The sequence below is a fragment of the Oncorhynchus gorbuscha genome, linkage group LG01 (genome assembly GCF_021184085.1).
Source record: "Oncorhynchus gorbuscha isolate QuinsamMale2020 ecotype Even-year linkage group LG01, OgorEven_v1.0, whole genome shotgun sequence".
NCBI classification, from domain to species: Eukaryota; Metazoa; Chordata; class Actinopteri; order Salmoniformes; family Salmonidae; genus Oncorhynchus; species Oncorhynchus gorbuscha.
In genome coordinates, this window is record NC_060173.1 from 66,228,995 (window position 1) to 66,294,217 (window position 65,223).

Genomic DNA, 65,223 nt, shown 5'->3' on the forward strand with positions numbered 1-65,223 from the left:
ATCCCGTCTGTTTAGTTCTTCTGTGGCTTCTACTGATCCCGAGGGATTCTTCCTTATGGGCGTGTTGTCGGGTTAACAGTCTGGGGAATTGAAAGACAGGTTAAGCAAGCACTCACGCACACTGCGTCGCCGCGCGCTTGTCCTAGTAACCTCCTTTTCGTTCCTGTTTCCACTCGTCTGGCTGTTCTTCAGTGGGCTCACTCTGCCAAGTTAGCTGGTCATCCCGGTGTTCGAGGCACTCTTGCGTCTATTCGCCAGCGCTTTTGGTGGCCGACTCAGGAGCGTGACACGCGCCGTTTCGTGGCTGCTTGTTCGGACTGCGCGCAGACTAAGTCGGGTAACTCTCCTCCTGCCGGTCGTCTCAGACCGCTCCCCATTCCTTCTCGACCATGGTCTCACATCGCCCTAGACTTCATTACCGGTCTGCCTTTGTCTGCGGGGAAGACTGTGATTCTTACGGTTGTCGATAGGTTCTCTAAGGCGGCACATTTCATTCCCCTCGCTAAACTTCCTTCCGCTAAGGAGACGGCACAAATCATTATCGAGAATGTATTCAGAATTCATGGCCTCCCGTTAGACGCCGTTTCAGACAGAGGCCCGCAATTCACGTCACAGTTTTGGAGGGAGTTCTGTCGTTTGATTGGTGCGTCCGTCAGTCTCTCTTCCGGGTTTCATCCCCAGTCTAACGGTCAAGCAGAGAGGGCCAATCAGACGATTGGTCGCATACTACGCAGCCTTTCTTTCAGAAACCCTGCGTCTTGGGCAGAACAGCTCCCCTGGGCAGAATACGCTCACAATTCGCTTCCTTCGTCTGCTACCGGGTTATCTCCGTTTCAGAGTAGTCTGGGTTACCAGCCTCCTCTGTTCTCATCCCAGCTTGCCGAGTCCAGCGTTCCCTCCGCTCAAGCGTTTGTCCAACGTTGTGAGCGCACCTGGAGGAGGGTGAGGTCTGCACTTTGCCGTTACAGGGCACAGACTGTGAGAGCCGCCAATAAACGCAGGATTAAGAGTCCAAGGTATTGTTGCGGCCAGAGAGTGTGGCTTTCCACTCGCAACCTTCCTCTTACGACAGCTTCTCGTAAGTTGACTCCGCGGTTCATTGGTCCGTTCCGTGTCTCCCAGGTCGTCAATCCTGTCGCTGTGCGACTGCTTCTTCCGCGACATCTTCGTCGCGTCCATCCTGTCTTCCATGTCTCCTGTGTTAAGCCCTTTCTTCGCACCCCCGTTCGTCTTCCCTCCCCCCTCCCGTCCTTGTCGAGAGCGCACCTATTTACAAGGTACATAAGATCATGGACATGCGTTCTCGGGACGGGGTCACCAATACTTAGTGGATTGGGAGGGTTACGGTCCTGAGGAGAGGAGTTGGGTTCCGTCTCGGGACGTGCTGGACCGTTCACTCATTGATGATTTCCTCCGTTGCCGCCAGGATTCCTCCTCGAGTGCGCCAGGAGGCGCTTGGTGAGTGGGGGGGTACTGTCATGTTTTGTCATTTATTATCTTGTCTTGTCCCTGTGCTTCCCATTCTATTCGTTTCCCTCTGCTGGTCTTATTAGGTTCTTTCCCTCTTTCTATCCCTCTCTCTCCCCCTCCCTCTCTCACTCTCTCGCTCTCTCTTCTCTCTATCGTTCCGTTCCTGCTCCCAGCTGTTCCTATTCCCCTAATCAATCATTTAGTCTTCCCACACCTGTTCCCGATCCTTTCCCCTGATTAGAGTCCCTATTTCTTCCTTTGTGTTCCGTTCCTGTCCTGTCGGTTCCTTGTCTAGAATTCACCGTGCTGTGTTTGTGTATCGCCCTGTCGTGTCGTGTTTTCCTCAGATGCTGCGTGGTGAGCAGGTGTCTGAGTCTGTCTGGTTCAAGTGCCTTCCCGAGGCAACCTGCTGTTCACCTGCTGTTCAAGATCGAGTCTCCAGTTTGTCCTCGTCATTTCGAGTGAAAGTTGTGTTTTTGTTTGTATTTACTTTACTGGATTAAAGACTCTGTTTTCGCCAAGTCGCTTTTGGGTCCTCTTTCACCTGCATGACATTTCTAATCCAACGAGTGTTCTGTTCCTTGCAGAGAATGTGTTTCCTATTCTGATAGCAGAATCCCATTTATTTGAGAGTGGATTGTAGGGTTCCCTTCTATCCAGTTGGCTTCTGTGATATATTGCTATGTCCTTGTAAATACACCTGAACGTGAATGTTATCTTGACATTTCCTCTGGCAACAACTCCTCCAAACTACAAGTGGTGTGTTAATTCTGATATTTTTTAATTGGTATTTTGACCAATCACATTAGATCTGTTCACATCAGATCTTTTTCAGAGCTGATCTGATTGGTCAAAATACATTTCAGAATTGGGCTGCCTGTGTAAACACACTCTTAAGGATTGATCACTTTTTTTCAATGATCTCCTAAAATGACATACCCAAATCTAACTGCCTGCTCAGAACCTGAAGCAAGGATATGCATATTATTGATACCATTTCAAAGTAAACACTTTGAAGTTTGTGGAAATGTGAAATGAATGAAGGAGAATATAACACATAACACAGAAAAATACATAAAATCACAGTTTATTTGTCACGTGCCGAATACAATAGGTATTTCACCTTACAGTGAAATGCTTACTTACAGGCTCTAACCAATAGTGCAAAAAAAGGTATTAGGTGAACAATAGGTAGGTAAAGAAATAAAACAACAGTAAAAAGACAGGCTATATACAGTAGCGAGGCTATAAAAGTAGCGAGGCTACATACAGACACTGGTTAGTCAGGCTGATTGAAGTAGTCTGTACATGTAGATATGGTTAAAGTGACTATGATGACTATCATATATGATGAATAGAGAGTAGCAGTAGCGTAAAAGAGGGGTTCGGGGAGGCACACAATTTAAATAGTCCGGGTAGCCATTTGATTACCTGTTCAGGAGTCTTATGGCTTGGGGGTAAAAACTGTTGAGAAGCCTTTTTGTCCTAGACTTGGCACTCCGGTCCCACTTGCCATGCGGTAGTAGAGAGAACAGTCTATGACTAGGGTGGCTGGGGTCTTTAATCATTTTTAGGGTCATCCTCTGACACCGCCTGGTGTAGAGGTCCTGGATGACAAGCAGCTTGGCCCAGTGATGTACTGGGCTGTATGCACTACCCTCTGTAGTGCCTTGTGGTCAGAGGCTGAGCAATTTCCGTATCAGGCAATGATGCAACCAGTTCTCGATGTTGCAGCTGTAGAACCTTTGAGGATCTCAGGACCCATGCCAAATCTTTGTAGTTTCCTGAGGGGGAATAGAATTTGTTGTGCCCTCTTCACGACCGTCTTGGTGTTTTTAAACCATTCTAGTTTGTTGTTGATGTGGACACCATGGTAACGTGAAGCTCTCAACCTGCTCCACTACAGCCCCGTTGATGAGAATGGGGGTGTGCTTGGACCTCCTTTTCCTGTAGTCCACAATAATCTCCTTAATCTTGGTTATGTTGAGGGATAGGTTGTTATTCTGGCACCACGCGGCCAGGTCTCTGACCTCCTCCCTATAGTCTGTCTCGTCGTTGTCGGCGATCAGGCCTACCACTGTTGTGTCGTCGGCAAACTTAATGATGGTGTTGGAGTCGTGCCTGGCCATGCAGTCGTGGGTGAACAGGGAGTACAGGAGGAGACTGAGCACGCATCCCTGGGGAGCTCCAGTAATGAGGATCAGCGTGACAGATGTGTTGCTACCTACCCTCACCACCTGGTCGCGGCCCATCAGGAAGTCCAGGATCCAGTTGCAGAGGGAGGTGTTTAGTTCCAGGATCCTTAAGCTTAGTGATAAGCTTTGAGGGTACTATGGTGTTGAACGCTGAACTGTAGTCAATGAATAGTATTCTCACATAAGTGTTTATTTTGTGCAGGTTGGAAAGGGCGGTGTGGAGTGCAATAGAGATTGCATCATCTGTGGATCTGTTTGGGCGGTATGCAAATTCGAATGGGTCTAGGGTTTCTGGGATAATGGTGTTGATGTGAGCCATTACCAACCTTTCAAAGCACTGTGTTTTTTACATGCATTTTTTTTAAATGCAAGAGAAAGGCACGATGTATTATACCAAGTTAGGTGCAATTTAGATTGTGTATGTGCAAAGTTTTAGACTGATCCAATGAACCATTGTATTTATGTTCAAAATGTTGTATCAAGTCTGCCCAATTGTGCCTAATTGGTTAATTAATACATTTTCAAGTTCATAACTGTGCACTCTCATCAAACAATAGCATGGTATTCTTTCACTGTAATAGTTACTGTTAATTGAACAGTGCAGTTAGATTAACAATAATTTAAGCTTTTTGCCCATATCAGATATGTCCATGTCCTGGCAAATGTTCTTGTTACTTACAACTTCATGCTAATCATATTAGCGCAAGTTAGTTCAACCGTCCTGCAGGGGGATACCGATCCTGTAGAAGTTTTAAGCCTGAATTCAATCCATTGTCGGAACAACTGCACTACGGATTCACTCAATTTGCTTACGCCCGACTTAGTCTAATCCGCTAATGGGACTTGAACTCCAAGCCTTCAGCCACGTAAACTTTTCACAATAGATACGTTCCTTTCAACATAAAATACTTATCCTGGAAACATAAAGTGATATTGAAAGAAATGTGATTTTAGAGGGAACAGCCCTTTTGACTAATCTCATCTGGCAATGACTCATCAAATGGTCCTTACTCACATTTTGTCAGCCCTCGCAAATAATAAGTCATCTACAAAAATCTACACATTTTGAAAAATGGCGCAAACCAATGTTAAAATTCTATTAACTATTATTACTCCAAGGGAAGTAGATCCAAGAGAAGTGATAAGCCAATCTGATTTCATGAGAACAGTTAGTGGCCTTCAAAAGTAAAAGTATGCTCCTGTGATTCATGTGATGTATCGAACTTTGAGAGTTATTGCTCCACTACCTTTTCTTATAATGTGACATTTAGGTTGGTAGCTAGTGAGATGTGGCAAGACAGACATTATGGTCAAGACCAGATCTTGCAACCCAGACCAGAACCCTTAAAACCAAGATCTTGAGACCAAGACCCAGTGTATCAAGGCCATGACAAGAACAAGACCAGACCCTGTGGATTGAGACTGTGATGAGACAAAGAGCGCATTTCTGTGCTGCAGTGGTCTCAAGACCGAGAGATTCCTTGTCTCAATACAATTAGGGAACATTTACATATCCCGCTCTTCCTCTCCCACATCTGTAATGATAATATGTATAGTCAAAAATATAGGTTGCATTTAAATTAATGTCTCCCTAGTGCCACACTTTCTTAGCGTACACTGTAGCTGCATGCAACACATTGTTGCACTTTTTTAACCCCCTTTTTTCTCCCAAATTTTGTGGTATCCAATTGTCAGTAGTTACTGTCATGTCTCATCACTACAACTCCCGTACGGGCTCAGGAGAGACGAAGGTTGAGAGACATGCGTCCTCCGAAACACAACCCAACCCAACCCAACACAGCACGCAACCAACCCAATAAGTAGCGACTTCATTTCCTGTACACATGACTATCATCAACAACACATTATTCTCCATCTCTATTCATGAAAGGAAATGAGCATGATACATTAGTTATCAGCTGGCTGCTGATTCACAACTAATTTGGCGGCATTTGCTGAAGGGACACAAATTAAGATGTAAGTATCAGCAGCTGTTTGGCACTCTCAACCAAGCAAAGTTGGGTTACAAATGTTTTGAGTGGTCACCAGTACTTGATTCTATTGTCAAAATATTTTTTGGGTGGTATGATGTTTATTATGCATGCAACAGAATTTTCTAACCTAGAGATAAAAATCTGTTAGGAAAATGCATTGTGGTTAAGGAACAGTGAGAGAGACATGAATTCATCCCTCTATCCTCATTACTTCAAACACAAGCCAAAAAACTCCTTCCTGATGCATTATTCTTAGACATGGTGATTTGAGGTAGATCATATGTGTGTACCAGAGTCTGCATTATTAAAACGGTAATTCATACAGGCAATTCATTACTTTCAAAGGACTGGGTGCTGAATGACCTCATGATATCAGATCAATGTGGCTCTCAAATAGCATTAAAAGGTCAGGAGAGCAAGTGTGTATTGTTGCATACTGTTGACTCTCAGCGACATTGCCCACCGTCCAGTGACTGACATTGTTCTGGGTAGTGGGCCTTATGTGTGGAGTAAGACCTGGTTTGGGATGAATGTGTTCTGCAAACGTCTTTGTCAGGCTGAGAGGCTTCCGAAGATAAACAATGCACTCAATAAAACAGTGGGGGCATTCAACATTATGTGGGTATCTATCTTTATTTTAAGAAAATATCAGAGCCAGTATAGTATGATTTGGGTTGACAGAATAGTATGAAAATACCATTAGTATGCATACTTTTCCTGACTTTAACTGTTAACATTAATCTACAATATTCCACCCAATCTTCCTTGTCCTCTTCCTCTCTTCTTTTCCCTCTCTTCCTCTGCCCCTCGTCTTCCTCTCTTTAACCACTTTCTCTCCTCCAACTCTTCCACCTCTTCCACCCCTCCTCCTAATCATCTTAGTCCTCTGCATCTGCCAGTTACTGGATGCAAATATACCACTTCTGAAAATGTATGTGTTCTGCCTCTGAAAGCATCACTGAGGTTTCCCATTAATCACATTTAGAGGAGGAAGGGCTTCAAACATTGACAGTGTCTGTAAATTTAGACTTCATCAATCAACTGAACTTCAGTGGCATCTGTAATGCAGTCAATATTTTTGGTCATCTTTCACCTAGACTTTGTAGGGTTTTGTACTCCCTTCTATGTGTTTTTTTTTCAGAGACTTGATTACGGTGGTATTGCTGCAAAGGTAATTCCAACTTCACATGAATAGAAATTAAAGCATTTTGGATTCCAATCACAGGGAGTATTTTTGGCTAGTACTCTGATGAGAGAGCATTGGGTATTCTCCGAACACCAAACAAACAAAGGTTTAATGTATATTTTATCTGATTTTAATTGCAGCTTCAGGGATAGCGTATGCAGATCTGAAAGAATGGACATTGCATATTAATTGAGATTATTCATTGGTACGGTTTATTATCACTAAAATACACAAATCTATCTCAACCAGCCCCCATCTTCCTATTCAAAGCAATGATTTTGCCTACAGAGATTAATGTCCGTCCATTAACTGGCATAAATGTTACCTATAGATTTGGTGGTATATTTGGGAAGGGTGTAGGAATAAATCAATACCTGAACCTCACTAACACCATATTGGAAAACATCAACCCTCAGAGCCTATAGGAAATCATGCATTCAGTGTGCCAACCTCGCTGTAATGTCTAACTAATGTAATTAAGAAAGTGGCACCCCGGAGCTGCACTAGCTGTCAGGGCAGGGGTTACAGGATAAGATTGAACACGTTGCAACCTGGCACATCAGTGTAAAGGTCAACGGGGATTTGTCTTGTTTTGGAAGGGGTCAAGTGCTCTGTAAAACCAGTGGGGTGAAATTCTACAGGGGTACAACAGACGGTGCATGAAGTGTGAAAAATAATGACATTTATTTGTGTAATTTCTAATTAGGATGCTTAATGCTTCACTGGCAGCATTTCAGTGGTGGTGTAGTGTTGGATTATCGCTTTGAATTGCTTCAGTAATACATTGCAGTATTTATTTATTTAACCTCTTTAGGGTACGTGGGACGGTAGCGTCCCTCCTGTCAACAGCCAGTGAAACTACAGGGCGCCAAATTCAAAACAACAGAAATCCCATAATTAAAATTCCTCAAACATACATGTATTTTACACCATTTTAAAGATACACTTGTTATAAATCCACCACAGTGTCCGATTTCAAAAAGGCTTTACAACGAAAGCAAACCAAACGATTATGTTAGGTCAGAGTCAAGTCACAGAAAAACACAGGCATTTTTTCCAGAGAGGAGTCACAAAAAGCAGAAATATAGATAAAAATTAATCGCTAACCTTTGATGATCTTCATCAGATGACACTCATAAGACTTCATGTTACACAATACATGTATGTTTTGTTCAGTAAAGTTCATATTTATATCCAGAAATCTGAGTTTACATTGGCGCATTATGTTCAGTAGTTCCAAAACATCCGGTGATTTTGCAGAGAGCCACATACATTTACAGAAATACTCATAATAAACATTGATAAACGATACAAGTATTTTTCACAGAATTAAAGATATACTTCTCCTTAATGTAACAAACTTTACGGAAAAAGCAAACCATGCAGTAAGTTAAAAGAATAGATTATTCACTGTATACCAGAGGCAGATGAGGGGATGACAGCTAATAGTAATTGCTGTAATAGAGTCAATGGAATGGTATCAACCACATGAAAACCATATGTTTGGTACCATTTCATTGACTCCATTACAGCTATTATTATGAGCCGTCCTCCCCTCAGCAGCCTCCAATGCATTATACTTTAATCAAAAAGTGGGAGGGCCTTCTTCTGTGTTGTAAGAGCTTGTTAATAACAACAGTTTTGTGGACTTCAACAGATCAAAATTCTACATCCATATTAATATCTTTGACCCCCCAAAAAATGAGACAGACCATCCTCTTCGTCCATGGACGAACCTCTTCTGATTGCAGGAAAAAAAGATGGTATACAGTGCATTCAGAAAGTATTCAGACCCCTTGACTTTTTCCACTTTGTTACGATACAGCCTTACAGCCTTATTATTCTAAAAACAAATCCCCTCATCAAATGACACAAAATAACCTGTAATGAAAAAGCAAAAACAGTTTTTTGAAATTTGGAACATCAATTGAAAAAAAGAAACTGAACTAGTACATTTACATAATGTGGCAGACCAGGGGGTTTGGTCAAGACGTTTACACAGATCAGACAGGGACACAATTGTATTAGCTCGGTTTCAAGGGTGTTTAACAAATAACAAAGAGAAAAGAATAGGTCTCCTCCAGAAGCCCTCCTCCAGTATACTGTCTCCTGGGCTCCAGAGTCTTGCTGTATCCTGTCGGGAACAAAACCGAGCTCCCTCCATTATCTCTGGTACTGAGCACGACTACCAGGCCTCGAAAAGTCCCCCCCGATGGCTAATCGAGCGCTACAAGAATCGGATGGTAGCACAGCGCTTCCTTCATGCGTCTGAACGCCGCTTCGGTCTCGCCCGTCCATTTCACTGTTTTCAGGAGGTGAGGTGAGCCCTGATTAGCCCGGTAAGGAGGGAGGCTATAGCCACAAAGTTGGCCATAAACCGGCTGTAGCATCCTGCCAGTCCCAGGAAGGACTTGACCTGTGTCTTGGTCCTTGGAACAGGCCAGTCACATACCACATGGACCTTCCTCTCCTGGGGCTTGATGTTCTGGGTCCTAGCTTCTCTATCACCTTGTTCGGCCCATGCCATGTTGCCAGGAACCTTCACTGCATGGTAGAACACGTGGAGACGATGAGGGAGTGGATGACAGCCATATAGCCAGTGGTAAGGAAACACATGGAGAAGGCCCAGCACCCCCAAGCCCCAAGCCCAGAGAAGACCAGGTCGGAGAAAAGGTGTTGGTCTGAATCCCCACTTTGTTATCTTTTACCAAATCTAATGTGTTATATTCTCCAACATTAATTTCACATTTACACAAACTTCAAAGTGTTACCTTTCAAATGGTATCAAGAATATGCATATCCTTGCTTCAGGTCCTGAGCTACAGGCAGTTAGATTTGGGTATGTCATTTTAGGTCGCACACACATACATACAGTTGAAGCTGGAAGTTTACATACACTTAGGTTGGAGTCATTAAAACTTTTTTTAATGGCTCTTTGTCGCTTCCCACGAGCCGGGTTGTGACAAAAACACTCATTCTTATGTTTAATAAATGTATCATATAGTGTGTGTGTGTCAGGCTTACAATGATGGGAAAAACAACATTTGAGAGTGCGCTGACCCTGGTGCTAGAGGGAGTACGCAGCTGGAGGTTGAATGTTTGAAGGGGTAGGGGACTATAAAAAGTTTGGGAACCACTGCTCTACAGGAATGACGGAGTCCATCCAAATCATCTTGGCTCCTGGACTCAAGGCTGCATTGAAACAATTACGTTTTAATGATCCAAGACCAACTCAGTTAATCCCGACCATTGTGAAAACGAATTGTCATAATGCTGCATCAAATGCACATTATCCTAGGGGCATTGGAAAACAATGTAACTTAATGTATGTGCCCCTAATTGCACCAAATACCTCTGTTTATCCTACAGCTATTGTATGCAGTAATCATGAGCCTATGAACCAAATGTACTGTTAGCACTGAGGCGGTGTGTCCTAGTAGGAAGGCCTATTTGTGCTGCTCACCCCTGCATGATCAGCTCCAATATAAATAACATGAGCAAGTCTATTCTGATAAGCATTAAAAACAATCAAGCAACGCAGAAAGTGCTAAAAATGGCTCATATTAAAATATACAGCTTGAGAAACAAGGTCCATGAAGTCAATAACTTGCTTGTAACAGATGGCATTCATAATCTGACTGTCTCTGAAACTCACTTAGATAATACCTTTGATGACACAGTGGTAGCAATACATCTACCGAAAAGACAGAAATGCCAATGGGGGCGGTGTTGCGGTCTATTTTCAGAACCATGTTCCTGTAAAGCTTGGAGATGATCTAATGTTAAATTAATATGGCTACAGGTTCATCTGCCTCACCTAAAGCCCATTTATGTGGGAAGCTGCTATATACCACCAAGTGCTAACAGTCAGTATCTGGATAATATGTGTGAAATGCTTTTTAATGTATGTGATATCAACAGAGAAGTATATTTTCTGGGTGATTTAAATATTGACTGTCTCTCATCAAGCTGCCCACTCAAGAAAAAATGTCAAACTGTAACCAGTGCCTGTAACCTGGTTCAGGTTATCAGTTACCCTACCAGGGAAGTTATAAACATCACAGGAAATAAATCATCAACATGTATTGATCACATCTTTACTAATGCTGCAGAAATTAGCTTTAAAGCAGTATCCAAATCCATAGGATGTAATGATCACAATATAATAGCCATATCTGGGAAAACCAAAGTCCCAAATGCTAGGCCTAATATAGTGTATAAGTGTTGTAGTGATTCATATGTTGATGATGTAAAGAATATTTGCTGGTGTGTATTGAGGAATGAGGAGGAGTGAGGAATGAGGAGCAACCAGATGCTGCACTTGACACATTTATACAATTGCTTATTCCAGTTATTAATAAGCATGCACCCATTAAGAAAATGATTGTAAAAACAGTTAAATTCCCTTGGATTGATGAGGAATTTATAAATTGTATGGTTGAGAGGGATGAGGCAAAAGGTAACTTGGCACCATCATTCATTGAATCAGATGGCTCATTCATCACAAAGCCCACTGATATTGCCAACTACTTCGATTACTTTTTCATTGGCAAGATAAGCAAACTTAGGGATGACATGCTGACACTACATATTTAAGTATATCAGACCAAATTATGAAAGGACTTTTACAAGGAAAATTACAATTGGCTCAGAACAGGGCAGCACGGCCCCTTGTATGGACACAGAGATAATATGCCAATATGTCAATAATGTGTCATTTCCAGTCACAACTTGCAGACTTGTTTACGTGCTGCTGTGCGTTTAGTTGCTAACCTTACTTTGCTACCTGACAACTTTACGGTTTTTATTTATTTATTTATTTATTGTTGCATTTTACTCCCTTTCTCCCCAATTTCGTGGTATCCAATTGTTAGTAGCTACTATCTTGTCTCATCGCTACAACTCGCGTACGGGCTTGGGAGAGACGAAGGTTGAAAGTCATGCGTCCTCCGATACACAACCCAACCAAGCCGCACTGCTGCTTAACTCAGCGCGCATCCAATCCGGAAGCCAGCCGCACCAATGTGTCGGAGGAAACACCGTGCACCTGGCAATCTTGGTTAGTCGCTGGAGTCGCTGGTGCGCGATGAGGCAAGGATATCCCTACCGGCCAAACCCTCCATAACCCGGACGACGCTAGGCCAATTGTGCGTCATCCCACAGACCTCCCGGTCGCGGTTTTCTCCTGGTTTTTCATTCAACTTTTTCACACAGTACGCTTTATCTGGACATGGTTCGTCAGGACCTCCAACAGCCGAAGATAGTAGTAACATTAATATGATGCCTTCTAATTGCAGTCGCTGTACTCATAATATACAGGAGAACAATTGCCTTACGGCGAGGATAGCTGTGCTGCAAGCCCAGCTTCAGACGCAATTGTTAGGCAAGGGTAATTTCAGTGTAGGAAAGGATGAAACAGCGTCTGTGTCACCAGTAAGTACAGATAGTAGTATAAATCCCCTCGCACGGTGCCCGCAGCCGGAAATCTTTCTCATGGCTTCTGGAGGGAAATGCTGTAGGAATGCTCAACTGGTGTCACTCATTCAGCTGACAGAAACTTTCAACCGGTTCTCCCCATTAAGCAGTGAGTCGGAGTCAGAGGCCGAGCCATCTCTGGTATCTACTCCTCCCGTTACGAGATCTGAGACGCCCACCATTAGCTCTGACAAATTGAAAACCCTAGTCATTGGCGACTCCATTACCCGCAGTATTAGACTTAAAACGAATGATCCAGCGATCATACACTGTTTACCAGGGGGCAGGGCTACCGACGTTAATGCTAATCTGAAGATGGTGCTGGCTAAAGCTAAAACTGGCGAGTGTAGAGAGTATAGGGATATTGTTATCCACGTCGGCACCAACGATGTTAGGATGAAACAGTCAGAGGTCACCAAGCACAACATAGCATCAGCGAATAAATCAGCTAGATGTGTCAGCATCGAGTAATTGTCTCTGGCCCCCTCCCAGTTAGGGGGAGTGATTCATAAATCAATCGCTGGATGAAAACTGTTTTCTGCCCCTCCCAAAAGATAGAATTTGTAGATAATTGGCCCTGTTTCTGGGACTCACCCACAAACAGGACCAAGCCTGTCATGCAGGTGAATGAGGACCCAAAAGCGACTTGGCGAAAACAGAGTCTTTAATCCAGAAAAGTAATTCTACAAACATAAGACATAATTCCACTCGTAATGACGAGAACAGACTGGAGACTCGATCAAGAACTGCAGGTTGCCTCGGGAAGGCACTTGAACCTAGCAGACTCAGACACCTGCTCTCCACGCAGCATCTGGGGGAAACACGACACGACAGGGCGATACACAGACACAGCACGGTGAACAATAGACAAGGATCCGACAGGGCAGGAACGGAAAACAAGGAGAGAAATAGGGACTCTAATCAGGGAAAAGAATAGGGAACAGGTGTGGGAAGACTAAATGATTGATTAGGGGAATAGGAACAGCTGGGAGCAGGAACGGAACGATAGAGAGAAGAGAGAGAGGAAGGGAGAGAGAAAAAGGGGAACGAACCTAAAAAGACCAGCAGGGGGAAAAACAAAATGACAAGACAATCTAAGACAAAACATGACAGTACCCCCCCACTCACCGAGCGCCTCCTGGCGCACTCGAGGAGGAATCCTGGCGGCAACGGAGGAAATCATCAATGAGTGAACGGTCCAGCACGTCCCGAGACGGAACCCAACTCCTCTCCTCAGGACCGTAACCCTCCCAATCCACTAAGTATTGGTGACCCCGTCCCCGAGAACGCATGTCCATGATCCTACGTACCTTGTAAATAGGTGCGCTCTCGACAAGGACGGGAGGGGGAGGGGAAAGACGAATGGGGGTGCGAAGAAAGGGCTTGACACAGGAGACATGGAAGACAGGATGGACGCGACGAAGATGTCGCGGAAGAAGCAGTCGCACAGCGACAGGATTGACGACCTGGGAGACACGGAACGGACCAATGAACCGCGGAGTCAACTTACGAGAAGCTGTCGTAAGAGGAAGGTTGCGAGTGGAAAGCCACACTCTCTGGCCGCAACAATACCTAGGACTCTTAATCCTGCGTTTATTGGCGGCTCTCACAGTCTGTGCCCTGTAACGGCAAAGTGCAGACCTCACCCTCCTCCAGGTGCGCTCACAACGTTGGACAAACGCTTGAGCGGAGGGAACGCTGGACTCGGCAAGCTGGGATGAGAACAGAGGAGGCTGGTAACCCAGACTACTCTGAAACGGAGATAACCCGGTAGCAGACGAAGGAAGCGAGTTGTGAGCGTATTCTGCCCAGGGGAGCTGTTCTGCCCAAGACGCAGGGTTTCTGAAAGAAAGGCTGCGTAGTATGCTACCAATCGTCTGATTGGCCCTCTCTGCTTGACCGTTAGACTGGGGATGAAACCCGGAAGAGAGACTGACGGACGCACCAATCAAACGACAGAACTCCCTCCAAAACTGTGACGTGAATTGCGGGCCTCTGTCTGAAACGGCGTCTAACGGGAGGCCATGAATTCTGAACACATTCTCGATGATGATTTGTGCCGTCTCCTTAGCGGAAGGAAGTTTAGCGAGGGGAATGAAATGTGCCGCCTTAGAGAACCTATCGACAACCGTAAGAATCACAGTCTTCCCCGCAGACAAAGGCAGACCGGTAATGAAGTCTAGGGCGATGTGAGACCATGGTCGAGAAGGAATGGGGAGCGGTCTGAGACGACCGGCAGGAGGAGAGTTACCCGACTTAGTCTGCGCGCAGTCCGAACAAGCAGCCACGAAACGGCGCGTGTCACGCTCCTGAGTCGGCCACCAAAAGCGCTGGCGAATAGACACAAGAGTGCCTCGAACACCGGGATGACCAGCTAACTTGGCAGAGTGAGCCCACTGAAGAACAGCCAGACGAGTGGAAACAGGAACGAAAAGGAGGTTACTAGGACAAGCGCGCGGCGACGCAGTGTGCGTGAGTGCTTGCTTAACCTGTCTTTCAATTCCCCAGACTGTCAACCCGACAACACGCCCATAAGGAAGAATCCCTCGGGATCAGTAGAAGCCACAGAAGAACTAAACAGACGGGATAAGGCATCAGGCTTGGTGTTTTTGCTACCCGGACGGTAAGAAATCACAAACTCGAAACGAGCGAAAAACAATGCCCAACGAGCTTGACGGGCATTAAGTCGTTTGGCAGAACGGATGTACTCAAGGTTCTTATGGTCTGTCCAAACGACAAAGGAACGGTCGCCCCTCCAACCACTGTCGCCATTCGCCTAGGGCTAAGCGGATGGCGAGCAGTTCATGGTTACCCACATCATAGTTGCGTTCAGATGGCGACAGGCGATGAGAAAAATAAGCGCAAGGATGAACCTTATCGTCAGACTGGAAGCGCTGGGATAGAATGGCTCCCACGCCTACCTCTGAAGCGTCAACCTCGACAATGAATTGTCTAGTGACGTCAGGAGTAACGAGGATAGGAGCGGACGTAAAACGTTCTTTTAGAAGATCAAAAGCTCCTGGGCGGAACCGGACCACTTAAAACACGTCTTGACAGAAGTAAGAGCTGTGAGAGGGGCAGCAACTTGACCGAAATTACGAATGAAACGCCGATAGAAATTAGCGAAACCTAAAAAGCGCTGCAACTCGACACGTGACCTTGGAACGGGCCAATCACTGACAGCTTGGACCTTAGCGGAATCCATCTGAATGCCTTCAGCGGAAATAACGGAACCGAGAAAAGTAACGGAGGAGACATGAAAAGAGCACTTCTCAGCCTTCACGTAGAGACAATTCTCTAAAAGGCGCTGTAGAACACGTCGAACGTGCTGAACATGAACCTCGAGTGACGGTGAAAAAATCAGGATATCGTCAAGATAGACAAAAACAAAGATGTTCAGCATGTCTCTCAGAACATCATTAACTAATGCCTGAAAAACAGCTGGCGCATTGGCGAGACCAAACGGCAGAACCCGGTACTCAAAATGCCCTAACGGAGTGTTAAACGCCGTTTTCCACTCGTCCCCCTCTCTGATGCGCACGAGATGGTAAGCGTTACGAAGGTCCAACTTAGTAAAGCACCTGGCTCCCTGCAGAATCTCGAAGGCTGATGACATAAGGGGAAGCGGATAACGATTCTTAACCGTTATGTCATTCAGCCCTCGATAATCCACGCAGGGGCGCAGAGTACCGTCCTTCTTCTTTACAAAAAAGAACCCCGCCCCGGCCGGAGAGGAAGAAGGCACTATGGTACCGGCGTCAAGAGACACAGATAAATAATCCTCGAGAGCCTTACGTTCGGGAGCCGACAGAGAGTATAGTCTACCCCGAGGGGGAGTGGTCCCCGGAAGGAGATCAATACTACAATCATACGACCGGTGAGGAGGAAGGGAGTTGGCTCGGGACCGACTGAAGACCGTGCGCAGATCATGATATTCCTCCGGCACTCCTGTCAAATCGCCAGGTTCCTCCTGAGAAGTGGGGACAGAAGAAATGGGAGGGATGGCAGACATTAAACACTTCACATGACAAGAAACGTTCCAGGATAGGATAGAATTACTAGACCAATTAATAGAAGGATTATGACATACTAGCCAGGGATGACCCAAAACAACAGGTGTAAAAGGTGAACGAAAAATCAAAAAAGAAATAGTCTCACTGTGGTTACCAGATACTGTGAGAGTTAAAGGTAGTGTCTCAAATCTGATACTGGGAAGATGACTACCATCTAAGGCAAACATGGGCGTAGGCTTGTCTAACTGTCTGAAAGGAATGTCATGTTTCCGAGCCCATGCTTCGTCCATGAAACAACCCTCAGCCCCCGAGTCAATCAAGGCACTGCATGTAGCACCCGAACCGGTCCAGCGTAGATGGACCGACATAGTAGTACAGGATCTAGATGAAGAGACCTGAGTAGTAGCGCTCACCAGTAGCCCTCCGCTTACTGATGAGCTCTGGCCTTTACTGGACATGAATTGACAAAATGTCCATCAAATCCGCAATAGAGGCACAGGCGGTTGGTGATCCTCCGTTCCCTCTCCTTAGTCGAGATGCGAATACCTCCCAGCTGCATGGGCTCAGTCTCTGAGCCAGAGGAGGGAGATGGTTGCGATGCGGAGCAGGGAAACACTGTTGACGCGAGCTCTCTTCCACGAGCTTGGTGACGAAGATCTACCCGTCGTTCTATGCGGATGGCGAGAGCAATCAAAGAGTCCACACTGGCGGGAACCTCCCGAGAGAGAATCTCATCTTTGACCACTGCGTGGAGTCCCTCCAGAAAACGAGCGAGCAGCGCCGGCTCGTTCCAGTCACTAGAGGCAGCAAGAGTGCGAAACTCTATAGAGTAATCCGTTATGGATCGATCACCTTGGCATAGGGAAGCCAGGGCCCTAGAAGCCTCCCTACCAAAAACTGAACGGTCAAAAACCCGAATCATCTCCTCTTCAAAGTTCTGGTAATTGTTTGAACAATCAGCCCTTGCCTCCCAGATAGCTGTGCCCCACTCTCGAGCCCGGCCAGTAAGGAGTGAAATGACGTAAGCAACCCGAGCTCTCTCGCTAGAGTATGTGTTGGGTTGGAGAGAGAACACAATATCACACTGGGTGAGAAAGGAGCGGCACTCCGTGGGCTGCCCGGAGTAGCAAGGTGGGTTATTAACCCTAGGTTCCGGAGGCTCGGCAGGCCAGGAAGTAACAGGTGGCACGAGACGAAGACTCTGGAACTGTCCAGAGAGGTCGGAAACCTGAGCGGACAGGTTCTCCACGGCATGGCGAGCAGCAGACAATTCCTGCTCGTGTCTGCCGAGCATGGCTCCTTGGATCTCGACGGCAGTGTTACGAACGTCTGTAGTCGCTGGGTCCATTCTTTGGTCGGATCCTTCTGTCATGCAGGTGAATGAGGACCCAAAAGCGACTTGGCGAAAACAGAGTCTTTAATCCAGAAAAGTAATTCTACAAACATAAGACATAATTCCACTCGTAATGACGAGAACAGACTGGAGACTCGATCAAGAACTGCAGGTTGCCTCGGGAAGGCACTTGAACCTAGCAGACTCAGACACCTGCTCTCCACGCAGCATCTGAGGGAAACACGACACGACAGGGCGATACACAGACACAGCACGGTGAACAATAGACAAGGATCCGACAGGGCAGGAACGGAAAACAAGGAGAGAAATAGGGACTCTAATCAGGGAAAAGAATAGGGAACAGGTGTGGGAAGACTAAATGATTGATTAGGGGAATAGGAACAGCTGGGAGCAGGAACAGAACGATAGAGAGAAGAGAGAGAGGAAGGGAGAGAGAAAAAGGGGAACGAACCTAAAAAGACCAGCAGGGGGAAAAACAAAATGACAAGACAATCTAAGACAAAACATGACAAAGCCTGGCCTGTTGAGGTGTGACGGACTCCATCCTAGCTAGAGGGGTGTTCTCATCTTATCTACGAACATAGACAGGGATCTAACTCCCCTAGCTCCACAATGAAATAGGGTGCAGGCCAGGCAGCAGGCTGTTAGCCAGCCTGCCAGCTTAGTGGAGTCTGCCACTAGCACAGTCAGTGTAGTCAGCTCAGCTATCCCCATTGAGTCCGTGTCTGTGCCTAGGTTGGGCAAAACTAAACATGGTGGTGTTCACCTTAGGAATCTCACTAGAATAACGACCTCCTCCATTCCTGCCATTATTGAAAGAGATCGCGATGCCTCACATCTTAAAATAGGGCTACTTAATGTTAGATCCCTCACTTCCAAGGCAGTTAGAGTCAATGAACTAATCACTGATCATAATCTTGATGTGATTGGCCTGACTGAAACATGGCTTAAGCCTGATGAATTTACTGTGTTAAATGAGGCCTCACATCCTGGTTACACTAGTGAACATAACCCCCGCGCATCCTGCAAAGACGGAGGTGTTGCTAACATTTACGATAGCAAATTTCAATTTACAACAAAAAGTGACGTTTTCGTCTTTTGAGCTTCTAGTCGTGAAATCTATGCAGCCTACTCGATCACTTTTTACAGGCCTCCTGGGCCATATACAGCGTTCCTCACAGAGTTCCCTGAATTCCTATCGGACCTTGTAGTCATAGCAGATAATATTCACATTTTTGGTGACTTTAATATTCACAAGGAAAAGTCCACAAACCCACTCCAAAGGCTTTCGGAGCCATCATCGACTCAGTGGGTTTTGTCCAACATGTCTCCTGACTTATTTACTGCCACAGTCATACTCTCAACCTAGTTTTGTGCCATGGACTAAATGTTGTGGATCTTAATGTTTTTCCTCATTATCCTGGACTATCTGACAACCATTTATTACGTTTGCAATTGCAACAAATAATCTGCTCAGACCCCAATCAAGGAGCATCAAAAGACATCCTATAAATTCTCAGACAACCCAAAGATTCCTTGGTGCCCTTCCAGACTTCCTCTGCCTACCCAAGGAGGTCAGAGGACAAAAATCAGTTAAACACCTAACTGAGCAACTCAATTTAACCTTGTGCAATGCCCTAGATGCAGTTGCACCCCTAAAAACAATTGTCAGAAGAAACTAGCTCCCTGGTATACAGATAATACCTGGGCTCTGAAGCAAGCTTCTAGAAAATTGGAACGGAAATGGCGCTACACCAAACTGGAAGTCTTCCGACTAGCTTGGAAAGACAGTACTCTGCAGTATCGAAGAGCCCTCACTGCTGCTCGATCATCCTATTTTTCCAACTTAATTTAGGAAAATCAGAACAATCCTACATTTATTTTTGATACTGTCGCAAAGCTAACTAAAAACCAGCATTCCCCAAGAGAGGATGGCTTTCACTTCAGCAGTAATAAATTAATGAACTTCTTCTTAGAAAGCAAATTACAGACTCCTCTTTAAATCTGCGTATTCCTCCAAAGCTCAGTTGTCCTGTGTCTGCACAACTCTGCCAGGACCTAGGTTCAAGGGAGACACTCAAGTGTTTTAATTCTATATCTCTTGATACAATGACGAAAATAATCATGGCCTCTAAACCGTCAAGCTGCATACTGGACCCTATTCCAACTAAACTACTGAAAGAGCTGCTTCCTGTGCTTGGCTCTCCTATGTTGAACATAATAAACGGCTCTCTATCCACTGGATGTGTACCAAACTCACTAAAAGTGGCAGTAATATAGCCTCTCTTGAAAAAGCCAAACCTTGACCCAGAAAATATAAAAAACTATCGACCTATTTCGAATCTCCTATTCCTCTCAAAATGTTTTGGAAAAGCTGTTGCGCGTTAACTCACTGCCTTCCTGAAGACAAACAATGTATACGAAATGCTTCAGTCTGGTTTGAGACCCCATCATAGCACTGAGACCGCACTTATGAAGGTGGTAAATGACCTTTTAAATGGCGTCAGACAGAGGCTCTGCATCTGTCCTCGTGCTCCTAGACCTTAGTGCTGCTTTAGATACCGTCGATCACCACATTATTTTGGAGAGATTGGAAACCCAAATTGGTCTACATGGACAAGTTCTGGCCTGGTTTAGATCTTATCTGTCAGAAAGATATCAGTTTGTTGCTGTGAATGGTTTGTCCTCTGACAAATCAACTGTAAGTTTCGGTGTTCCTCAAGATTCCGTTTTAGGACCACTGTTGTTTTCACTATATATTTTACCTCTTGGGGATGTCATTTGTAAACATAATGTTAACTTTCACTGCTTGCGTATGACACACAGCTGTACATTTCAATGAAACATGGTGAAGCCCCAAAATTGCCCTCACTGGAAGCCTGTGCTTCAGACATAAGGAAGTGGATGGCTGCAAACATTCTACTTTTAAACTCAGACAAAACAGAGATGCTTGTTCTAGGTCCCAAGAAACAAAGAGATCTTCTGTTGATTCTGACAATTAATCTTGATGGTTGTACATTCGTCTCAAATAAAACTGTGAAGGACCTCGGCGTTACTCTGGACCCTGATCTCTCTTTTGACGAACATATCAAGACTATTTCAAGGACAGCTTTTTTTCATTTACGTAACAATGCAAAAATCAGAAATGTTCTGTCCAAAAATGATGCAGATAAATGAATCCATGCTTTTGTTACTTCTAGGTTAGACTAATGCAATTCTCTACTTTCCGGCTACCCGGATAAAGCACTAAATAAACTTCAGTTAGTGCTAAATATGGCTGATGGAATCCTGACTAGAAAAAAAGATTTGATCATATTACTCCAGTGCTAGCCTCCCTACACTGGCTTCCTGTTAAGTCAAGGGCTGATTTCATGGTTTTACTGCTAACCTACAAAGCATTATATGGGCTTGCTCCTAACTATCTTTCTGATTTGGTCCTGCCGTACATACCTACACGTACGCTACGGTCACAAGACGCAGGCCTCCTAATTGTCCCTAGAATTTCTAAGCATACAGCTGGAGGCAGGGATTTCTCCTATAGAGCTCCATTTTAATGGAATGGTCTGCCTACCCATGTGAGAGATGCAGACTCGAATTCAACCTTGAAGTCTTTATTGAAGACTCATCTCTTTGGTAGGTCCTATGATTGAGTATAGTCTGGCCCAGGAGTGTGAATGTGAACGGAAAGGCACTGGAGCAACGAACCGCCCTTGCTGTCTCTGCCTGGCCGGTTCCCCTCTCTCCACTGGGATTCTCTGCCTCTAACCCTATTACAGGGGCTGAGTCAATGGCTTACTGGTGCTCTTCCATGCTGTCCCTAGGAGGGGTGCGTCACTTGAGTGGGTTGAGTCACTGACGTGGTCTTCCTGTTTGGGTTGGCTCCCCCCCTTGGGTTGTGCCGTGGTGGAGATCTTTGTGGGCTATACTCGGCCTTGTCTCAAGATGGTAAGTTGGTGGTTGAAGATATTTCTCTAGTGGTGTGGTGGCTGTGCTTAGGAAAAGTGGGTGGGGTTTTATCCTGCCTGTTTGGCCGTGTCCGGGGGTATCATCGGATGGGGCCACAGTGTCTCCTGACCCCTCCTGTCTCAGGCGCCAGTATTTATGCTGCATTAGTTTATGTGTCGTGGGGCTAGGGTCAGTCTGTTATATCTGGAGTATTTATCCTGTCTTATCCGGTGTCCTGTGTAAATTTAATTATGCTCTCTCTAATTCTATCTTTCTCTCTCTCTCTCGGAGGACCATGCCTCAGGACTACCTGGCATGATGACTCCTTGTTGTCCCCAGTCCAGCTGGCCGTGCTGCTGCTCCAGTTTCAACTGTTCTGCCTGCGGCTATGGAACCCTGACCTGTTCACTGTGATTACTATTATTTGACCATGCTGGTAATTTATGAACATTTGAACATCTTGGCCATGTTCTGTTATAATCTCAGCCAGAAGAGCACTGGCCACCCCTCATAGCCTGGTTCCTCTCTAGGTTTCTTCCTGCTTCAGCATTGCTTGCTGTTTGGGGTTTTAGGCTGGGTTTCTGTACAGCACTTTGATATATCAGCTGATGTAAGAAGGGCTGTATAAATACATTTGATTTGAATATCTACTGGCTCAAAGGACGAGAGATTGACTTCATCACTACTTGTATTCATGAGAGGTATTGACATGTTGAATGCACCGAGCTGTCTGAACTACTGGCACACAGCTCGGACACCCATGCATACCCCACAAGGGGTATCTTCACAGTGCCCAAGTCCAGAACAGACTATGGGAGGCGCACAGTAGTATATAGAGCCATAACAACATGGAACTCAATTCCACATCAAGTAACTGATGCAAGCAGTAAAATTAGATTTAAAAACAGATTTAAAAAACACCTTATGGAACAGTGGGGACTATGAAGCAATACAAGCATAGGCAAAGACACATGCACACACACACAATAACATACGCACTATACACACACATACACATGGATTTAGTACTATAGATATGTGGTAGTAGTGGAGTAGGGGCCTGAGGGCACACAATGTGTTGTGAAATCTGTGAATGCATTGTAATGTTTTTAAAATTGTATAAACTACCTTGCTGCCCTGTTCCGATCCAATTTTTGTGGGCACCTGACCACACAACTGAACAGCTGCTAATGGGGATCCATAATAAATACAAATACATTGACTTTTTAAGCACATTTTTACTCTAGAACTTAAGAGATGAAATACTTATGGACTTCAACTTTTCATTTATTTGCAAACATTTCTAAAAACATAATTCCACCAAAAATCTCAATTTAAACCATTTGAAATTCAGGCTGTAACACAACAAAACGTGGGAAAAGTCCATGGGTGTGAAGACTTTCTGGAGGCACTGTCAATTTGACAAAAGCTGGATCCCATTTAGACATGACCCAGTTCGGTAGTAGCACAGGAGCAACGGTGGCTGGTAGAGCTTTTTTAGTCAATGTGACATTGCGCCAAATTCAAGATACAAGAACCATTTTAACAGTTTTCTACTACAGCAGATGAAGGAGCGGCAAGAGTGTGGAGATGTAGAAATGGACAGAGAAGAATAAGGAAAGGAGCTGGGCATAAAGGGAAGCGTGTGGTGAGGAAGATTGGCATCAAGTACAAAAAAAACTATTCAAATAGCTCAGAAATTGAACCTGACAAGAGAGGATTAATTACCTCTGGTGGCATATGCGGTGAAGACAGCCGAGTTAGAGCCTCATCCCGATGATGACAAATATGATTCTGGCCCAGTGGGAGTGAAGTTTTTGTAGAGAATGAATCCTTATATTCTGGCTGATCTATATGTGGGTATCGGGTTGGGTGGAGATGAGGTTGGTGACTGTTGAAGTGGACTTGTGATGATCTTTTGCGTTTCTTCCATCCAGAGGGAGTGAGCACCCCGCACCACCCACCTAGGGAAAGAACTGTGACTGCTCTCTCTGCAGCAGGGTGCCAGTGAAAGGAGTGATAACTGGGGTGGCGTTATGTTGAGGAGGATCAATTGAAATGGAAGATTCCCGGTATCTGTGATGCACCCCATTTGTGGAGATGCAGACCTGGTGGAGAAACAGAAGATACAGTCTGTTCTGATTAATTTTATTGTGTTTGTTTTGTACTGGTACCCCTTTTCTCCCGAATTTCGTGATATCCAATTGGTAGTTAAAGTCTTGTCCCATCGCTGCAACTCCCCTACGAACTCAGGAGAGGTGAAGTTTGAGAGCAATGTGTCCTCTGAAGCACGACCCTGCCAAGCCACACTACTTCTTGACACACTGCTCGCTTAACCCGCTGGGCCAATCTCCCGGTCACAGTCAGCTGTTACACAGCCTGGGATCGAACCCGGGTCTGTAGTGATGCCTCACGCACCGTGATGCAGTGCCTTTGACCGTGCCACTTGTGAGGTGCTTTGTCTTGCTGAATTTTGATGCAGCATCAATACCTGACAAAGTCAAGTAAGATGCGTCAGTTATCCGGTGATTTTTTCCCAAACCCATTACGGTGTTTTAGGTGCCAAGCTTTTGGTCATGTTGCAGCAGTTTGTATGAGGGAGATTCCTAGATGTGAGAAGTGTGCAGGAGGGCATGAGACAAAGGAATGTGTAGTATCGGTGGGAAAAGTTCTGTTTTAACTGTAGGGTTACCCATGATGCCAGAGATAAGAAGTGTCCGGTGAGAGAAAGGCAGGTTGAGGTTGCCAGGATCAGAGTAGTACAGAACGTGTCATATGTAGGGCGAGGATCCAAAGAGGCTCCCTGTGAGTAGGTCAAGGGATCCTAAGAGGCTACCTGTGAGTAGGAATAACATGTGCTTCCGTTATCCTGTTGGTTTCTAAGCATTCATAGCCATGGTTATCAACTGTACTGCAGAAATCGAACATAAAATACAGAAAATAAATGTTGTGGTGGTAGTTGCAGAGAAGTACTTGGGTGTACAAGATTTTACTGAAGAAGAGTAACAAGGTGTGTTTTTATTTTTTTATTTTTCTTATTTCACCTTTATTTAACCAGGTAGGCAAGTTGAGAACAAGTTCTCATTTACAATTGCGACCTGGCCAAGATAAAGCAAAGCAGTTCGACAGATACAACGACACAGAGTTACACATGGAGTAAAACAAACATACAGTCAATAATACAGTATAAACAAGTCTATATACAATGTGAGCAAATGAGGTGAGAAGGGAGGTAAAGGCAAAAAAGGCCATGGTGGCAAAGTAAATACAATATAGCAAGTAAAACACTGGAATGGTAGTTTTGCAATGGAAGAATGTGCAAAGTAGAAATAAAAATAATGGGGTGCAAAGGAGCAAAATAAATAAATAAATGAAATACAGTTGGGAAAGAGGTAGTTGTTTGGGCTAAATTATAGGTGGGCTATGTACAGGTGCAGTAATCTGTAAGCTGCTCTGACAGTTGGTGCTTAAAGCTAGTGAGGGAGATAAGTGTTTCCAGTTTCAGAGATTTTTGTAGTTCGTTCCAGTCATTGGCAGCAGAGAACTGGAAGGAGAGGCGGCCAAAGAAATAATTGGTTTTGGGGGTGACTAGAGAGATATACCTGCTGGAGCGTGTGCTACAGGTGGGAGATGCTATGGTGACCAGCGAGCTGAGATAAGGGGGGACTTTACCTAGCAGGGTCTTGTAGATGACATGGAGCAGTGGGTTTGGCGACGAGTATGAAGCGAAGGCCAGCCAACGAGAGCGTACAGGTCGCAATGGTGGGTAGTATATGGGGCTTTGGTGACAAAACGGATTGCACTGTGATAGACTGCATCCAATTTGTTGAGTAGGGTATTGGAGGCTATTTTGTAAATTACATCGCCAAAGTTGAGGATTGGTAGGATGGTCAGTTTTACAAGGGTATGTTTGGCAGCATGAGTGAAGGATGCTTTGTTGCGAAATAGGAAGCCAATTCTAGATTTAACTTTGGATTGGAGATGTTTGATATGGGTCTGGAAGGAGAGTTTACAGTCTAACCAGACACCTAAGTATTTGTAGTTGTTCACGTATTCTAAGTCAGAGCCGTCCAGAGTAGTGATGTTGGACAGGCGGGTAGGTGCAGGTAGTGATCGGTTGAAGAGCAAGCATGCATTTAGTTTTACTTGTATTTAAGAGCAATTAGAGGCCACGGAAGGACTGTTGTATGGCATTGAAGCTTGCCTGGAGGGTTGTTAACACAGTGTCCAAAGAAGGGCCGGAAGTATACAGAATGGTGTCGTCTGCGTAGAGGTGGATCAGAGACTCACCAGCAGCAAGAGCGACCTCATTGATGTATACAGAGAAGAGAGTCGGTCCAAGAATTGAACCCTGTGGCACCCCCATAGAGACTGCCAGAGGTCCGGACAGCAGACCCTCCGATTTGATACACTGAACTCTATCAGAGAAGTAGTTGGTGAACCAGGCGAGGCAATCATTTGAGAAACCAAGGCTGTCGAGTCTGCCGATGAGGATGTGGTGATTGACAGAGTCGAAAGCCTTGGCCAGATCAATGAATACGGCTGCACAGTAATGTTTCTTATCGATGGCGGTGTAGATATCGTTTAGGACCTTGAACGTGGCTGAGGTGCACCCATGACCAGCTCTGAAACCAGATTGCATAGCAGAGAAGGTATGGTGAGATTCAAAATGGTCAGTAATCTGTTTGTTGACTTGGCTTTCGAAGACCTTAGAAAGGCATGGTAGGATAGATGTAGGTCTGTAGCATTTTGGGTCGAGAGTGTCCCCCCTTTGAAGAGGGGGATGACCGCAGCTGCTTTCCAATCTTTGGGAATCTCAGGCGACACGAAAGAGAGGTTGAACAGGCTAGTAATAGGGGTGGCAACAATTTTGGCAGATAATTTTAGAAAGAAAGGGTCCAGATTGTCTGATTTGTAGGGGTCCAGATTTTTCAGAACATCAGCTGAATGGATTTGGGAGAATGTTGAATCCTCCCAGGCTGCAGGCCTGGTGTAGCATCAGTACTAGAATAGTGGTGAGGTTTAAATTTGTGTTGGGTTAGGTGGTAGGGCAATTTTTATATTTTTAAATTTCCTAGAACAGTAAACACGGCTCGATAAGAGAAATAGATATAGGTTAATAGGTGCCTAGCACTCCAATACAGTAGGTTGCGGTGTATGCAGCTTTCACTTGGTTGCGATATATCAATACATATTTAAAGAAGAAATGACCCAGTACCTCGGTCTTCACTAGTTACCACAGCCACACTGTCGTAAACCCCGCCTATTTCTACATTTTGTTTTTCATCTTAAAATGTGATTTTAACCATAATCACACTGCAAACCGTGGCCTTAACCTTAAATGAATACCAAGAGGAAAATGTGTGTTTCTATAAATGTTTTAAAGACCAAATCCAATTGGACTTTGTGGCTGTGGTAACTACTAGTGCAATTGGAAACCCAGTATCTGGCCGAATGACTGATCTGGGCAGCAACAAAATGCCTGCCGCAGTGATAATGGGTGAAAATTATGATAAACTTTTAGAGCAGTGCGAAACACAGGAGCTTGAGGTATGTATTTCTTCAAAGTTGTATAATTTAAATGTCGCTGTTCGAAGATAGTCGCTTTGGGTTGTGTTGTAGCTAGCTAAGTTACTCATCCACACACGCTAACTCGGTAACGTCAGCGAACACAACATGTCGAGCTAGCTAGATCATAACATTACCGTTAAGTTGAACAAAGCTAACGCGGTGAGTGAAAGTAGCTAGCTGCACGACCGTAGTTCGCTAACTTAGCTAGTTAGGATGTTGCTAACGTTAGTGTTTTTGCATCTGCTCCGTTGTTTACGTTTGGTGTAGCTGGCTGCTAAGTTCAGTTGTACGTTAGCTTTCCATCCACACACAGACACACTAGCGTTAGTTGGCAAACAACACATCTAACTAGCTAGTTCATAACATGAAATTGACTAACGCAATTCATTGAATGAGTTGTGCGTAAAGTATCTTGTTACCCGTACGTCAGTTGACTAGTGCTTACATTTTGTCTGTTGTTTAACCGTACGTTTTGTGTTGGTGGCCTACTCTGATGGTATGCACAGACAAGGTTTTAAACTAAGCTTCTAAATGTATGCTACTCTTTGGTATATACAATACAGACTAGTGGCTTTAAAGGCTACATTCTTAGCTTGACACTGGAACATTAATGCCAGATGTCCACCAGATACATGTTTTACCCTCATTTTCCTTATTTGATACATCTGCTTCATATATATATATATATATATATATATATATATATATATATATATATATATATATATATATATATAACTAGGCAAGTCAGTTTATAACAAATTCTTATTTTACCATAGCGGCCTAACCCGGATGACGCTGGGCCAATTGTGCGCCGCAATATGGTACTCCCGATCACGGCCGGTTGTGATACAGCCCGTGATCGAACCAGGGTCTCTAGTGACGCCCCAAGCACTGCCTTAGACCGCTTCACAACTCGGGGGCGTCACTTGGGAGTTTGCATGGAGAAGATCATTTTCTCCCTGTTTGACCAAAGCTTATACAGAACAGAAAACAGCTTCACCAGAACAGAAAAGTTATTTTCCTATCGACCTACTGGTTTCATAGGTGGGCAGACCTACCAACAGCCTGACTCACACAATGGCGCATTATAACAATTAATCTAGTTTGTTCCTATTCTTCTGTCTCCTATCTTTAGCAACATCAATACATTTAACTGGTTGTTCCCATATAGATTACTGATTTCAAATCAGTAGCTGGTCCTGCATGATGGCATGCAAAATGATGCACAGAACAGTTCTGTGCATATTCATTTTGCAAGCCATTCTGTTTAGGGCGCAATACCCAAATGTAGTAATGATGAATTGTCCCAGTGTCATTCTTACCGGAGACACATTTCCAGTCGTTCAGCGGGAGTCTTCTCGTCTCTAACTACACAATAGTGATAATTTGGCCTCCGTATGGTTCCTTCCATGTGAACTTTTATGATTTTTTTTTAGCACTGCATGGTAATGCCGTATCTCCATGTTTCCAACTTGGCCATATCTCCATGTTACAGTGCGTGTTTACTGAAAACAGACTGAAGACAGTTGACTACTTGTGGAGTCTCCTAACACCTGTGTGTAAATGGAAGAATGATGCCCCAAACATGTTGTCACTGAAATATATTGTCGGCTGCAACTGTTTTAACAATGTACAGTAAGTGTGTATTTTGCATTTGTGACATTTGATATGAAAAGTAGAGGGATTTGATTCTAGAACTGTACCGCAATTGAGAATCGATTCAGGATTAGATGGAGTATGTAGCTGTTTTGACTTCGAGCCAATTCGCCTTTAAACAGAACACGTAAGGTCCTTGGACTGTAAGGAGTAACGTAGGCTCCTTTACTCCATTATTGGGCTATCCTAAGTCATGAGGGTGCTACCAAATAGGCATTAACTAATTCATGCTCTTTTTATTGCCAGGCTCCAGGTGGCATTGCTACCCCTCAAGTGTATGCCCAGCTGTTGGTGCTCTATCTACTGCACAATGACATGCAAGTCAGGCTATGCCTTTCCAAAAGCCCTTCTAAAGTTAAGATTTTCTGCCCACTGAGACATGATTGGAATTAATTGTCAATGACTTTTTCTCTTTTTACAGGAATAACGCAAGGTATTTGTGGAAGCGAATTCCTCAAGCCATTAAATCGGTGAGAAGGGTTTGAATTTCTCATACTTAGATAGCTGTAAATGTCTTGGTGTCATAAGTGTCTTTTTGTTAGTAGGTACGCACATTTCGGGTCAATTTTGCTGCATTAACCTCATTAACCGGTCAACAAATAGATGTTCTCTCTCCAAACAGTCAAATGACTGACCAACCAAATATAATGCATGTACATGACATTTTAAGAGCTTAATGGAAACATAGAACAATAGCAAGCCTTCCTATTGTCTTAGTTAAAAGGCTAAAGCCTATTATTGAACATGCAACTTCTGTGATGAAACAGTTAATAAAACCTCATTTCCAAACATTTTCCAAAATGCAATTAACGTGAAAACACTGTTCTAAACAGTGCACCAAATGCGAGTGGTTCCATATGTGACAGGTGAATCTCAAAGATAGCTAATGGCAACAACTAGGATGGGTTGATAATATGACTAGGATTGTGCCTTTGGCTTCTGGACATTTTAATTAAAATTTTTAATTTTACCTTTGTTTAACCAGGCAAGTCAGTTAGGAACACATTCTTATTTTCAATGACGGCCTGGGAACAGTGGGTTAACTGCCTGTTCAGGGGCAGAACGACAGATTTGTACCTTGTCAGCTCGGGGGTTTGAACTCACAACCTTCCGGTTACTAGTCCAACGCTCTAACCACTAGGCTACGCTGCCGCCCCAAAATGAAGGAAAGTTGATATGAAACCCAATAGAACAGGAGAATGGTGGTCGTGACATTAAGTCTGTATGAAATAATTACCTCCCAAGTTTTGAAGCAAGGTAAGACATGCCTCATTATTTTAATCAAAGTAAAACTTTCAGATTTCAAACAATTATACTGCCTCAAGCTCACATTGAAAAGTGGTGGGTGACGTGATGATAGCCTGCCTATTGTTGACTAGCCTATGGACTGAATGGCGAATGGGTGGGACTCTTTAATTACGAGTTGAGTTTGAGAATTTAAAATAGTAGCTCATTTAGAATTGTCATTTGTTGTGCAATGACTGGGCTTATAAAAGCACATGCTTCTTCACTCCAGATTTTTAAAGAGCTGCACTGTCTGACAGGTGATAGGCCAGGCAGCCCTGGTCCTGGAGTGCTGCAGGAAGACCAGGTGTGTTGAATTTAGGCAATCACTGAACTGATCAATTAATTCAGTTGGTCAGGTGTGGTGCCTAGTGTTGGAACTAAAAATCCTGCTGCACTCCAGGAACAGGGTTGCCTACCCGTGATAGGCCATTCCACTCCTAAAACTAGGCTCTATGCTGTGCAGGTGGGATAATCTACATGACAACTAATGAATATACACAAGTGCCAATTTAACTCCTAAATTATGCAATTTAACCTATAGACTGATGAGCATGACCAATCAAATGTATTTTCAGCGGCTAAACGATTTAAACGATTATCCGTTAACATCCATAGTTGTTAGACAAAATGTTAAAGTTACACTGGGAACTCCGTAACTATTGAATAGGTACTCATCATATCATTTCCCACGTTGAAAATGATGGTAGAGCAGTGGGACCTGCCCTGCACGCTGAATTAATTCAACACATGAGAATGAGTGTATCCAATGTGTTCACTATCAACAGGCCTCCTAGCCTGCATGTCATTCATTATAGTCTAGGCCCCAATGTATGGTAATGTCAGTGAAGTGGGTTGAAACATGTGCTGTGTGCAGGCAAACCTAGAACTGACGGCCGTATGGGCCGTGGGTCAGCGTATATGGCAGCGAGACTTCCCAGGGATCTACTCGGCCATCGCAGCTCACCAGTGGTCTGAGAACATCCTGCCAGTCATGGAGGCCCTGAGAGGTACTGTCATGGCCGTGCACTTTTCTGTTACCAATTGCACACACCTGACCTGAATGAAAACATCCTATATACATCTGTGGCTCAAAATGCATTGCTAACACAATGTGACTGATCACATGGTTTTGTGACTGAGTTTCCAGGTTTTCAAATATAACATTAGTTCTGCAACGGCTCTTAGAATATGCATGCTGTTTTGTTTTTGTATGTCTTCTGATGAGAAAAACATTCTGGAGACTGTTACTGGGTGTTATTGAATACACTCCAGAGAGTAATGCTTCACATTGAGTGAGTGATTGATTGACTGTAGATTTGTTTGAGGCTCACTGTATTGTCCTGTTGAGACAGACTGAACTCTTGCTTAGGCTTTGACTCTCACCAATTTACTACACTGCTCCAAAAAATAAAGGGAACACTTAAACAACACAATGTAACTCCAAGTCAATCACACTTCTGTGAAATCAAACTGTCCACTTAGGAAGCAACACTGATTGACAATAAATTTCACATGCTGTTGTGCAAATGGAATAGACAACAGGTGGAAATTATAGGCAATAAGCAAGACACCCCTAACAAAGGAGTGGTTCTGCAGGTGATAACCACAGACTACTTCTCAGTTCCTATGCTTCCTGGCTGATGTTTTGGTCACTTTTGAATGCTGGTGGTGCTTTCACTCTAGTGGTAGCATGAGACTGAGACTACAACCCACACAAGTGGCTCAGGTAGTGCAGCTCATCCAGGATGAAACATCAATGCGGGCTGTGGCAAGAAGGTTTGCTGTGTCTGTCAGCGTAGTGTCCAGAGCATAGAGGCGCTACCAGGAGATTACATCCTTAAAGTTGGATCAGCCTGTAGTGTGGTTTTCCACTTTAATTTTGAGTGTGACTCCAAAATTCAGACCTCCATGGGTTGATAAATTTGATTTCCATTGATCATTTTTGTGTGATTTTGTTGTCAGCACATTCAACTATGTAAAGAGAGTATTTAATAAGAATATTTCATTCATCTAGGATTATATTTTAGTGTTCCCTTAATTTTTTTTGAGCAGTGTATATTCATAGCCTAAACCTGGACAAGAAGAAATACATTGGATAAGGATAGATTTGTTAGATGTTCACACAATCAGCAGCTCCATGTTTTTCATGTTAGAATTAGCTTTGGACAATTTGTAGCAGGATTAAATATGTTGGGTAGTTGATGTAAGAATTTGTATTCTTACTTAAATTATGAAACTAGTGGCCCCACACTTGTTATATAGCACATTTTGCCATGTTTACAGTTGAAGTAGGAAGTTTTTCACAGTTCCGGACATTTAATCCTAGTAAAAATTCCCTGTTTTAGGTCAGTTAGGATAACCACCTTATTTTAAGAATGTGAAATGTCAGAATAATAGTAGAATGTTTTATTTCTTTCATCACATTCCCAGTGGGTCAGATAACGATGGTCATTATTGCCAAACTGTTCTATTTTGTACTCAAACCAGAGGACATTTCTCCAAAATGTACGATCTTTGTCCCCATGTGCAGTTGCAAACCGTAGTCTGGCTTTTTGATGGCGGTTTCTGAGCAGTGGCTTCGTCCTTGCTGTGCGACCTTTCAGGTTATGTCGATATAGGACTTATTTTACTGGGGATATAGATACTTTTGTACCTGTTTCCTCCAGCATCTTCACATGGTCCTTTGCTGCTGTTCTGGGATTGATTTGCACTTTTCGTACCAAAGTACCTTCATCTCTAGGAGACAGAACACATGTCCTTCCTGAGCGGTATGACGGCTGCGTGGTCCCATGGTGTTTATACTTGCGTACTATTGTTTGTACAGATGAACGTGGTACCTTCAGGTGTTTGGAAATTGCTCCCAAGGATGAACCAGACTTGTGGAGGTCTCTATTTATTTTTCTGACGTCTTGGTTGATTTCTTTTGATTTTCACATGATGTCAAGCAAAGAGGCACTGAGTTTGAAGGTAGGCCTTGAAATACATCCACAGGTACACTTCCAATTGACTCAAATTATGTCAATTAGCTTATCAGAAGCTTCTAAAGTCTTGACATCATTTTCTGGAATTTTCCAAGCTGTTTAAAGGCACAGTCAACTTAGTGTATGTAAGCTTCCGACTTCACAAGTAAAGTTACTTGTGTCGTGCACAAAGTAGATGTCCTAACCGACTTGCCAAAACTATAGTTAACAATAAATTAGTGGAGTGGTTGAAAAACAAGTTTTAATGACTCCAACCTAAGTGTATGTCAACTTCCGACTTCAACTGGACATTGTAATCTGCTGCCTATTGAGGGTTCTTGATAATCAAAAGGGGTGGCAGGTAACCTAGTGGTTAGAGCGTTGGGCCAGTAAATGAAATGTTACTGGATTGAATCCCTGAGCTGACAAGGTAAGAATCCCTGAACAAGGCAGGCCGCTATTGTAAATAAGAATTTGTTCTTAACTCACTTGCCTAGTCAAATAAATAAAAGAGGGTGCCACTTACATCCTACATAGGCCTACATTGTTTCCCAGCTGTGAAGTGGTAATACGGGGCAAACATAAGGGAGCTTAAAGTTGGAATCCTGAATTGTGCAACTGCCATGTCCATTTGCTCTATAAGAACAACAAAAAGTTACTGTAAACAAGTTTTTTTTCTCCCATTATTGCACACACGATAGAACAGCAGCATATGTATATTTACCATATGTGATGCTCCCCAGCTCCTCTTTGTCATGCGGACAGTGGAGCTGTTTTCCAGTACTGCGGATTCCATCTTTAAAAGGTTTTGTAATACCTCATTGAAATTTATTAGGCTCTATAAGAACACAAACAAATTGATGCACAGCATGATATGATACAGTTCACCTTGTTTAATCTAGCCCTTTAACTTATGGGTACCTGGGACAGTAGCGTCCCACTTGGCCAACATCCAGTGAAACTGCAGAGCGCGTAATCCAAAAATACTAAATTAAAATATTTTACATTCTTGAAAATGTATGTTATACATCAAAGCCTGCCATATCAGTTTTGTTATACTCAAAGACATTATTTTAACAGTTTTGGAAACTAGTGTTTTCTATCCAAATCTTTCTATCCAAGTTTACTTTGGGCACGCTTTTCATCCGGAGGTGAAAATAGTGCCCCCTACCCTAGTGAGGTTAAACCATAAGCAGCATCACACCATTTAGCCTACCACAATTGTTCAAAACAGATCTGTTTTCTTGATTCTCAAAATGACAGTAGTCAATATAGATGAGTATATTACAAAGGTATTGTCACAAGGTTATGAAATGGACAGATAAGATGGTGTCTTAAATTACACTAAAATATCCATCAGTAAGCTCCTGCCTCTGCAGATAAGAGTGTCATATGGAAACACGTATGACCTTCACTGCTCACACTCCCCACGTGTAACCACCTCTAACTTTTGGACCCTGGTAGACCCATACATGAAGTCACTCATGTGGCAAGGTTAAGAATAGCTCATCCCTGGTGCTCACTGTTCTTTATTTTTTATAATTTTTCAACGTCACGGAATGTGCTACACATTCACAGGAGAGTTACTCAAGACAATTTCCACGATATGGGGTTTAACCTATAGCTGACCGCTTGTGTAATATAACGGCAATCAATCCAAAGAAATGTCACTGGGAGGTATTTTATTCTGCTTGTTTTGTTGGGGCAGTTTATCGAGTAAGATGTTGGATTCAAAACACCATTCATTGGGCATATGTAGAAGGGGGGGAAAAAGTATGTAGTGAGAAATATTTAATCTACTGAAGTGCTCTGATATGACCAGAGTCTATAAGTAGGCTACGCCAGCGAGAAAGGTGGTCAGCTTTATGAAGCCTATGTTGGCTTTGTCGTAATACTCCTGGAAAACTAGCTTGTCGTAAACAAAGTCAGGGGTGTGTTGACGTGACAAGGCATGTTGTTTACCCTTAAGGAAACCTTCCTCAGGTGCGACTGCTCTGGGACAGTCACACGGGGGCCTTTATCTCTGCTGAATGTTCTCCTGGCCCTGTCAGATTTCTGTCACTGTGGGAGTTGATCTCGCTCCTTGTGTAACATATGACACATGCAGCAGCCAGTGGGTGGGGGGTATTTTCTCAGAAAAGAGTCTGGCAAACAAGCAGGGAGGAATGTGTACCCTGGTTGGTGGGAGATATCGGGTGTCGCAGGCTTGTATAAAGGACAGGGCTGCTATTCCCCAGTCAGAACAGATGTCAGCACTTCAGCGGACTCTGAAGCAGCTACCAAAGAGAAAGGTTCAGCCCCCAGCCTCCATAGTTACTGGCTTGTTAAAGCCTATAGGAGAAGAAGCAGTCGTCCAAGACACTGTGAAGTTTGAGAAGGCTTTGTCGAAAAAGAGACTCAGCTTTTCTAGCCCAACATTAAGGAGAAGCCTATTTCAGCATGGATGTCCAGAGGACTGGCTCGGTGGTGCGTCCACCAAGCCCCATGGAGAGCCTGGAGAAGCAGCTGAGCTGCCCCATCTGCCTGGAGATGTTCACTAAGCCCGTGGTCATCCTGCCCTGCCAGCACAACTTGTGCCGTGGCTGTGCCAGCGACCTCTACGACTCACGCAATCCCTACCGCTTCTCGGGTGGCGTCTTCCGCTGCCCCACCTGCCGCTTCGAGGTGGTCCTGGACCGCCACGGCGTGCACGGCCTTCAACGCAACCTGCTGGTGGAGAACATCATCGACATCTACAAGCAACAGCAGGAGGGTGGCGGGGGTAGTGGCAGCGGAGACAGCACAGAGACTCCGCTGAAGCCCAAGGACTCTAAGGAACCCATGTGCCAGGAGCACGAGGAGGAGAAGATCAACATCTACTGCGTTACCTGCCAGATGCCCACCTGCTCCATGTGCAAAGTGTTTGGCCAGCACAAGGACTGTGAGGTGTCGCCGCTTGCCAGTGTTTACCAGGTGCAGAAGGGCGAGCTTAGCAACGCCATCGACGCCCTGGTGGCGGGCAATGGTCGCCTTCAGGCCCTACTCAACCAGATGGAGGACGCCTGCCGGGCGGTGCAGGACAATGCACAGCGCGCCAAGCAAAGCTTGGGTGAGCGCTTCGACCTGCTCTACGCTGTGCTGGAGGAGCGTAAGGGCATGCTGCTGGAACAGATCGGCAAGGAGCAGGACGAGAAGGTGACAGCATTGCGGGCGCTGGCCCAGCGCTATGGCGAACGACTGCAGGCAGGCTCAGAGCTGACTGACACGGCGGTTCAGGCCCTGGAGCAGAGCGGTGCTGCCGAGTTCCTGCTGGCCTCCAAGGGCCTGATTACACAGACCAAGGACACCGCCAAGAGCTCCCTGGGCGAGGAGAGGCCCGAGCCAGGCTTCGAGAAGATGGACCACTTCACACTGTCCACAGAGCATGTGGAGGTCGTCCTGGCCAAGATGGACTTTGGAATGGTCGACGATGACGAGTTTGAGGATGCGGAAGGGGACGAAGAGGAGGAGTGATGAAACTTGAAAATATACGAACAGAACAAATGAACAATTTACTACTTTTGAAGGCTCTTCAACCTGAATGTCCATTGCATGGACTCTAGTTTCAATGTTTCAGAGATATTAAGATAATTTAAGAGTAAGGAAGGATGGAAGAAGTTGGTTGTGTCCGAATGTTTTCGTAAGAGTGGATTGACTTTAATACACAATGGCTTACCCCAGTTTTGAGTGCAATATTTAGGTTTTTATACTCTTAAACTTTGCCACTTGGTAAACTATATTGTTTTTTTATACTTTTGTATTTCCATATCAGATTTATTCAGATCTATTTGTTATGTACTTTAGGTTGAATACACTCTGGTTGTTTACACTTGAAGACTTTATCAGGTGTAGAGATTGAGATGGGAATAAAGTTTTGATTTGTGATTTCTCATCTGCATCTAGAATGCCTGCGGTTGTATCAAATGGATAAATGCTTGAATTGATTGCGTGCCCTCAACTGGCAACAAAATATTTAGACAGATCTGTTTTCGTCGCAACCTGAAATAAACAATGCTTCAAATGACTCAAGCAGATATTTATTTGCTTTTATCAGATTCCGATTATTCAAGGTACAGAGAAACACACACATGCATACCCAGCAAATCAGTTTGAAGTTCAAAACAAAATAGTTTTGAAAGATAACTATAATTTGGGTGTTGTCCTAATATGTTGTTGCTCTCACTTGGCATGTGCCAGCATTTAAAAATAAAAGCCCTTGCGAAGTCCTCAGTGGCAAGCCTTTGCTGGTGAAGATTGGGGGGGAGTGGGGGGCTATTTTTAAAAGTTAAGATGTTGAGAAATGACAGAGGCCCTGGAATAGAGTGTCAGTGAAGGTCAGGTGGGGGTCCCGTTTCTCCTCCATTAAGTACCATCCCCCTCATGTCATAGACCGGCTTGCTCAGCAACGACCAACTCCTTTCTGAAGAGCTGTAGCGGAGGCATTTGGAGGGGGCGGCCCACATGACTAGTCATCTTTTGGATAGTACCCTGCCACTCAGCTGGTTCAATGGCTCCTGCCATCTGTTCTTGTAGTCTCCAAATTCCTTTAGAATTAGTTGTAATATTTTATCAGTGGTGTGAGCGACGGTCATCAAAATTGTTAAAAGGTTTTAAGAACAATTCTAATAAATGCAACAGACAATGGATGAAGACACTGAACTTTATTAACTGAATTAGAGCACAAACATTTTACTGGGGCGGACAAATATTTAGTTCAGGGATTTTGGTGGGAATTCCATTTATACATTTATTGTCAATTCACTTTTTTCTTAGAATGCATTTGTATTCATTTTTCTAATGGTATCAGAATTTTTTTTATTTTTTATTTTTATTAAAATACAGAAAATTGTGCCTAATTTGAATTTATATTTTTTTTTCACCCATCTACACGCAATACCCATAAGTCAAAACATTAGCAACAGATTTTTTTCTCATTTAGATTTTTTTTATGCAGAAATACACAATCTCATTTACAAAAGTATTCACATCCCTGAGTCACAACTTTGTAGAAGCACCTTTGGCAGCAATTACAGCTGTCTGTCTTTCAGGGTATGTTTTATTATTTTCAAATTTTTCAAGCTCTGTCAAATTGTTTTATCATTGCTAGACAATCATTTTCAGGTCTTGTCATAGATTTTTAAATAGATTTTAAGTCAACTAACTCAGCTAGGATTTTGCCTGTACTTAGCTCCATTTGGTTTATATTTTTTTATTTTGAAAAACTCCAGTCCTTAATGATTACAAGCATACCCATGACATGATGCAGCCACCACTGTGCTTGAAAATATGGAGAGTGGTACTCTGTAATGTGTTGTATTGAATTTACCCCAAAACATTCTACTTTTTGTATTCAAGACAAAAAGTTAATTGCTTTGCCACATTTTTTGCAGTATTACTTTTAGTGCCTTGTTGCAAACAGGATGCATGTTTAGGAATATTTTTATTCTGTACAGGCTAACTTATTTTCACTGCCAATTAGGTTAGTATTGTGGAGTAACTACAAGGTTGATCCATCCTCAATTTTCTCCTCCAATTTTCTCCTATCTCAGCCATTAAACTGTTTTAAAGTCACCATTGGCCACATTGTGAAATCTCTGAGCGGTTTCCTTCTACTCCGGCCACTAATTTAGGAAGGATGCCTGTAACTTTGTAGGGACTGGGTATATTGATACACCATCCAAAGTGAAATAACTTCACCATACTCAAAGGGATATTCATGTCAATGGGTGCCCTTTTCAAGGCATTGGAAAACCTCCCTGGTCTTTGTGGTTGAATCTGTGTTTGACTGAGGGGACCATACAATTATCTGTATGTGTGAGGTACAGCGATGAGGTAGTCATAAGAAAATGTTAAACACTATTATTAGTTCATGCAACTTATTATGTGACCTATGTAAGCACATTTGTACTTCTGAACGTTGAATACTTATTGACTCAAGATAATTAAACTTTAATTTTTTTATTAATTAGAACAAATTTCTAAACTTAATTCCACTTTCACATTATGGGGTATTGTGTGTCGGCCGATGCCCACAAATCTACATTTAATCCAATTTAAAATCAGGCTCTAACACAACAAAATGTGGACTAAGTCTATGGTTGTGAATATTTTCTGAAGGCACTGTATCTTAACGTAAGGTAGCAGGCTTAATAGAAATGCCTGTAACTAGATCCCCTATATACTGGTCTTGACGAGAATGGGGGAAAAAACGGTCGGCAAAGGTTCTCTTCTGCACTGTTCAACCAATCCAGTAAATGTGTAGGATTTAAAATTGAGTTTTGCCTCGTATACGTCCAAAAGCGGAAGTCTTTGTCACAGGCTCTTTTAATTTCCCCTAAAAACTGAAAAAAATCTGGTTGTTGGTGTCTCTGCAGAGGCTACACCTATCTATACAAAATCTAATTTAACATTTCAACTCTATTAAAAAATGTAACACCCATAAAAAGTTATATTTCTTGTGGTATGTGTCAAGACTATGCGTTAAATCCCTGACAAAGCTTTAGCGTTCTTATAGATTCAACAGAAAGACAATCTATTCCTTTGAGTCCATTTCAGCTATTACCAGGGTGTGTTTAACATTACAAACGTTTCCGTGGTCGTAACATTAATGGGAAGAAACGACCGGCACAAGCAAGAATAAAATGAACGCAATCAATACAGCGAGATTGATTTTATACTCCTCAAGCACAGGAAATACAGTGCATTCGGAAAGTATCAAATGGTACCTAAAGTAACAAGATTCTCTGGTCTGATGAAACCGAAATTGAACTCTTTGGCTTGAATGCCAAGCGTCACGTCTGGAGGGAACCTGGCACCTTCACTACGGTGAAGCATGGTGGTGGGGATGTTTTTCAGAGGCAGGGACTGGGACACTAGTCAGGATTGACGGAAAGATGAACAGAGCACAGTGCAGAGATCCTTGAAGAAAACCTGCTCCAGAGCACTCAGAACCTCAGACTGGGGTGAAGGTTCACCTTCCAATAGGACAATGACCCTAAGCACACAGCCAAGATAACGCAGTAGTGGCTTCAGGACAAGTCTCAATGTCCTTGAGTGTCCCAGCCAGAGCCTGGACTTGAACCCGATAGCGGTGCAGCTACGCTCCCCATCCAACCTGACAGAACTTGAGAGAATATGCAAAGAAGAATGGGAGAAAATCCACAAATACAGGTGTGCCAAGCTTGTAGAACCATACCTAAGAATACTTGATACTGTAATCGCTGCCAAAGGTGCTTCAACAAAGTACTGAGTAAAGGGTCTGAATCCTTATGTGATATTTCAGTTTAGAATTTTTTTCTACATTTCCAAACATGTCTAAACTTGTTTTTGCTTTGTCATTATGGGGTATGTGTGTGTGGATTGATGAGGGGCAATTCTGTAACGTAACAAAATGTGGAAAAAGTTAAGGGGTCTGAATACTTTCCGAATGCACTGTAGATGGCTGAGAAAGACATCCTCAGGTGGGTTGGGCATTTTGTAGGTCTACTTAAAAAGGCAGGACCAGAAGTTTTAATTTATATTACTTGGGCACACCAGTTGATAATGCTCTGGCTCTTAATTGTGCCATATACAGTAGGCTACATAATGTGGTTGGAAGGATATCGGTTGATTTTTCTGGGCAAATGCCTGTAGTTAAAACCAAATGTGGCATTTGTTTAGAAAATTAAGTAACATTGATAACAGGGGGCTCTTTGGGGAGAAGAAAGGGGGAAAAACCCCGGACAGTCACTGCGTCTGTCCTCGCAGCTGTCTCCACTCGTCCCAGTTGTTATGTTACCACCGGTAACACTGTTGTAGCAAATGGGGGGTTGTTAGTACACACAGACTGTTGCTAGGCTATAAAGTGCGAAGGCGATAACTTAGGGCTTGTTCATTGAAGCTGTCGGGGCATCAATAAACATACAAATCCATCAAAGGTGTAAGCCAAAGTCTGGTTTGCCGTCAGCTGTGAGGCTAAATTGTTTTGCAATGTCGTCATAAGGAGCAGTTGACCCACTCTTGACTCGGGACCAAATCATACACTGACCATGTTTTGTGCTCTCCTTTTCCTGTGCTTTGTGCTCTGCCTTACACTGTAAGCCTATTTGACTTGCTATTGCTCAGTCCAAGTATAGACATTGTTATTAGCACTGCTACATAAGTAGTACAATAATATAACTTTTTGCCCAAGGGGCTGGGCTCCATGTTGTGCAGTTTACATGAGGTGTTATTAGATCTCTTAAATGCAGACATCTCACGTCTGTACCCATCTTTATTTCCACAGAGACCACTCGTCGGAGGGCGTATGGCCTGGTGGCCCAGGCGTACACCTCCATCATGGCAGAAGACTTTGCCGCCTTTGTGGGCTACTCCGTGGAGGACGCTGTGAAGGGTAAGCAGAAGCAGTGCAGAACCTAATCTATACTCACTACCATCTGGCTACTGGATCAATAATACAGTCGTATACCATAGTTTTGTATATCCTTAATCTCTTCATGTGACTTTTCAAGTTTAGACCTAAAAATAGTGTGTCTAACTTTTCCCCTTTCATCTCTTTGTTTATTTTGCACTTTTCTCCACCCAACCCTCCTCTCTCATCACTTTCTCGCTCCCACAGGGGTGGTGAGCCAGGGTTGGCAGGCAGACCCTGCCACCAGGATGGTAATGCCCCAGAAGCCAGGTAGGTGGAGCTGTTGCCCTTCTCTTTTCTCCCGTCAGTAGGCCATTTGTCATGCCTGAGCCTTTTTCCTCCGACTTTGTATGGAAACATTTTGCGGGACCTTGTAACAGCCCCTTTCTGTAATCAGCAGACCATCATGCTGAGAATCTGTGGCACATATGTTCATCTGACTTGATCCATCAGCCCCTCAATTAATCCTCTCGCACCTCAATTGTTCTTACTTTGAATCAGCATACAGAGCCTTCGAGCAGAAAATCTGTCAGACAGCGGTTTCATAAGCCCAATCATTGCGCAACAATGCTAAATGCAATCTTGTGTTAAAAATATATTTTTGTCCCACGTCATACATACAGCTATTGTTTTTATTTCTCAACTGTAAATTGAAGCACGCTTCCCATTTGCTTTTTAAATGCATAGGCAAATGAAGACAGGCTTCATCAGTGCATCACACACCACTTTGCAATGAGCGAGAGGCAGTATGCATTTAGAAAATGTATAGCTTCTTAATTGTTTGTAACCTGAAAGTTTCACTACATATTATGAGGTATGTTTTACCTTGCTTCAAAGTAGCTTAGGCAAAATCCGACCATGTCAGTGGAGGCAATTAGCCTATTTTTATAAAGACTTCCATATGCCATTGAAACCTGTTGCCCATTTCTGTCATGTTCATGTTGTTTGGCACCAGCGGAGAGCAATGACCATATCCTTGGTGAGTGCTCACTGCACATATTCAATCTATCATGGTCGGGTCAGTGCCACTTAAGTTTGTTTTTGGGCAATAATTTCCACCTCCAGCTTAGATGAATGTCATATTCTATTTGTCTCAACTGTTATATGGACAACGTCGTTTTTATTGATCTGTTTGTCAGTGTCAGCAGAGTGGGCTACCCTGTAATTAAAAAAGATTCTGCTAAAGTCTGCAGTACTGTAAAGTGTAGTAGAATTGAATGACACATCTAAATAAAAAGCTTAATTTTTCCTACGCAAAGAAAGAGAACACATCTGATATAGCCTAGGCCTCTCTGCTATATGCGCTCAGTCATGCATTGGACAATCCTTTTTGCGAACAGTAATTTGAGTTATATTATTAGCCTAAATGATGACTATACACTCTACTCGTTAGATTCCGAATAGTAGGCTATTTTAGATAAGTCTGCAAATACAGTTGCATTTTTATGGTGAAAATTAGCTTCCCCAAACTTCAAACTCACGCACCGCCTAGGCAAATGATTGTACTTTTCGTTTACTCGTCTTGTTTGCTGAGGAAAAGTAAATGTCAACAGTTATTCTATCTACAAAGTGCGCAGTAAGTAAGAGACACGTCATTGCATCCTCGATTTGCACGTTCTGTTAAGATTAATTCACTATAATCTGTGATTATGTGATTTTTGTCCTTCCGATCATCGTTGGTGGATGCCTTAATCTGGTTACGCACCCAATGCATAGGCCTATGGTTCCCGTAAATTTCTAAAATGTCTGGTAAATGGAAATGCTGCTGGTCAAATGTCCTGCACCACATTTTCATAACGGAAACTCTGACACACACACACGTATGGAGGATGCTTCATGGTAGAAGACTTGGCTCTATGAGGAATCCCTCTTACTCACACTCTCTCTCTTTCAACAGATCCTCCCCCTGTATCGCTGGTTCCAAATGAGCAGCAGCTGGCCAGGCTCACTGACTACGTGGCTTTTCTTGAGAACTGATACATTTCCTTCAGCTCTGTTTGTCTGCCATGAGGAGAACACCAGAACGCCCCTTTTCCCAAGCTTAGATGGACACACACACACACGCAGGACCTCAAACTGACCCCCCTTGTTCATGATTGTGGTCATGTCTTTTGTGGGGTAAAACTCATTTTGAATGGCTGGGCCTGGCTCCCCAGTGGGTGGGCCTGACTCCCCAGTGGGTGGGCCTATATTCCCTCCGAGGCCCACACATGGTTGCGCCCCTGCTCAGTCGTGAAATCCATAGATTAGGACCTAATGAATTTATTTGAACCTCAGTATAATCTTTGTTGCAAATTGATATTTTTGCTCAGTATACTATTTGAGTATGCACCTTATCGCTACATGCATTTATAAGGTTTCTCAAAAGAGTGGAGTGAACCTGATCATAGTAAGACACGGAACTGCATTTTACCCAATACCAAATATATAAATAGACCTATTTATGTAGACTCCCTGAGCACTTAAGTTATCCCTCAATAGAAATTCTTCAGGTAAGAGATGACTCCAGGTTATTTAGAAAATGTAGGCCCTTCTCTCCAACAACACCCTTCCATCTATAGACTTTGCCTTTGAATTACTGTTTGTGTTTTGAGTCGTGAATAAATGCTATGGTTTGTTTCTAATTCTGAACTTGGTGGTTTTTGGGGTGCAGTCCCTGCAAACCAGAAAAGTTGACTCAAGTGTCAGTTGTCTGTGAGAGCAACATGCCACAAGAAGGGTGGCCAAGACGTTCCTCCCTCCCCACATTGCAACGCAATGTGCTTCACAGAAGAAAATAAAAACAATTAAAATACATTTATTTAGTCAGTTAAGAACAAATTCTTATTTTCAATGACTGCCTTGGAACAGTGGGTTAACTGCCTGTTCAGGGGCAGAACGACAGATTTGTACCTTGTCAGCTCGGGGATTTGAACTTGCAACCTTCCGGTTACTAGCCCAACACTCTAACCACTAGGCTACCCTGCCACCCCCGCATAAAGGGTGTCTTTAATTTATTTGACTTTTGTAGCCGATGTGTATACTGTTGAGTTATCAGCGTACATGGACACACAGGTTTTATACAAGGTCAGTGGAAGGTCATTAGTAAACACAAAAAACAACAATGGTCCAAGCCAGCTGGCTACCCTGGGGTACAACACACTCGTCAGAATTTGCATTAGAAAGGCTATTAAGGAAAACCCTCTGTTCTCAAACGCTTTCATGTTTGGGAGTAAAACCTGCTAATTTCAAGCATTTAGCAAGTCCCTCATACTCACTTTTCTGCTTTTACCGGGATTCTACCCAAGATTGTGCTGTAAACAATGACAACAGATGTTCATTTGGGATAAGTAAAACAGAATAGAATTTGTTTCTACACTAATGTGTGGATGCTACCATGATTACGGATAATCCTGAATGAGGGTCGGGCCTAACGAGTGGCGCAGCTGTCTAAGCATTGCAGTGCTTAAAGCATCACTACAGACCTGGGTTCGATCCCAGTGCTGTGTCACAGCTGGCCGTGACTGGTAGACCCATGAGGCGACACACAATTGGCGCACAGTCGTCAGGGGAGGGTTAGGCCGGCTGGGATTTCCTTGTCCCATTCCACTCTAGCTATTCCTTGTGGCAGGCCAGCACCTGAAAGCTCAAACTTCGGTCTCCAGCCGGTACAGTGTTTCCTCTGACACATGGGTGCAGCTGGCTTCTAGGTTAAAGCGAGCAATGTAATAATTTTTGTAACTTGTTAAACCAAATCTCTTTCTCTGATCAATTGTATTAGTATAAAATAATTTCCCCCTTTTTTGCATACAACATAGCTCAGTTTTTGAATGATTTATTTTCTGCATTCATTATTGTGCACCTTTATCAACGCTGTCAACAATTTCAGACCCCATTGTAAGAGGAGCAAGCCTCTGAAAGCACAGTTTTGTGTTTCCCCCAGGTCTGCCTGAGTGGAAGGTTTTGTGGAATTTTTTGTTAATCATTAAAAAAAGAGTCCAAGAGGATGTGGGAGATTGGAAATGGACAGATGATGAGAAAAAAGAAAGAATGTTAGAGAAAAGAAAGGCTAGAGTTAGGAGAGAGAGAGAGAAAGCAGTGGGTGGAAGAGGGGGAGAGATGGATGAGTGGCGAGAGGGAGGGGAGAACATCACTGATTGGAATGATGGAAAGGGAATGAGAAATGGAGAGAGAGGGAGTGGGAGTAGCAGGACTTCATTGGCCTCAAAGTTGCAACTGGGTCCGTTTTATATGGCCGTAATCCGAGGGAGCTGTTGGTTCTGGCTGGGGAAATTTGTGCACTGTGTGGAACAGGATCTTTGAAGTGTTCCACTTTAATCAGTGCAGATGTTGCACAAAGCAAAACTAAAATAAATAGTTTTTAGCCAAAACGGCTATGCCTTGTTAATTTTGTTTTACTAACATCTGTAGTCATTGTTTACAGGGTAACGGAGCATAATCTTGGGTAGAAACCCGGTAGAAGCACAAAAAGTGAGTATGGGGGACTTTCTAAAGGGCCTTGAAATACCAGGTTATACTTCCAAACTCTTGAGAGTGATTTTCACTACTGGGCTTTTTTATATATAGTTTTTGTCATTACAACATACAAGTAACTGTCAAAATAATGTAAACAAAGTCTACTGAAAGCAGGTGATTCCACACAGGTTTGGTTTCTGAGTTGATTAAGAAATTAACCTCCCATCATGCTTAAGGTCATGTATAAAAATGCTTGGCAGGCCATTATTTTGGCTACCATGGCTATGCCACAGTGACTGTATATATGAATTGATCACGTGACAGCATTCATTCCTATGTGAATACTCAATAGCACATTGAAGCCAATGAAGTCGGTTAGGATGGCGTCTCATGGAGACATAACATTCGCAGTTTGAGCTACTTCAGGAAGTGACATTGCTCAGTGCTGACACCTCTCATTGAGTAACTCAAGTTGAAGACCAACCACAGGTATTGCAGGCTGCCATTAGCAACTAAATTATCCTCATAGCTTCTTCTGTGTGCGATTAAAAATGTAATCGGTTCAAGGACGTACAGTATTCACAGCACTTTTTCCACATTTTATTGTGTTAGAACCTGAATTTAAAATTGCTAACTTTTTACTCCATACATTTTCCCTGACACCTAAAAGTACTCCTTACATTTTGAATACTTCGCAGGAATAGTCCAATTCATGGGTGAATCAAGAGAATATCCCTGGTCATCCCTACTGACTCACAAAACAGTGTTGGTGCATGCCCCTGGCTAGCCATAAATAAAATAGAAAACAAGAAAATTGTGCTTTCTGGTTTGCTTAATTTAAGCAATTTGACATCATATATACTTCAACTTTTGATACTTAAGTATGTTTTAGCAATTGCATTTACTTTTGATACTTAATTAAGTATATTTAAAACCAAATACTTTTAGACTTTTACTCAAGTAGTGTTTTACTTGGTGACTTTCACTTGAGTCATTTTCTTTGAAGGTATCTTTATTGTTATTCAAGTATGACAATTGGGTACTTTTTCCACCACTAGACATTTGAATAGCAACTGAAGATGAGTAAAAGCTGCGAGTTGCTGACTGAATTTCTACGGTTCATGGATATGAAGGGCCTGATCAGCTCTTCAAATTCAACATTTCTAACAGCATCCCCTTATCAGCATCCTATCTTGAATGAAAAAATGTGCTACTGTATTACATCTGGCTAAGTATCTTTCTGTGTTTAAGATGGGAAAGTGACCTCTTCTCTATCCTCCTCTTGCTCCATTTCATCCCCCCCTTCATCACAAGGCTGCAAAAGACCTGGCAAGGTGTCTGACTCAAGTTGAGAAGCATCTTGTCATATTCAGAAAGGTTTGCATTGATCTCCTTATCTGACTACCCAGTGTCGTGGTTTATTGAATCCAACCCACTTTACTATTGGTGAATTTGAAATAATGGTTGTTTATTTTGTTGTTTTTGTCTGGAATGAACCTGTCACACGCTGATCTGTTTCACCTGTCTTTGTGATTGTCTCCACCCCCCTCTTCCCCATTATCCCCTGTGTATTTATACCTGTGTTCTCTGTTTGTTTGTTCCAGTTTGTGTTATTTGTCCAGTCAACCAGTGGTTTTGTCTCAGCTCCTGTTTTTCCCAGTCTCTCTTTTTCTTGCCCTCCTGGTTTTGACCCTTGCCTATTCTAACTCTGAGCCCACCTGCCTGCCCACTCTTCCTGCCCCTGCTTCGTGGTCTTATGGAGGGAGTCCAAACTTTGGCTGAGCGCCATGACCGGGCATTGGAAATGCAGCTGGAACAATTCCGCTGGTTGTCTGGGGGGCAGCCTGCCACGGTGGTAACCCCACCGCCCCTCAGTAACTCGCCCCACCGTCCATTCCACCTTCCCAGGAGCCCCGTTTACCTCCCCCGGAACGTTTTAATGGAGAGCCAAGCACCTGTTGGGCGTTTCTTTTTAGCTATGTGCCGTCATTTTCAAGCTTTAGCTCTCCTCCTTCCCCTCGGATCGCTACAAGATAGCCTACCTCATCATGCTGATGTCTGGGATGGCTCTCACCTGGGCTACTGCCATATGGGAACAACAGCCGGCCATGTGCGTGAGTCTGGAGGGGTTCGTGGGAGAGGTGAGGAAGGTTTTTGATGCCACATTCTCTGGGTGAGAAGCTGGAGTTACCAACGAATCTTGACTCCCTCATTGCTTTGAACATCCGCATCGATGGGCGATTGCGGGAATGACGGATGGAGTGGAAATTCGATTTTGTTCACCCGTCCAGCAATTCCACCTCGCCTCTGAGTCATCCCCGACGGTCCCGTTGTCAAGAGCGACCAAGGTTTCCTGACCTTCCTCGAGAGTTACCCAAGACAGCCGAGGCACTGTTTCCCAAGCCTATGCAACTAGGCAGAGCTGGGCTGTTGCCAGTGGAACGGCAACACAGGATCAACACAAGGAGCTGTCTGTAATTGCGAGACATTTTGTGTCCTCTTGCCCGGTATAAGACCAGGCTCACCGGTAGGAGCGAGTATTCTGGTGGGCCAAATGGAGAAGTGTTCTGCTTCCATTACTCACACCCCTTTTCATGTCATTGCTGTGGGGAAACCAGTCCAAATCTCTCTGGATCCTCATTGACTGGGGCCGATGAGAGCTTTTTGGACGCCACACTGGCTTCCTAGCTGAACATCCCCACTCATTCCCTCTCCATTCCATTGGATGTTAGAGCGTTGGACAGGCGTTCTATAGGTTGGGTCACCCATAACAGCACTCCCATCAACCTACGTGTGTCAGAGAATCACAGGGAGACCATTCAATTCCTGCTCATCAAGTACCGCCTGATTCCTGTGGTTTTGGGATTCTCAAGGCTCAAGCGACACATTCCCCTCATCAACTGGTCTACGGGTGCTATCATGGGTTTGGGTCCGTTCTGCCACGCCCATTGTCTGAAGTCGGCACAACCTGCCCCAGGACATCTTCCTGGGGGCTTGTAAGTTGCTCTGGACCTCTCCGCTGAGTACCAGGACCTCCGGGAGGTTTACATCAAGTCCCGGGCTCTTCACTTCCGCCGTACCGCCCCTATGACTGCGGGATTGAACTTCTCCCTAGCACCACGCCACCCTCGGGACGTCTGTACTCTCTGTCGGGACCAGGGCTAGGGACTCCCTAGCTTCAGGATCTATCTATCTCTTCTTCTCTCTCGCTTGGAACAGGGTTCTTCTTCATGGAGAAAAAGGGCAAGACCCTGCGCCTGTGCATTAACAACCGGGGACAATGACATTACTGTGAAGAAACGTTATCCGCTACTACTCATTTCCTCTGCCTTCGAGTCACTCCAGGGGGCCACTGATTTCTTCAAGCTGGATCAACAAAACGCCTACCACCTGGTGCTGATACGAGAGGGGGATGTGTGGAAGACCGCCTTCAACATGGTCAGTGGCCACTATGAATATCTGGTCATGCCCTTTGGCCTCACCAACGCCTCTGCCGTGTTCCAGTCTCTAGTGACTGATGTTCTCCACGACATGTTGAACCGGTGTGTCTTCGTCTACATTGATGACATCCTCATCTTCTCCCGCTTCCCCCAAGAACACGTGCTCCACGTCAGACAGGTTCTCCAGTGCCTTCTGTCATAAATAATCAATAATATTTCAAAAGGAGAAAAGCTTTGTCAATAAGAAAGGAGAAATTCACGATCAGGGTGCATGGCTGATGAATGGACATTTCCACTGGCCACTGATTGAAAGTGCTGTATCTCCCTCATTTTACAGAGTAAAAGCCTGAAACAATGCCTAAAGACTGGTCACATGTTGAGGGAGCCATAGAGCTCGTGAACTGGGTCCTAAGTCGTTGTAAATTGTTGCTTTCAATGTAAAAACAGCCTTTCAAAATAATAGTACTTGCTGGTTGGATTTTCCTCGGGTTTTCACTTGCCATATCAGTTCTGTTATACTCACAGACATTATGTTAACAGTTTTGGAAACTCTGGAGTGTTTCCCATCCAAATCTATTAATTATATGCATATCCTATATTCTGGGACTGAGTAGCAGGCATTTTAACTTGGGCATGCTTTTCATCCAAAATTCCAAATGCTGCCCCCTACCTAGTGAAGTTAAGCTGCATCCCTGCGCCTCAATGCCACGGAGAGGAACTACAATGTGGGCATTGGAGGAATGGAGGCACTATCTAGAAGGGCGGAACATCCATTCTTTGTGTGGACAGACCACAAAAACCTAGAGTATCTCCGCACCACCAAGCGCCTCAACTCCAGGCAAACCGGGTCTTTGTGCCTGACGCTATACGCTCTGCAAGCCTGGAGTGGGCCCATTCCTCCAGGCTTGCCTGTCATCTGTCATCCCAGCAACTGGTATGTGTTGAGTACGCCCGCAACACCCTTCCTTGCTCTGCCTCGGGTCTCTCGCCCTTTGAGTGTTCCATAGGATATCAGACTCCACTCTTCCCAGAGCAAGAGGAGGAAGTCAGCAATCTCTCTGCACAGATGTTCATCCACCGCTGTCGCCGTACCTGGAAGAGAGCCTGGGCCGCTCTTTTGCAGACCACTTCCAGGTATAGGCGACAAGCGGATCGCCACCGGACTCCTGCTCCATGCTATCGGCTCTGGCAGAGGGTATGGCTCGCTGTGTCATGAATGTCCATCCAGCGGACACGTTGAGACACCTCCTGAGTGTTGATACCTGATAGAACTAGTATCCAGGAACACCTTTCTGCCATCGTCCAAAGCAATCTACATCCTTGCTGTCGGGACCAAAAGGAGCAGCATCCATAATTACTTAATCATCCTGGACAAGCAAGCTCTGCCATGCAACTCTACAAGCACTCTTGGTGCCTTTGATGAGCTCTTCAAGAAACACTTTGTGTTTGGGACCTCTTACAATCTGATGCTGCACAGGATGTACACTTTCATACAGACAACTGTGTACAAGATACATTTTGAGAGGTTAAGGACAGTCCATGTGTTGCAGAGCTTAGAGATAGATGTATACTCTAAAGCAGAAATATTGAGTTCAAATATGTATTTGCAATTCTAGTCATGGGAGTACTAACTTGCTTATCACTAGCTCTCAAGTTGATTCATGGACATTGCCGTGGTAAAAAACTTAAGCTGAAATGTGGTCAAATAGGTTGTTGTTGTGTATTTGGTACTTTTTCAGGCTTAATGCATGATGGTCTTTAAAAGTGCTTTCCTCGCCATCTTAAATAAGCATTCCACATTCAAAAAATGTAGAACTAAGAACAGATATAGCCCTTGGTTCACCCCAGACTTGACTGCCCTTGACCAGCACAAATACATCCTGTGGTGTTCTGAATTAGCATCGAATAGCCCCCACGACTTTTCAGGGAAGTAAGGAACCAATATACTCAGTCAGCTAAGGCTAGCTTTTCCAAACAAACATTTGCATCCTGTAGCACTAATTACCAAAAGTTTTGGGACACTGTTAAGTCCATGGAGAATAAGAGCACCTCCACCCAGCTGCCCACTGCACTGAAGATAGGAAACGCTGTCACCACCAATAAATCGACGATAATCAATAATTTCAATAAGCATTTTTCTATGACTGGCCATGATTTCCACCTGGCTACTCCTACCCAGGCCAACATCGCAGCACCCCCTGCAACAACTTGCCCCCCCCCCCCCCCTTGATTCTCCTTCACCCAAATCCAGAAGATAGCTGATGTTCTGAAAGAGCTGCAAAATCTGGATCCCTACAAATCAGCTGGGCTAGAAAATCTGGACCATCTCTTTCTAAAATCATCCGCTGAAATTGTTGCAACCCCTATCACTAGCCTGTTCAACCTCTCTTTCGTATCGTCTGAGATCCCCAAAGATTGGAAAGCTCTCGCGGTCATCTCCCTCTTCAAAGGGGGATACACTCTAGAACCAAATGGTTACAGACCTATATCTATCCTACCCTGCCTTTCTAAGGCCTTCAAAAGTCAAGTTAACAAACACATCACCGACCATTTCAAATCCCACCGTACCTTCTCCACTATGCAATCTGGTTTACAAGCTGATCATGGTTGCACCTCCGTCATGCTCAAGGTCCTAAACGATATCATAACCGCCATCGATGAAAGACAATACTGTGCAGCCATATTCATCGATATGGCCAAGGCTTTCGAATCTGTCAATCACCACATTCTTATCGGCAAACTCAACAGCCTTGGTTTCTCAAATGACGGCCTCGCCTGGTTCACCAACTCCTTCTCAGATAGAATTCAGTGTCAAATCGGAGGGCCTGTTGTCTCTATGGGGGTGCCACAGGGTTCAATTCTCGAGCCGACTCTTTTCTCTGTATATATCATTGATGTCGCTCTTGCTGCTGGTGATTCTCTGATCCACCTCTACGCAGACGACACCATTATGTATACATCTGGCCCTTCTTTGGAAAATGTGCTAACAAACCTCCATGCTAGTAAAACTAAGTGCATGCTCTTCAACCAATTGCTGGCCGCACCCTCCCGCCCGACTAGCATCACTACTCTGGACGGTTCTGACTGATAATATGTGGACAACTAGAAATACCTGCCCAATATTTACGGATTTCTATGAATGTGAGTAAAATATTTTCCCCTACAATTTGTAAAAATAACGATATTGAAAGCATCATTCTTTGTTGGAATATTGGGTGGGTATATACCAGTCATTACAAGAGACTGTATTTGAGAAGGCGTGGCATGAAGAACAGTGGGGCAAAATAGTATTTAGTCAGCCACCAATTGTGCAAGTTCTCCCACTTAAAAAGATGAGAGGCCTGTAATTTTCATCATAGGTACACTTCAACTATGACAGACAAAATGAGAAAAAAAATCCAGAAAATCACATTGCGGGATTTTTAATGAATTTATTTGCAAATTATGGTGGTAAATAAGTATTCTTGCCGGGTTAATCAAAACAGTTCCTTGTTGCTTGAAACAAGCCAGGACTGACATAGTCCTACTCTTGTTCTTGCCCTGTCTGCGATTTTTGAATTATGACATTTTCTAGATGTTTGAGTAGTTGGAAGACCAAGACACTGACCAGAATGTTTTAGTCCTTTGGCTGTTATTCTGCACTCACATAAACATGATGTCCATGTAAGAAAGTAGTCCTCCCCTGATGCCAGCGAATATTTGTTTGTCACCTTTTAGAGTGCAGTGTTTCATTTTGCTCCAATTTCTGTGTAAGTGATTTTCTCACGTGATCAAACCAACCCGGACTTTTACTCACTCCCGGAGTGCCTGTGACAATGATTCCTAAACATACTCATTACCCCAACTCGTAATTTATTAATTTAGACCATAACGAAAAACACAAATTTAAATATGTGCTCAACTCTCAAAAGCTTTCAAAAGTGTATTCTTTCGGACAGAGTTCTCACACTTCTCACACAGAGTTCTCAATCCATTCATTCCAGCATCTCTTTGAGGTATTTGAGGTCTATGTTTGCATGGTCAGACAGTTTGTCTGGATACGCATTGTGGTGTTGTTGTTGTCATCGTCAAATGTTCTATCTCTGTAATTGTCGGGGTGTCTTGGGTGGTCATTAAATACTTCCATTGATCTGTATGCCATGATACTGTCTCACACTCCTCTCCTATTCTCTGCTCTCATAATCCACCATGAATGTAATGTTATAACTGTTGTTGAGACTGAAATCTCACTATACTATCCCAACAAACTTAAATGGAATTATAGTAACAGGTGGATCGGAAGAAACATCCTCAGAAATGGTTACATCTAGGTGTAATGCATTTAGAATGGAACATGAGGTTGTAGGGTGCTACAGAATACATAAATCGTCACTAGGCCACATTGGCCATTTTTTTTCGAGGCCATATGAGTAACGTTTTTTTTGTAAACCTGACTCATTTGCTTAAAGCGAGGAGCTTTTTAACGGGTGCTTTAGAAATGCTTGCCGCAAGTTGGAGTGTGCTTGAGTTAATTTAAGTTCAGAGGAGAGCAATTACATGCAACCATGGCCTGACAAAGATCCTCTCGGTTTAATTGAAAGGAATTTTCAAATATTTAAAGTCCCAATGCAGTTGTTTTTATCTCAATATCAAATCACTGATTTGTCTATACACAGTATATATATTTTTATTATAGATTTCAAATATACAATTGCAGAATTGTTAGTTTTTTTTCTCTCACAAAGAATAGCTCCAACCCCCCCACCCCAATCCCACCCACCTTTCCATCCCAGAGAATAATGCTATACTTTTTAAAATGTATATAAAGTGCATACATGTTGGATCATGGTTTAAAAATAATATTCATGTGATAAATGAGTGAATATATGGTCTATAAGTAGAAATACACATCTGCAGGCAAAAATATTTATTAAACAGACTGCAAAAGTATATAATAATAAAAAGAAAGAAGAAAGAAGAAAAAGTACTAGATGCGAGTGAAAGAAAAGGTTGCCAAAAGGAGCAGAACCTGACTGTTGATCCTCTCAAGTGAATTTTATATTTTCTAATTTAAGATATATGTATTTGAGACACACACACACACACACATATATATATATATACTGCTCCAAAAAATAAGGGAACACTAAAATAACACATCCTAGATCTGAATGAATTAAATATTCTTATTAAATCCTTTTTCTTTACATAGTTGAATGTGCTGACAACAAAATCACACAAAAATGATCAATGGAAATCAAATTCATCAACCCATGGAGGTCTGGATTTGGAGTCCCACTCAAAATTAAAGTGGAAAACCACACTACATGCTGATCCAACTTTGATGTAATGTCCTTAAAACAAGGCAATATGAGGCTCTGTAGTGTGTGTGGCCTCCATGTGCCTGTATGACCTCCCTACAATGCCTGGGCATGTTCCTGATGAGGTGGCGGATGGTCTCCTGAGGGATTTCCTCCCAGACCTGGACTAAAGCATCCGCCAACTCCTGGACAGTCTGTGGTGCAACGTGGCGTTGCTGGATGGAGCGAGACATGATGTCCCAGATGTGCTCAATTTGATTCAGGTCTGGGGAACGGGCGGACCAGTCCATAGCATCAATGTCTTCCTCTTGCAGGAACTGCTGACACTCTCCAGCCACATGAGGTCTAGCATTGTCTTGCATTAGGAGGAACCCAGGGTCAACCACACCAGCATATGGTCTCACAAGGGGTCTGAGGATCTCATCTCGGTACCTAATGGCAGTCAGGCTACCTCTGGCGAGCACATGGAGGGCTGTGCGGACCCCAAATAAATGCCACCCCACACCATGACTGACCCACCGCCAAACCGGTCAAGCTGGAGGATGTTGCAGGCAGCAGAACGTTCTCCATGGCGTCTCCAGACTCTGTCACGTCTGTCACATGTGCTCAGTGTGAACCTGCGTTCATCTGTGAAGAGCACAGGGCGCCAGTGGCGAATTTGCCAATCTAGGTGTTCTCTGGCAAATGCCAAACGTCCTCCACGATGTTGGGCTGTAAGCACAACCCCCACCTGTGGACGTCGGGCCCTCATACCACCCCCATGGAGTCTGTTTCTGACCGTTTGAGCAGACACATGCACATTTGTGGCCTGCTGGAGGTCATTTTGCAGGGCTCTGGCAGTGTTCCTCCTGCTCCTCCTTGCTCAAAGGTGGGGGTAGCGGTCCTGCTGCTGGGTTGTTGCCCTCCTACGGCCTCCTCCACGTCTCCTGGTAGCGCCTCCATGCTCTGGACACTACGCTGACAGACACAGCAAACCTTGCCATAGCTCACATTGTTGTGCCATCCTGGATGAGAGCTGCACTACCTGAGCCACTTGTGTGGGTTGTACACTCCGTCTCATGCTACCACTAGAGTGAAAGCACCGCCAGCATTCAAAAGTGACCAAAACATCAGTCAGGAAGCATAGGAACTGAGAAGTAGTCTGTGGTCACCACCTGCAGAACCACTCCTTTATTGGGGGTGTCTTGCTAATTGCCTATAATTTCCACCTGTTGTCTATTCCATTTGCATGTGAAATTTATTGTCAATCAGTGTTGCTTCCTCAGTGGACAGTTTGATTTCACAGAAGTGTGATTGACTTGGAGTTACATTGTGTTGTTTAAGTGTTCCCTTTATTTTTTTTGAGCAGTGTATATTTATATTTCATAAAACGGCATTAGCACTTACCTGTCCAGAAGTATGTCCTGTCCTTGCAGAAACAGCTCCTCAGTTCCTGTTTGAATCATAACACTCTCAGATTCCTCAAACTTAAAATCTGTCGCACTTTCACTTTTTCACTTTCACTTTAGACTTTGACTTTGCTTTTCCTGATTTATTCGTCATAATGTCTTCAATGAAATCGTTGAAAATACAACTGTCCGAAATACTGCTGCGCGTAACAAGCGTCACAGCAACTCCTCTGATAGTCAAGACGAGAGTGGAGTTCCTTATGCGTGCATTTACAAACAAGGAATGGTGGTCCAACCCAAAATCATGACATACTGGCGTTTACCTCAGCGCATTGGCTATCTACCCAGCTAGATTTCAAGAAGATAAGTGGTCATTGGGCAGAAATACAGTCAATCAACGCTAAAATTATTAGTGCGCAAGGTCGTCATGTGTCGTTGTCTTCAAATCAGTTCACTTCGGTCAAAACTCCCCGCAAAAAAAACGACGTTTGGCTGTGTTGCAAACATCCGGAGGAATGCACTGAAACCAACCATGACTAGATAAACGATGGTTTACAGTGTGTAATTACGTCGAATGCTCCGTAAAAAAATTGATAGAGATGGAATTCATGGCACAAACGTGTTACAAAATGTTTCGATTAAGGGTATAAAAAATTTATTTTATCAAAGAAAACGGCACTTCATTTGATCACTGGGACCCTCAGAAAGAGAAATAAGAGCAAGATATCAGAATGTAAATCAGAATTTTACCTTCAGAAGTGAATGTGTAAAAACTGTCATGGCCGAAAATGTTTTTGTTGTTGATTGCTCTTCTCAAACAAAAGCATGGTATTTGTTCTCTGTTATAGCTATTTTAAATCAGAAAAAGTAGTTTGATTACCAAGATCCTAATCTTTTGAAGGATGTAAGACACTTGCATTTCCAAGAATGTTTAATGTTATCATGTTGTATTTTTAGTTGTCACTCTGAAATTTCCCCTGATGTTGATCCCTGTACGGGGATCGCAGCCATATTAACTTCTTGCGTCGATTAATCCCGTATCCGGGAGCGTAATCATAGCCTCAAGCTCATTAGCATAATGTAATGTTAACTATTCATGAAAATCGCAAATTAAATAAATATATTGGCTCACAAGCTTAGCCTTTTGTTAACAACACTGTCATCTCAGATTTTCAAAATATGCTTTTCAACCATAGCTACACAAGCATTTGTGTAAGAGTATTGATAGCTAGCATAGCATTAAGCCTAGCATTCAGCAGGCAACATTTTCACAAAAACAAGAAAAGCATTCAAATAAAATAATTTACCTTTGAAGAACTTCGGATGTTTTCAATGAGGAGACTCTCAGTTAGATAGCAAATGTTCAGTTTTTCCAAAAAGATTACTTGTGTGGGAGAAATCGCTCCGTTTTGTTCATCACGTTTGGCTAAGAAAAAAAAACGAAAATTCAGTCATTACAACGCCAAACTTTTTTCCAAATTAACTCCATAATATCGACAGAAACATGGCAAACGTTGTTTAGAATCAGTCCTCAAGGTGTTTTTCACATATCTATTCGATGATAAGTCATTCGTGGCAGTTGGGTTTCTCTTCTGAAGTAAATGGAAAAATGCACGCAGCTGGAGATTACGCAATAATTGCAACAGAGGACACCAAGCGAGCACCTGGTAAATGTAGTCTCTTATGGTCAATCTTCCAATGATATGCCTACAAATACACACATGTGTTCCACATTTCCGTCTGTTGCCTTCATCGCAGTCATAGTTGTTTTCGTTACCAATAATAACTTAGGATATGTGTGTGTTTCTTCAAAGTAAGTTCCGTTTTACGTTATAATAGTTTCTGCATGTCGTGTTATGTTGTTTCTACTATAGCATAATATTTTTGTGTATATACCTTTTACTGCGGACACGCGAGGTAACGTTACTCATTTCATATCCTTTATGGTGTTATACTCAATTCTTAGGTAACTAGCTACATTCTTCTATTAGCTCTGGAAAACAATGCTAATTGCGTCAGAGAAGTATTAGCATGTGTTATATTTTGAGGCTGCCATGACCTTATGACTCCCAAGTGGCACAGCTGTCTAAGGCACAGCGTCTCCGTGCTAGAGGTGTCACTACAGACACCCATGTTCAAATCCAGACTGCATTTCTATCAAAGTAAGTGCCTTATTATGTTATAATAGTTTCTGTATGTTGTGTTATACTGTTTCTACCGTAGCTCACTGTGTGTATGGAGAATAATATATTTGTGTGTATGGAGCATAATATATTTGTGTGTATGGAGCATAATATATTTGTGTGTATGGAGCATAATATATTTGTGTATATTCCTTATAACCGCGGACACGCGAGGTAACGTTACTCATGTTTGATATTTCTTTCTCCCGTCAAGTGGTCCACCTTCCCTATGGCCGACATGGTTGCTGTATGGACAGTGGAGAGGACATGGATGTCTCGTTTGTCCTGCCACTTTACTCTTAGCTGTTGACATTTCTTATTTTGTTTAACGGGTCATTTAGGATGGCAGTAGCATTGTTGATGAAATGCAGTCATCACAGCAGAACTAGGAAGCAGACTTGAGAAATGAGGGTGGAAAATAAGGGAGTTGCAAACATAGGATCTGTGCTCCAGTATTCTCTTAGGGAGTTCTTCTTTACTATCCCCATGAGAAGGACTGTCACCAGGAAGGTATACAATTCACTAATTGTGGTTGTCCCCCTCACTCCTGGCTCTCTCTTCTCCTGTAGCTCCAAGGCATAGCGATTGGTCTCCTCTACTGTGTCTCCCACCATCTCCTCTGTCAGAAACATCTTGAAGCACTCTGCCTCAGATGGAAATGGCAAGGGGCATTGCACTCCAGACTGAGATTCATCAAAGCAAACCGCAGGGCCAGGAGGGGTGAAATGGCTGGCAGCCTTCCAGCTACCCCAGAACTTTTGTACTTCATCCACTGTCGGTCTGCCTCCATCACCACCAGCTACTTCAAAGGGAACTGGGACTTTGTCTGTAGACAAGGGGTCCTCAGATTCGGGGTTCTCACGGGCTGGGGGGAAGCTCCTCACTGTCACTGTCAGAATCTGATTCCTGACTTTCAGATTCATTGTCAGAATTTGTTTAATCTCCAGAATTTCCGCATTTGTGAGTTGTCTCCTTTTGAAAGACATTGCTAATGTTACAGCTTAGCTCACTAGCTACATACTAACAACACCACTGAATGGCGCAGAGTGGGAGTTAGAGGTTACGTGATTGACTGCCTGCACGCACCATTTGTATCAATAAATCACTATCAGAACATGTCTTATGTGGTAATTATTGATATGTTTACTGTTTTATTCACGTTTTTCAATTACCGGTGATAAATCATCCATTCTGATTCTTGCAGAGATTGTAATGGGTACGTAACTATGTGTGTAAAATACTTTTTTGAAGGTTGTACTGATTATGATGAGCTAAGCTAATTCCAGCGATGTGTGGAGCCATGTTTGTTGACATACAATGCATTCTGGGTTTCAAGTAATAGTCTGTCGGACCAAAGATGCTATAACAAAATTAGGTGAGTAAGGGTTCGCTGATTTTTTTTGAGAACTTCAGAAAGTGATGGGTGAATGGTGGGATGTGAACATGGTAGACGACACACCCCTTCAACATTTTTGTTAATCATAAAAAAGCCCCTGCACATCCGAAGTGAAACTGTTTCCATGTGGGATGGTGAGTCATAGGTTACACTGCGACTGGGACCACAAAGAGTCCAAGAGGATGTGGGAGATTGGAAATGGAGAGATGATGAGAAAAAAAGAAATAATGTAAGAGAAAAGAAAGGCTAGAGTTAGGCGGTTTTAGAGAGAGAGAGAGAGAGAAAGCAATGGGTGGAAGAGGGGGAGAGATGGAAGAGTGGCGAGAGGGAGGGGAGAACATCACTGATTGGAATGATGGAAAGGGAATGAGAAATGGAGAGAGAGGGAGTGGGAGTAGCAGGACTTCATTGGCCTCAAAGTTGCAACTGGGTCCGTTTTATATGGCTGTAATCCGAGGGAGCTGTTGGTTCTGACTGGGGAAATTTGTGCACTGTGTGGAACAGGATCTTTGAAGTGCTATCCACTTTAACCAATGCAGATGTTGCACAAAGCAAAACTAAAATGAATTGTTTTTAGCCAAAATGGCTATGCCTTGTTAATTTTGTTTTACTAACATCTGTAGTCATTGTTTACAGGGTAACGGAGCACAATCTTGGGTAGAAACCCGGTAGAAGCACAAAAAGTGAGTATGAGAGACTTGCTAAAGGGCCATGAAATACCAGGTTATACTTCCAAACCCTTGAGAGTGATTTTCACTAAAGGAGCATTTTTTATATTTAGTTTTTGTCATTACAACATACTGTCAAAATAATGTAAACAAGTCTACTGAAAGCAGGTGATTCCACACAGGTTTGGTTTCTGAGTTAATTAAGCAATTAACCTCATGCTTAAGGTCATGTATAAAAATGCTTGGCAGGCCATTATTTTGGCTACCATGGCTATGCCACAGTGACTGTATATATGAATTGATCAGGTGACAGCATTCATTCCTATGTGAAGACTCAATAGCACATTGAAGCCAATGAAGTCGGTTAAGATGACGTCTCATGGAGACATAACATTCGCAGTTTGAGCTACTTCAGGAAGTGACATTGCAGGTTAGCTCAGTGCTGACCCCTCTCATTGCGTAACTCAAGTTGAAGACCAACCAGGGGTATTGCAGGCTGCCATTAGCAACTAAATTATCCTCATAACTTCTTCTGTGTGCGATTATAAATATAATTGGTTCAAGGTCATACAGTATTCACAACACTTTTTCCACATTTTATTATGTTACAGCCTGAATTTAAAATGGATAACTTTTTACTCCATACATTTTCCCTGACACCTAAAAGTACTCCTTACATTTTGAATGCTGTGCAGGACAGGAAAATGGTTCAATTCATGGATGAATCAAGAGAACATCCCTGGTCATCCCTTCTGACTCACGAAAACACAAACGCTTCGTTTGTAAATGGTGTCTGAGTGTTGGTGCATGCCCCTGCCTAGCTGTAAAAAAAAATGTTTAAAAAAATGGTGCCATCTGGTTTGCTTAATGTAAGGAATTTGAAATCGTATATACTTCAACTTTTGATACTTAAGTATGTTTTAGCAATTGCATTTACTTTTGATACTTAATTAAGTATATTTAAAACCAAATACTTTTAGACTTTTACTCAAGTAGTATTTTACTTGGTGACTTTAACTTGAGTCATTTTCTATGAAGGTATCTTTACTGTTACTCAAGTATGACAATTGGGTACTTTTTCCACCACTGGACATTTGAATAGCAACTGAAGATGAGAAAATGCTGCGAGTTGCTGAATGAATTTCTATGGTTCATGGATAGGAAGGGCCTTTAAATTCAACATTTCTAACAGCATCCCCTTATCAGCATCCTCTCTTGATTGAAAAAATGTTTGATTGCGTTGGCAGTTTCATAACTATTGTGCTACTGTATTACATTTAGCTAAGTAGGATGAGAGAGTGACCTCTTCTCTATCCTCCTCTTGCTCCATTTCATCCCTCCCTTCATCAAAAGGCTGCGACAGACCTGGCAAGGTGTCTGACTCTCAAGATGAGAAGCATCTTGTCATATTCAGAAAGGTTTGCATTGATCTCCTTATCTGAGTACCCAGTGTCATGGTTAATTGAATCCAACCCACTATACTATCGGTGAATTTGAAATAATGGTTGTAACTTTTGTTTTGTTTTGTCTTGACGAATGAACCTGTCACACCCTGATCTGTTTCACCTGTCTTTGTGATTGTCTCCACCCTCCTCCAGGTGTCGCCCATCTTCCCCATTATCCCCTGTGTATTTATACCTGTGTTCTCTGTTTGTTTTGTTGCCAGTTTGTGTTATTTGTCCAGTCAACCAGTGGTTTTGTCTCAGCTCCTGTTTTTCCCAGTCTCTCTTTTTCTTGCCCTCTTGGTTTTGACCCTTGCCTATTCTAACTCTGAGCCCACCTGCCTGCCCACTCTTCCTGCCCCTGCTTCGTGGTCTTATGGAGGGATTCCAAACTTTGGCTGAGCGCCATGACCGGGCATTGGAAATGCTGCTGGAGCAATTCCGCTGGTTGTCTGGGGGGAAGCCTTCCACGGTGGTAACCCCACTGCCCCTCAGTAACTCACCCCACCGGCCATTCCAATTTCCCGGGAGCCCCATTTACCTCCCCCGGAACGCTTTAATGAAGGTGTTTGGGTGTTTGTGCCAACGCTGTTCGCTCCACAGTCCTGGAGTGGGCCCATTCCTCCAGGCTTGCCTGTCACCCGAGCTCCCGTTGGACCCTGGCCTTCGTGCAACAACGCTTTTGTTGGCCCACTATGGTGCTAGCTGTGGCCGCATTTGTCGCCGCCTGCACAGAACAAGACTCCCCAGAAAGCTCCGGTTGGTCTTCTCCAAACACTGCCTGTCCCTCACCATCCCTGGTCCCATATATCCCTGGATGTCATCACGGGTCTCCCCCCATCTGAGGGCAACACCAAAGCCACCCACTTCAATCCTTTCCCCAAACTACCACTGGCCAAAGAGAAGGCCCAGCTTATGGTCCAGTACATCTTCTGGATCCATGGACTCCCGGTGGACATGGTCTCTGACCAGGGTCCGCAGTTCTTGTCCCGGTTCTGGAAGGCGTTCTGCACGCTCTATGGGTCGTCACCCAGCCTGTTCTCCGGATTCCACCCGCAGTCCAATGGCCAGTCGGAGTGAGCCAACCACCGACCATTTTGAATCCCACCGTACCTTCTCCACTATGCAATCTGGTTTCCGAGCTGGTCATGGGTGCACCTCAGTCATGCTCAAGGTCCTAAACGATATCATAACCGCCATCGATAAAAGACAATACTGTGCAGCCATATTAATCGATATGGCCAAGGCTTTCGACTCTGTCAATCACCACATTCTTATCAGCAAACTCAACAGCCTTGGTTTCTCAAATGACTGCCTCGCCTGGTTCACCAACTACTTTTCAGGTAGAATTCAGTGTCAAATCGGAGGGCCTGTTGTCCGGACCTCTGGCAGTCTCTATGGGGATGCCACAGGGTTCAATTCTCGAGTCGACTATTTTCTCTGTATATATATAATTGATATAGCTCTTGCTGCTGGTGATTCTCTGCTCCACCTCTACGCAGACGACACCATTATGTATACATCTGGCCCTTCTTTGGAAAATGTGCTAACAAACCTCCATGCTAGTAAAACTAAGTGCATGCTCTTCAACCAATTGCTGGCCGCTCCCTCCCGCCCGACTAGCATCATTACTCTGGACGGTTCTGACTTAGAATATGTGGACAACTACAAATACCCAGGTGTCTGTTTAGATTGTAAACTCTCTTTCCAGACTCACATTAAGCATCTCCAATACAAAATTTAATCTAGAATCTGCTTCCTATTTCGCAACAAAGCCTCCTTCACTCATGCTGCCAAACACACCCTCGTAAAACTGTCTATCCTACCGATCCTTGACTTCGTCATTTACAAAACAGCCTCCAACACTCTACTCAGCAAACTGGATGTAATCTATCACAGTGCAATCCATTTTGTCACCAAAGCCCTATATACTACCCACCGCTGCAACCTATATGCTCTCGTTGGCTGGCCCTAACTACATGTTTGTCGCCTAACCCACTGGATCCAGCTCATCTATAAGTCTTCGCTAGGTAAAGCCCCACCGTATCTCAGCTCACTGGTCACCATAGCAACAATCACCCGTAACACACGCTCCAGCAGGTATATTTCACTGGTCACCCCCAAAACCAATTCTTCCTTTGGCTGCCTCTCCTTCCAGTTCTCTGCTGCCAATGACCGGAACGAACTACAAAAATCTCTGAAACTGGAAACACTTATCTACCTCACTATCTTTAAGCACCAGCTGTCAGAGTAGCTCACAAATTATTGCACCTGTACATAGCCCATCTATAATTTAGCCCAAACAGCTATTTATTTAGCTCCTTTGCACCCCATTATTTCTATCTCTACTTTGCACATTCTTCCACTGCAAGTCTACCATTCCAATGTTTTAGCTGCTATATTGTATTTACTTCGTCACCATGGCTTTTTTTGCCTTTACCTCCATTATCTCAACTCACATTATATATAGACTTATTTTTCTACTGTATTATTGACTGTATGTTTGTTTTACTCCATGTGTAACTCTGTGTTGTTTTAGGTGTCGCCCTGCTTTGCTTTATCTTGGCCAGGTTGCAATTGTAAATGAGAACTTGATCTCAACCTGCCTACCTGGTTAAATAAAGGTGAAATAAAATAAAGAAATAAACCAGTCAGTCCATCATACTGCATACACTGTTGTTGAACTTAAAATGTTCAACTCATTTGCAACTTTGCTTGTTTTTGTTTTATTCATCAGTGTCTTACCTTGCTTATTGTTGAATTGAAACCGTGTCCAGTGCTTGTTTTTTAAATTTATATTATTATTGTTTAGTTCACAAAGTAACTGCCCAGTATTTACGCATTTCAATGAATGTGAGTGAAATAGTTTCCCATACCATTTGTAAAAATAAGGATATTGAAAGCATCTTTCTTTGTTGGAATATTTGGTGGGTATAAACCAGTCATTACAAGAGACTGTCATTGACAAGGCCTGGCATGAAGTATATGGGGTATTCAGTTGTTTGTTTCAGGGTGGCTGCTTCATGTAGAAAAATAATAGACCCTCTGCTGGACGCTCCTCAATTACCCCAACACAAATATTGCCGACCACAAGACGTGAAGTAATAGTGTGCAAAGGCTGTCAAGTGACCTGAACTAGTCAGTTTTTCTTCCACAGGAAATTTGACCTTCTTTGACATACTCCTACTCTTGTTCTTGCCCTGTCTGCGATTTTTGAGTTATGACATTTTCTAGATGTTTGAGTAGATGGAAGACCAAGACACTGACCAGAATGTTTTATAGTCCTTTGGCTGTTATTCTGCACTCACATAAACATGATGTCCATATAAGAAAGTAGTCCTCCGCTACTTCTGAAGCCATGTTTGTTTGTCACCTTTTAGAGTGCAGTGTTTCATTTCGCTCCAAATTCTGTGTAAGTGATCTTCTCACTTGATC

At 43.5% G+C, this 65,223-nt stretch overlaps 2 protein-coding genes across 2 annotated transcripts; both read left to right on the top strand.

Annotated features, from left to right (window-relative positions):
* Window positions 1-26,977: 26,977 nt before the first annotated feature.
* Window positions 26,978-44,140, top strand: LOC124041169 (COP9 signalosome complex subunit 8). The gene is made up of 7 exons (XM_046358425.1): window positions 26,978-27,182; window positions 29,109-29,179; window positions 29,284-29,332; window positions 31,024-31,156; window positions 41,391-41,498; window positions 41,724-41,786; window positions 43,414-44,140. Exons 1-7 carry the CDS (start codon window positions 27,087-27,089, stop codon window positions 43,491-43,493), a joined length of 600 nt encoding a protein of 199 aa, XP_046214381.1. The 5' UTR covers window positions 26,978-27,086; the 3' UTR covers window positions 43,494-44,140.
* On the top strand, window positions 35,295-37,151 carry LOC124041163 (E3 ubiquitin-protein ligase TRIM63-like). Its single transcript, XM_046358411.1, has one exon. It carries the CDS (start codon window positions 35,549-35,551, stop codon window positions 36,599-36,601), a length of 1,053 nt encoding a protein of 350 aa, XP_046214367.1. The 5' UTR covers window positions 35,295-35,548; the 3' UTR covers window positions 36,602-37,151.
* Window positions 44,141-65,223: the final 21,083 nt, after the last annotated feature.

Coding starts and splice junctions, on each gene's coding strand:
- LOC124041169 (XM_046358425.1), top strand. CDS start 27,087: ATGACTGATCTGGGCAGCAACAAAATGCCTGCCGCAGTGATAATGGGT. Junction 29,333..31,023: donor TTCCTCAAGCCATTAAATCG/GTGAGAAGGGTT, acceptor TGCTGTGTGCAG/GCAAACCTAGAACTGACGGC. Junction 41,499..41,723: donor CGTGGAGGACGCTGTGAAGG/GTAAGCAGAAGC, acceptor TCGCTCCCACAG/GGGTGGTGAGCCAGGGTTGG.
- LOC124041163 (XM_046358411.1), top strand. CDS start 35,549: ATGGATGTCCAGAGGACTGGCTCGGTGGTGCGTCCACCAAGCCCCATG.